The sequence below is a fragment of the Primulina eburnea genome, chromosome 7, assembly GCF_022965805.1.
Source record: "Primulina eburnea isolate SZY01 chromosome 7, ASM2296580v1, whole genome shotgun sequence".
Taxonomy (NCBI): domain Eukaryota; kingdom Viridiplantae; phylum Streptophyta; class Magnoliopsida; order Lamiales; family Gesneriaceae; genus Primulina; species Primulina eburnea.
In genome coordinates this window covers 17,990,819-18,062,907 of record NC_133107.1, presented here as the reverse complement: position 1 = coordinate 18,062,907, position 72,089 = coordinate 17,990,819, and the positions used below count along the sequence as shown (strand labels likewise).

At 36.0% G+C, this 72,089-nt stretch overlaps 1 protein-coding gene across 2 annotated transcripts; it reads left to right on the top strand.

Annotated features, from left to right (window-relative positions):
• The first annotated feature begins 42,784 nt into the window (after nucleotides 1–42,784).
• On the top strand, nucleotides 42,785–46,638 carry LOC140837287 (protein JASON-like). 2 transcript variants are annotated; one of them, XM_073203401.1, is made up of 7 exons: nucleotides 42,785–43,099; nucleotides 43,226–43,280; nucleotides 43,405–43,481; nucleotides 43,850–44,091; nucleotides 44,429–45,215; nucleotides 45,341–45,423; nucleotides 46,315–46,638. In XM_073203401.1, the coding sequence occupies exons 1-7, from the start codon at nucleotides 42,938–42,940 to the stop codon at nucleotides 46,424–46,426; spliced, it is 1,518 nt and encodes a 505-aa protein (XP_073059502.1). In that variant the 5' UTR covers nucleotides 42,785–42,937; the 3' UTR covers nucleotides 46,427–46,638. The 2 variants fall into 2 exon arrangements, with proteins under 2 accessions (XP_073059502.1, XP_073059501.1); XM_073203400.1 differs by having other exon boundaries at nucleotides 42,788–43,099; nucleotides 43,402–43,481.
• The last annotated feature ends 25,451 nt before the right edge of the window (nucleotides 46,639–72,089 follow it).

The window sequence follows — 72,089 nt, the reverse complement described above, 5'->3', positions numbered from 1 at the left end:
AAACTCCCACTTATAAGTAGGATATAAAAATGCTTAAAGAAATAAATATAACATAAACAATAAATAATGATTAAATAATATAAAACATAGATTCTTACCTTTTAATAACCTTATTATCATGCCAAGAGCTTCACCTTATCATCTCAACTTTAGGAAGTTAGCTATTCATTATTCAAAGTGTAAAACTTTGAATATGAAATTAATATGCTAATTATATTTAAATGAATAAATAAAAGAAAAATATAGAGAGAAATATTATGAACTCAAAGATTTGTTCATAGAATGAGGGATATCTCAATACATTACAATGCACCCCTATTTATAGCCAAATTTGGGGAGACAACCACAAATAAAATATTATTTTTTACACATAAGTCTTCATTGGTGTTCCAAGAAATTAATATTATATTGCACATCACTTTTGACAAGCATCTTCTCCGAATTTTCTTCTTCACATAAAATGAAACATGTGGATAATTGAGTTGTCTAGTTGTGGTATTTTTTTCAGAATATTTGACCAAGTAGTTTGAGAGATATGGTCAAAATACTAGAGCATGGTAAAACTGCCACTCCTTCGGTAACTTTAATTGTTGCTTAATTTGATCCCAATTGTGAGAGGATTTTTATCTCATGCTTGCCACCAATATTGTAGATATTAACATCAACTTTCTACAGGTCCAAGAATCATCTTAATCCCATTTGCAACGCCAAGGTTATTCTTGTTTTATCGAACCTGTAAAAATAGTAAAAACTTATAATTACACAACAACTTATATTTTATACAATTTATTATAAAACATATAATATTTAAAAATTTAATAAAACAAAAACTATATATTTATATTATAAAACATTTAATTAATGTACAATTTTTATGTTTATCACACCTCCCAACCAGCTTATTGCTAGTCCCTAGCAATTTAAGCGTTAATAGCAATACAAAACATATTGATTAATTTAAATAGAAATGTAATCAGAACTATCTAAGTGTTTAAATAAAATTTGAAAACTATCAAAGTTATATCAAGATCATCATAATTATAATTTATGAAATAATTTGAGATGATTAATTCAAAGCTTATTTTAGGTAGTTAAATGTACACGGCCTTCAGAAATTCCTAGTAAGAGTCTCAACTCCATATCCTCACAGGTTAATAAATGTTTCAATTTATGGCAACGATTTCTCTCATGGAGTTGGAATACAGATAAATGCTCAGAAAAATGGTTTACAGAATGCAGACAGACAAACGAGCCAAACTAATCAAAAGATAGAAAATCAATTGATTTAAAATCCAGTTGTTCTTATTATATTTTTTTTTTCTGATTTTTTTTTTTTTTACATCATGGAATCAGACTAAGTTTATGCTTTTTGACCACATATTTATTTAATTTGTACAATGTATTTCTCTCTTTCTTTTTTTATTTTTTTTTTTATTTTTTTATTCTTATGAGAGAAAAATGGGTCGCAGCATATAACTTAAAAATTACATAGATCTTCAACATCTTTCTTTTTGTATTTTTCTTTTTTTTTTCTTTTTTTTTTCAGGAAATATATATATTTTTTTTCAAAATAAGAACTCAAGATCTAAACAATAGATAGTCTCTCTCATGATCAATAAAGGCTCGAAAGCTGTTTTCTCAGTCCTCTCCACTCACTCACAAAATATGTGTGAGTTCAAAAATTTTAGGCACTCTTATAAGGTATATCTTGGGCCATATACTTTACTACCTAATTTTATCACAATGGTTAATCACTCAAAAAGATTTCATAAATCATATTTTTATATTGATCAGAATATTAAAAATGACCTTTTTTCAAATAAAATTTAAACATTCTTAAATAGATTAATGCATGTTCTAATTTAAATCTTTCAAATATGTAATGTATGACATTTTTGCAAAAAATTACTAAGGTACAAACAATAAACATGGTTTTATTTTAAAATAATATTTAATTTTTTTTTAAATTTGTTTTTTTTTTTTTTTTTATATGTGTTCTCCCCCCAATCAGAATATGACATTGTCCCTAATGTCAAAATAGCTATTAATAAAGAGTACATAATGAAAGAGATATCACCTGGAACTTTATTGAAGATAACAAACTGAAACAAACGCAAACCAATCCACGACTTTTGAATCAATGATCCAACTTCCTTTTCTTACTGCTTGATTGCGACCAATTGATCTTTGTTATCATCGGATCAGGCTTATGAACAAAAGCTTCCAAATCATCAATTAATTGATCGGCAGTCGAAGCACAGATGAGCATCCGTCGTGAATTTTCTGAAATGAAATTCTGTTCCACAGCTTTATCAAGAAATGTCAACAAACTGTCATAATAATTATTGATATTCAACAAGCCCACGGGTTTATTATGGATATTAAGTTGTGCCCAAGAAACAGTGTGAAAAATTTCTTCTAATGTACCAAAACCACCTGGTAGTGCGATAAAAGCATCAGAATTTTCAATCATTTGAGTGATTCTTTCATACATAGAAGAAACTTTTAATTCCTCCCCAATCGTAACACCTGTAATATTTCCTTCAGCTAAAGCTATAGGAATAATACCCAATACCTGACTACCTCCAAGATGAGCAGATGTTGAAACAGATCCCATTAACCCAATATTACCTCCCCCATATACCAAGTGAATTTTTCTCTCAGCCAATATCTTTCCAAGATTATTCGCTGCTTCTACAAACACTTCATTTTTTCCAGGACTCGACCCACAAAATACACAAATATTTTTCAATGTTTGTGCAGAGGATCCAGTCATGTTTTTACTTTCCTTTTTTTTTTTTCTGCGAAAGTAGAAAGAAAGATGAGAGATTTTATAGGGATAATATGTTATCATGACAAAACTATGGGTCACAGCTGTAAACAGAATAAATAGTAAAAAAATAATGACACACATGCTTATAAACAGTAGTGTGATTGTGGCTCACAATTTTCCTCTGGTTTTACGTCCAGAAACGGCTTCAACGCCTTCTATGAGTCGAGGATATGCTTCCCATCCAATTTTCTTATAAATTGGCAAACAGGGTCTTTTTTAGTCAGATTCCCAAGACTATGACGCTCATCTTGAAATTGTTTCCATAAACGGAGAAGTTCAATATGCACATGTCCACTAGAATGCGTCTCAAGAGTCAATAAGATGTTATCTAAAGACTCCTTACTCAGCCCATTCTTAATGAAATCAATTTTATCTTCTCTGTTATTGGAAACACATCCCAAAGATCTGCATCGTTTGTCACAAGTCCATCTTGCACACTTATGACAAACCCCTAAACTTTTGGCCCTTCGTTTTTTCGCATAAGTGCTTTTTCCTAATCCAGGCAAATACCGAATAAGCAATGATTGTGGAACTTCTCCTCCTAATCGGACCTTAGCTTCTATTACAAGACGAATATCTTCTGGAATTCCTTTTTGCATTAGTAATCTCAATCTTTCACACCTTCCTGCATAAATTTTTCTTAGAACATTTTCAGAAACAGAGGGAAAATATTTACAAATTTTTGAGAGAATTTCATCCATTTTGAAAAGAAAAGAAATGATTTTTTTTTTTAATTTTTGTATCAGCAATTGTGGGAAACTGATTTAACCGACTATGAGAGTCACGGAGTACCGTTATCCGCCATTTAACCGGGAAAATAAAAAGATTAAGAAAACCTGAAATAAAAACAAACAATAATCAAATGCAACACAAAAAAAAATCAAGGATCAGAAAGGGAAATAAACTCTTCTTGAAAGATTTCATTTTCCAAAAATGGTTTAAGCCTTTGTCCATTCACTTTAAAAACATCACCATTTTTAGGATTTTCAATATCCACGGCTCCATAAGGATACACATGCTTTACAACATATGGGCCTGTCCATCTTGATCGTAATTTTCCTGGGAATATGTGAAGTCGAGAATTATAAAGCAAAACTTTTTTACCAATTTCAAAAGATTTTCTAAGAATTGTTTTATCATGAAATGATTTGATTTTTGCTTTATAAATCCTTGAATTCTCATACGCATCATTTCTGAGTTCATCAAGTTCATTAAGTTGCAATTTACGCAATTTGTTGGCATCATCCATGCTTGAATTTAAAGTTTTTATCGCCCAATAAGCTTTATGTTCCAATTCCACAGGCAAATGACAATGTTTTCCATAAACCAACCTATAGGGAGACATATTCAATGATGTTTTAAAAGCTGTTCGATATGCCCACAGTGCATCATTAAGTCGCAGAGACCAGTCTTTTCTATTTGAGTTAACAGTTTTTTCCAAAATTTGCTTTATCTCCCTATTAGCTAATTCAACTTGTCCATTTGTTTGAGGATGATAAGGAGTTGTTACTTTGTGAGTAATACCATATTTTTTCATTAATGAAGCAAATGGTTTATTAACAAAGTGAGTTCCCCCATCACTTATCATAGCTCGAGGAATTCCGAATCTACTAAAAATATTTTCTTTCAAAAATTTGATGACGATTTTATGATCATTTGTTCGACATGGAATTGCCTCTATCCATTTGGAAACATAATCAACTGCAACTAAAATATACAAGTATCCAAACGACGGTGGAAAAGGTCCCATAAAATCTATTCCCCAACAATCAAAGATTTCAATTTCAATGATAGGATTCAAAGGCATCATGTTTCTTTTTGAAATCGCACCCAATTTTTGACAATTTTCACAGATCTTGCAGATTTCGTGGGTGTCTTTAAACAAAGTGGGCCAATAAAATCCACACTGCAAGATTTTTGCAGCTGTTTTCTTTGAAGAAAAATGTCCCCCGCATGCTTCTGAATGACAAAATTTAATGACACTACTTACCTCATTGTCGGGTATGCAACGTCGAAAAATTTGATCCGGACAATACTTGAACAGATACGGATCATCCCAATAAAAGTTTTTTACCTCATTCAAAAATTTTCTTTTATCTTGGGAACTCCATTGCGGTGGCATTTTTCCTGTCACAAGAAAATTTACTATGTTAGCAAACCAAGGTGTAGTAGTAACTGAAAATAGATGTTCATCAGGAAAATTATCGTTAATTGGTGTCATTTCAAAAGATGATCCTGTTACTAGTCTCGATAAATGATCGGCTACGACATTCTCGGTTCCTTTTTTATCTTTGATTACAATGTCAAATTCTTGGAGCAACAAAATCCATCGTATCAGTCGTGGCTTTGCATCCTGTTTGGTCAACAAATATCTAATAGCAGAATGATCAGTAAACACGATAGTTGTTGATCCAATCAAATAAGAACGAAATTTATCTAATGCAAATATTACAGCAAGTAGCTCTTTTTCAGTTGTGGAGTAATTCATTTGAGCATTGTTTAAAGTTCTACTTGCATAATATATCACATAAGGCTTACCGTTTCTTCTTTGACCCAATACTGCACCGACTGCATAATCACTCGCATCGCACATGATTTCAAATGGTAAAGACCAATCAGGAGGTTGCATGATAGGAGCTGATGTTAAATGTCGAATGATTTTATCAAAAGCATTTTGACATTCTTGAGTCCACTCAAATGCACTGTATTTTGTTAAGAGGTTACAAATGGGTTTAGAGATTAAACTAAAGTCCTTTATAAACCTCCTATAAAATCCAGCATGTCCCAAAAATGAGCAAATTTCTTTAATGGTTTTTGGAGGGGGTAAATTGGCAATGACATCAACTTTTGCTTTATCGACTTCAATTCCATGAGATGACACGACATGTCCCAAAACAATTCCAGAAGTAATCATGTAATGACATTTTTCCCAATTTAAAATAAGACCTTTTTCCTCGCATCTTTTTAAAACTTTTTCCAAATTTTCAAGACAATTATCAAATGTATTCCCAAAAACAGTTAAATCATCCATAAAAATTTCCAAACAATTTTCAACCATGTCGCAGAAAATGCTTAGCATACATCTTTGAAATGTTGCTGGGGCATTGCATAAACCAAATGGCATCCTTCTGAATGCAAATGTTCCAAAAGGACATGTGAATGTAGTTTTTTCTTGATCTTCGAGTGCAATGGGAATTTGATAATAGCCTGAATATCCGTCAAGAAAACAGTAGTAGGGATGACCTGCTACTCTTTCTAAAATTTGATCCAAAAATGGTAATGGAAAATGATCTTTTCTAGTGGCGTCATTTAATTTTCTATAATCAATACACATCCGCCAACTAGATGGGACTCGACTTGTTAACAATTCACCTTTTTCATTTTTTATCACTGTGATGCCAGATTTTTTTGGAACTACTTGTGTTGGGCTTACCCACTTACTATCAGAAATAGGGTAGATAATTCCAACATCAAGTAGTTTGAGAACTTCAGTTTTCACAACATCTTTCATGTGTGGATTTAATCTCCTTTGTGGTTGTTGAGATGTTTTTGCATTTTCTTCTAAGTGAATTTTGTGTGTGCAAATTAGTGGATTAATGCCCTTAAGATCTTTTAGTGTCCAACCAATTGCATTTTTATGTCTTTTAAGCATATCAACTAATTTACCTTCTTGATTACTTGAGAGTTTGGAAGAAATTACCACCGGATATGTTTCATCTTCTCCAAGAAATGCATACTTCAATTCTTCTGGCAAGGGTTTTAACTCCAATACTGGTGGTTCGTCTTTGTTCTCATATTTTTCATCAAATTCTTTCTCTGATCCTGGTAACGAGTGATACCTGAAAAAATCGTCAAGATCAATTTCAATATTTTCTTTAACAGTTTCAATTGAACAAATATCTAATTGATCACGAGTACTCCCTTCTTGAATGTTTTCTTCCACAAGAGTTTCAATAAGATTTTCATCTTCACTTTCATCTCCTTTGTCATGTGGTTGCTTACAAAGATTAAAAACATTGAGCTCCAAGGTCATGTTACCAAATGACAACTTCATTATTCCATTCCTGCAATTTATAAGAGCATTAGAAGTTGCTAAAAATGGACGACCTAAAATTACAGGAATTGCATTACAAGCTTCAATAGGTTGTGTATCTAAAACTATGAAATCGACAGGATATACAAAGTTATCAACTTGGACCAACACGTCTTCTACCATACCTCTTGGCACTTTAACAGATCTATCAGCAAGTAAAAGTGTTACCGAAGTAGGTTTTAACTCGCCTAGATTGAGTTCTTGATAAACTGAATATGGAAGTAAATTCACACTAGCTCCAAGGTCAAGCAAGGCTTTTTTAATCTTTCGTTCTCCAATAATACACGAAATAGTAGGACAACCAGGGTCTTTGTATTTCAAAGCATTATTATTTTGAATGATTGCACTTACTTGTTCGGCTAAAAATGCTTTCTTTTTCACATTCAATTTTCTTTTCACAGTGCACAAGTCTTTCAAAAATTTGGCATATGATGGTACCTGTTTTATTGCATCTAATAAAGGAATATTAACTTTTACTTGTTTAAAAATATCATATATATCAGAATTCAAATTTGATTTTTTTGTATTTTTCAATGCATGAGGGAATGGTGGTGACACTGTCTGTTGAACCTCCTCTTCGCAAGTTATGGGTTCCACTTCCTTACCCTTTGGAGTTGATTTATCATCATCTTCACAAGGTTCAAGAATGGATTTTTCCACAACCTTACCACTTCGAAGGGTAATAACAGATTTTACCTGATCCATCGGTTGAGTTCCAGAAGTTCCAATTTGTGTATGATGATCCTTGGGATTAGGCAGAGGTTGTGAAGGAAATTTACCTTTTTCATGAACATTAAGTGCAGATGCAAATTTAGCAAGAGTATCTTTCAAGTCTGTCATGGTTTGAGCAGTTTGAGTATTGATAGACTCTTGCTTTGCAATGAAAGAATTCAATGTATCTTCCAAATTTCTTTTCGGCGGAGGAACATAAGGTGCATAATTTTGAAAATTTTGTTGATTTTGAAAATGTGGTTGCGGAAATTGTGCAGCATTATCATTCCTCCAACTAAAATTTGGATGATTTCGCCAACCTGGATTGTAATTTTGAGAAAATGGTTCAAAATTTGGCCTTTTGAAATTGTTCAAAACATTGGCTTGCTCATGGAGACATTCTTTAAAAGAGGGCAAAGTGGGACAATCTTTTGTAAAATGATCACTTGTATCACAGATGTGACACACAATTTCTTGAACAGATTTTAATTGACCATTCTTTTTCAATTCAAGTGCCTCAACTTTTCTTGCCAAAGAGGTAAATCTAGCTTGAAGATCATGTTCATCTTTGAGAGTGTACATACCTCCACCAGATGTAGGAGATTGAATCTTGTTTGATGGTTCGATTGTACCTATAGTGTCCCAATTTTGAGCATTTTCAGCTAATGAATCGAGATACTCAATTGCCTCGTTCGGATCTTTATCTTCAAATGTTCCATTACACATAAATTCAACCATTTGCCTATCTTTAGGTGTTAAGCCTTCATAAAATTGAGAAACAACTCTCCAAATTTCAAAACCATGATGTGGACAAAGATTAAGCAATTCTTTGTATCTATCCCAACACTGATAAAAAGTTTCTCCTTGTTTTTGAGTGAAAGTGATGATTTGCCTTTTGAAAGAATTTGTTCTATGAGATGGAAAAAACTTTTTCAAAAATTTTTGTTGCAATTCATCCCAAGTTCGAATGGATCCCGATCTAAGATTTTGTAGCCAAGTTTTAGCTTTATCTTTTAAAGAAAAAGGAAAAAGCTTAAGGCGAATGGTGTTCATGCTACAATTTAGATCATTATATGTGTTGCACACTTCTTCAAACTCTCGTAAATGCATGTATGGATTTTCAGAATCTAAGCCATGAAAGTTGGGTAAAAGTTGGATAATACCAGGCTTAAAATTGAAATGAGATGCATCAGGGGGAAAAACTAGACATGAAGGTGCACTAGTACGTGTAGGATTCATGTGATCTCTAAGTGTTCTTCGTCTATCATGATCATGTTGAGATTGAATTTCATCTTCATTTTCTTGGATGGGTTCTTCCGCCATGTTTTGTAAAAATAAAGGGTTATTTCGAATGAGTCGACCACTAAGTGTACGTGACCAAATGCTCATACAAATGCAAATGCAAAAGAATAAAAACACACAAAAGCAATAAAAATTCAAATAAAGAAAAATAAACTATAAACAAAATTAAATAGACTTGAAATTAAATTATACTTCCCCGGCAACGGCGCCAAAAACTTGTTGCGACTTTGATTGTTGCACTCCCAAGAGCAGGTTGTCCACAAGTAGTATAATTCGGTGAGTCCGAATATCGTATCCACAGGGAAGCTAAGGTAATTACAATTCCACTACAATGTCTTTTTGTTTTTGTTTTTGTTTCTTTTTAATTTTAATTGAATCTTTAATGGGTAAATTTTAATTGTTCAAATTTAAATTTAAGTAGTTGAGATTAAAGGATCCACTCTTGGTATTTTAATAAAGTTAACATTAACGAACAATATTGAAATCCACTTAATAAAATGGTTCCAATATATTAAATAATCATATTTATATTATGTTATAAATTATAATCTTATAAGTACATAATATATACCAAAACTTATAAATGTGGTCAAGTATTTATTGTGCTATATATATTTGTAAACACTAAATCAAGGTTCCCACTTTAAATGGTTGGTAAAACCAAACAAACATTTAAATGGTACCAATAAATTAATACTATGATATATTCATATATAATAAATCAAGGAATCCAAGTTAAATAGTTGGTAAAACCAAACTAACATTTAAATGGTTCCAAGAATTTAATATTATAATATATTTATATGTAATAAATCAAGGCATCCACTTTAAATGGTTGGTAATACCAAACTAACATTTAAATGGTTCCAAGAATTTAGTGTAACATATAGCAACAATAAATCAAAACTCCCACTTATAAGTAGGATATAAAAATGCTTAAAGAAATAAATATAACATAAACAATAAATAATGATTAAATAATATAAAACATAGATTCTTACCTTTTAATAACCTTATTATCATGCCAAGAGCTTCACCTTATCATCTCAACTTTAGGAAGTTAGCTATTCATTATTCAAAGTGTAAAACTTTGAATATGAAATTAATATGCTAATTATATTTAAATGAATAAATAAAAGAAAAATATAGAGAGAAATATTATGAACTCAAAGATTTGTTCATAGAATGAGGGATATCTCAATACATTACAATGCACCCCTATTTATAGCCAAATTTGGGGAGACAACCACAAATAAAATATTATTTTTTACACATAAGTCTTCATTGGTGTTCCAAGAAATTAATATTATATTGCACATCACTTTTGACAAGCATCTTCTCCGAATTTTCTTCTTCACATAAAATGAAACATGTGGATAATTGAGTTGTCTAGTTGTGGTATTTTTTTCAGAATATTTGACCAAGTAGTTTGAGAGATATGGTCAAAATACTAGAGCATGGTAAAACTGCCACTCCTTCGGTAACTTTAATTGTTGCTTAATTTGATCCCAATTGTGAGAGGATTTTTATCTCATGCTTGCCACCAATATTGTAGATATTAACATCAACTTTCTACAGGTCCAAGAATCATCTTAATCCCATTTGCAACGCCAAGGTTATTCTTGTTTTATCGAACCTGTAAAAATAGTAAAAACTTATAATTACACAACAACTTATATTTTATACAATTTATTATAAAACATATAATATTTAAAAATTTAATAAAACAAAAACTATATATTTATATTATAAAACATTTAATTAATGTACAATTTTTATGTTTATCAAGAATGGGCCGAGATAGAGTCGGGACTTCTTCTTCTTCTTCTTCTGAGCGAGAAGATAAATGTATAAATTAATATTGAGTTGGGATTGCACGACTCGGGTGAGGTTTGCCTCGAGTTTTCCCTAAATGACATAATTTACTTTATTGCATTGATATTTGCATTGAGTTGATTGATATACTTGTTCTCTTGAATTATAGATGACAAGTGTTAGACGAGTAATCTTGTGACAGAAGTGCCTGATAGTGGTAGTATTGCCACGGGCACATTGCACGATGTCTCAAGATAGGATGTTAGCGATGGAGCTACAGTCCATGACGGTTAGATCAGGACACCGGATGTTTGGTTATATCGAGTAAATAGAATTGGAATCTCTTCTATTACAGAATTCGATATAGGAAGACCATATTTGGTTATATCGTAATTCGATTTAGGAACACCATATTTGGTTATATCGTGATTCGATATAGGAACACCATATTTGGTTATATCGTAATTCGATTTAGGAACACCATATTTGGTTATATCGTGATTCGATATAGGAACACCATATTTGGTTATATCGTAATTCGATATAGGAACACCATAAGTGGTTATATCGTAAATCGATATAAGAACACCATATTTGGTTATATCGAGTAATAGGATCAGAGTTCCTTCTATTACGGAATTCGGTATAGGATCACTACATCTGGAAACCGGGATCCCTAGGCTAGGATTGAGTCTAGTCTAAAACGTAGAGTCCCGAGTTTGAGTGACAGTTATATCGATTGGTATTGATAGATGTTGAATTATGTTCCTGATATTGGTACATGCTTAGAATAGAATTTATTCTTGATATTGATTTATGTTCCTGATTAGGGTACATGTATAGAATATGACTTATTCTTGTTATTGATTCATATAATGATTTTGATATAGGATATGATTTGATATCTTATGCTTTTATATTGTTTATATGATTGCATGTATACATGATTTATACTGGGATATTTATATCTCACCGGAGTTATCCGGCTGTTTTCTTGTTTGTATGTGTGCATGGCAACAGATGGGCTAGGATCAGGGTCAAGAAGAGAACGAGGCTGGACTAGATAGCGTGGAGATCCGGGCTTTGACGCAACTTAGGATTCAGTACTGATGTGTAATTGAACCTAGTTGAATTATTGTAGATAACAACAGATTTGTATGTTTATGTTTAATATGTAATTTGAGTTAAATTACATTACGTTTCCGCTTTGTATTTAAAAAAAAAATTAGACCCTGTTTATTATAATTGTTTGAATTATTCCTAAAGACGATTAAAGAATGAATTAGCGTCCGGGTCCCCACAACCGGCAGGAGGGGGTGAACGGGGTGGTTTTTTTTACTAGAAAAAATGTGGTGGTTTTTTTTTATTTATATCGTGTAAAAATCTTGCTGGGTTAAGGTTAAAATTTCACAAAAGTCTAGAAATCTATTATATCTTTCTCTTTCTATATTTTTGAAGAAATGTTTAATTATTTATTAATCATTAATACTTTAACCGAAGCAACTCTTCATATGCTCATAAAGATATTTTCATCCCCCATTAGTGTATCTTGTAATTGAAATTTTTTAAATCTAATGTCATTTATCATATTAATTATTCGATTGCTATTTAATATTTTTATTTTATTTTTAAGGATTTAATTTATTTTGGATATTTTGATGCAGTGTTACATTAGAAAATTATTTATTGAATTAGTTGTTTACATTTATATTTGTTTTTACCATGGCCAGAGAAATTTCCAAAACTATCCGTGATCATTTAAAAAAATTGTTGACTTCAAATTATCGGATGTACATTTATCTCCTGTCCGAAACCAGGGAGATTTCGGTGTGTGTTATTACGTTGCTACTATATCTTGCATTGAGACGATATATAGAAAGTTGAGTAAGCAACTATCCCAAGAATGGAATCATCTGTATTATTTTGATTTTAATGAGTGCGCCGACCTCTTGTACAAAGAACTACCTCATCCTGAAGATGCAGCGACACTTGCTTTATAATGGCACCCGCGTTGAAGATGTTTTTCTACACGCTGCAAAGCGAGGTCGATGAGCTACAACTTTGTGCGAGGATGGACGAGACATTAATCATGTCGCCCACTTTGACCGGCAGGAGGGGGTGAACGGGGTGGTTTTTTTTACTAGAAAAAATGTGGTGGTTTTTTTTTATATATATATCGTGTAAAAATCTTGCTGGGTTAAGGTTAAAATTTCACAAAAGTCTAAAATAATTTCATGGGAAAGGAGAGGAAAAAATTGTTGACTTCAAATTATCGGATGTACATTTATCTCCTGTCTGAAACCAGGGAGATTTCGGTTTGTGTTCTTACGTTGCTACTATATCTTGCATTGAGACGATATATAGAAAGTTGAGTAAGCAACTATCCCAAGAATGGAATCATCTGTATTATTTTGATTTTAGTGAGTGCGCCGACCTCTTGTACAAAGAACTACCTCATCCTGAAGATGCAGCGACACTTGCCGAGAAACATTTATAATGGCGCCCGCGTTGAAGATGTTTTTCTACACGCTACAATGCGAGGTCGATGAGCTACAACTTTGTGCAAGGATGGACGAGACATTAATCATGTCGCCCACTTTGACCGGTAGGAGGGGGTGAACGGGGTGGTTTTTTTTACTAGAAAAAATGTGGTGGTTTTTTTTTATATATATCGTGTAAAAATCTTGCTGGGTTAAGGTTAAAATTTCACAAAAGTCTAGAAATCTATTATATCTTTCTCTTTCTATATTTATGAAGAAATGTTTAATTATTTATTAATCATTAATACTTTAATCGAAGCAACTCTTCATATGCTCATAAAGATTTTTTCATCCCCCATTAGTGTATCTTGTAATTGAAATTTTTTAAATCTAATGTCATTTATCATATTAATTATTCGGTTGCTATTTAATATTTTTATTTTATTTTTAAGGATTTAATTTATTTTGGATATTTTGATGCAGTGTTACATTAGAAAATTATTTATTGAATTAGTTGTTTACATTTATATTTGTTTTTACCATGGCCAGGGAAATTTCCAAAACTCTCCGTGATCATTTAAAAAAAATTCATGGGAAAGGAGAGGAAAAAATTGTTGACTTCAAATTATCGGATGTACATTTATCTCCTATCCGAAACCAGGGAGATTTCGGTTTGTGTTCTTACGTTGCTACTATATCTTGTATTGAGACGATATATAGAAAGTTGAGTAAGCTCTATCCCAAGAATGGAATCATCTGTACTATTTTGATTTTAATGAGTGCGCCGACCTCTTGTACAAAGAACTACCTCATCCTGAAGATGCAGCGACACTTGCTTTATAATGGCGCCCGCGTTGAAGATGTTTTTCTACACGCTGCAAAGCGAGGTCGATGAGCTACAACTTTGTGCGAGGATGGACGAGACATTAATCATGTCGCCCACTTTGACCGGCAGGAGGGGGTGAACGGGGTGGTTTTTTTTACTAGAAAAAATGTGGTGGTTTTTTTTTATATATATATCGTGTAAAAATCTTGCTGGGTTAAGGTTAAAATTTCACAAAAGTCTAAAATAATTTCATGGGAAAGGAGAGGAAAAAATTGTTGACTTCAAATTATCGGATGTACATTTATCTCCTGTCTGAAACCAGGGAGATTTCGGTTTGTGTTTTTACGTTGCTACTATATCTTGCATTGAGACGATATATAGAAAGTTGAGTAAGCAACTATCCCAAGAATGGAATCATCTGTATTATTTTGATTTTAGTGAGTGCGCCGACCTCTTGTACAAAGAACTACCTCATCCTGAAGATGCAGCGACACTTGCCGAGAAACATTTATAATGGCGCCCGCGTTGAAGATGTTTTTCTACACGCTACAATGCGAGGTCGATGAGCTACAACTTTGTGCGAGGATGGACGAGACATTAATCATGTCGCCCACTTTGACCGGTAGGAGGGGGTGAACGGGGTGGTTTTTTTTACTAGAAAAAATGTGGTGGTTTTTTTTTATATATATCGTGTAAAAATCTTGCTGGGTTAAGGTTAAAATTTCACAAAAGTCTAGAAATCTATTATATCTTTCTCTTTCTATATTTATGAAGAAATGTTTAATTATTTATTAATCATTAATACTTTAATCGAAGCAACTCTTCATATGCTCATAAAGATTTTTTCATCCCCCATTAGTGTATCTTGTAATTGAAATTTTTTAAATCTAATGTCATTTATCATATTAATTATTCGGTTGCTATTTAATATTTTTATTTTATTTTTAAGGATTTAATTTATTTTGGATATTTTGATGCAGTGTTACATTAGAAAATTATTTATTGAATTAGTTGTTTACATTTATATTTGTTTTTACCATGGCCAGGGAAATTTCCAAAACTCTCCGTGATCATTTAAAAAAAATTCATGGGAAAGGAGAGGAAAAAATTGTTGACTTCAAATTATCGGATGTACATTTATCTCCTATCCGAAACCAGGGAGATTTCGGTTTGTGTTCTTACGTTGCTACTATATCTTGTATTGAGACGATATATAGAAAGTTGAGTAAGCAACTATCCCAAGAATGGAATCATCTGTACTATTTTGATTTTAATGAGTGCGCCGACCTCTTGTACAAAGATCTACCTCATCCTGAAGATGCAGCGACACTTGCTTTATAATGGCGCCCGCGTTGAAGATGTTTTTCTACACGCTACAAAGCGAGGTCGATGAGCTACAACTTTGTGCGAGGATGGACGAGACATTAATCATGTCGCCCACTTTGACCGGCAGGAGGGGGTGAACGGGGTGGTTTTTTTTTACTAGAAAAAATGTGGTTGTTTTTTTTTTATATATATCGTGTAAAAATCTAACTGGATTAAGATTAAATTTCACAAAAGTCTAAAAAAATTTCATGGGAAAGGAGAGGAAAAAATTGTTGACTTCAAATTATCGGATGTACATTTATCTCCTGTCCGAAACCAGGGAGATTTCGGTTTGTGTTATTACGTTGCTACTATATCTTGCATTGAGACGATATATAGAAAGCTGAGTAAGCAACTATCCCAAGAATGGAATCATCTGTATTATTTTGATTTTAGTGAGTGCGCCGACCTCTTGTACAAAGAACTACCTCATCCTGAAGATGCAGCGACACTTGCCGAGAAACATTTATAATGGCGCCCGCGTTGAAGATGTTTTTCTACACGCTACAATGCGAGGTCGATGAGCTACAACTTTGTGCGAGGATGGACGAGACATTAATCATGTCGCCCACTTTGACCGGCAGGAGGGGGTGAACGGGGTGGTTTTTTTTACTAGAAAAAATGTGGTGGTTTTTGTTTATATATATCGTGCAAAAATCTTGCTGGGTTAAGGTTAAAATTTCACAAAAGTCTAGAAATCTATTATATCTTTCTCTTTCTATATTTATGAAGAAATGTTTAATTATTTATTAATCATTAATACTTTAATCGAAGCAACTCTTCATATGCTCATAAAGATATTTTCATCCCCAATTAGTGTATCTTGTAATTGAAATTTTTTAAATCTAATGTCATTTATCATATTAATTATTCGGTTGCTATTTAATATTTTTATTTTATTTTTAAGGATTTAATTTATTTTGGATATTTTGATGCAGTGTTACATTAGAAAATTATTTATTGAATTAGTTGTTTACATTTATATTTGTTTTTACCATGGCCAGGGAAATTTCCAAAACTCTCCGTGATCATTTAAAAAAAATTCATGGGAAAGGAGAGGAAAAAATTGTTGACTTCAAATTATCGGATGTACATTTATCTCCTGTCCGAAACCAGGGAGATTTCGGTTTGTGTTCTTACGTTGCTACTATATCTTGCATTGAGACGATATATAGAAAGTTGAGTAAGCAACTATCCCAAGAATGGAATCATCTGTACTATTTTGATTTTAATGAGTGCGCCGACCTCTTGTACAAAGAACTACCTCATCCTGAAGATGCAGCGACACTTGCTTTATAATGGCGCCCGCGTTGAAGATGTTTTTCTACACGCTACAAAGCGAGGTCGATGAGCTACAACTTTGTGCGAGGATGGACGAGACATTAATCATGTCGCCCACTTTGACCGGCAGGAGGGGGTGAACGGGGTGGTTTTTTTTTACTAGAAAAAATGTGGTTGTTTTTTTTTTATATATATCGTGTAAAAATCTAACTGGATTAAGATTAAATTTCACAAAAGTCTAAAATAATTTCATGGGAAAGGAGAGGAAAAAATTGTTGACTTCAAATTATCGGATGTACATTTATCTCCTGTCCGAAACCAGGGAGATTTCGGTTTGTGTTATTACGTTGCTACTATATCTTGCATTGAGACGATATATAGAAAGCTGAGTAAGCAACTATCCCAAGAATGGAATCATCTGTATTATTTTGATTTTAGTGAGTGCGCCGACCTCTTGTACAAAGAACTACCTCATCCTGAAGATGCAGCGACACTTGCCGAGAAACATTTATAATGGCGCCCGCGTTGAAGATGTTTTTCTACACGCTACAATGCGAGGTCGATGAGCTACAACTTTGTGCGAGGATGGACGAGACATTAATCATGTCGCCCACTTTGACCGGCAGGAGGGGGTGAACGGGGTGGTTTTTTTTACTAGAAAAAATGTGGTGGTTTTTGTTTATATATATCGTGCAAAAATCTTGCTGGGTTAAGGTTAAAATTTCACAAAAGTCTAGAAATCTATTATATCTTTCTCTTTCTATATTTATGAAGAAATGTTTAATTATTTATTAATCATTAATACTTTAATCGAAGCAACTCTTCATATGCTCATAAAGATATTTTCATCCCCAATTAGTGTATCTTGTAATTGAAATTTTTTAAATCTAATGTCATTTATCATATTAATTATTCGGTTGCTATTTAATATTTTTATTTTATTTTTAAGGATTTAATTTATTTTGGATATTTTGATGCAGTGTTACATTAGAAAATTATTTATTGAATTAGTTGTTTACATTTATATTTGTTTTTACCATGGCCAGGGAAATTTCCAAAACTCTCCGTGATCATTTAAAAAAAATTCATGGGAAAGGAGAGGAAAAAATTGTTGACTTCAAATTATCGGATGTACATTTATCTCCTGTCCGAAACCAGGGAGATTTCGGTTTGTGTTCTTACGTTGCTACTATATCTTGCATTGAGACGATATATAGAAAGTTGAGTAAGCAACTATCCCAAGAATGGAATCATCTGTACTATTTGGATTTTAATGAGTGCGCCGACCTCTTGTACAAAGAACTACCTCATCCTGAAGATGCAGCGACACTTGCTTTATAATGGCGCCCGCGTTGAAGATGTTTTTCTACACGCTACAAAGCGAGGTCGATGAGCTACAACTTTGTGCGAGGATGGACGAGACATTAATCATGTCGCCCACTTTGACCGGCAGGAGGGGGTGAACGGGGTGGTTTTTTTTACTAGAAAAAATGTGGTTGTTTTTTTTATATATATCGTGTAAAAATCAATCTGGATTAAGATTAAATTTCACAAAAGTCTAAAATAATTTCATGGGAAAGGAGAGGAAAAAATTGTTGACTTCAAATTATCGGATGTACATTTATCTCCTGTCCGAAATCAGGGAGATTTCGGTTTGTGTTATTATGTTGCTACTATATCTTGCATGGAGACGATATATAGAAAGTTGAGTAAGCAACTATCCCAAGAATGGAATCATCTGTATTATTTTGATTTTAGTGAGTGCGCCGACCTCTTGTACAAAGAACTACCTCATCCTGAAGATGCAGCGACACTTGCCGAGAAACATTTATAATGGCGCCCGCGTTGAAGATGTTTTTCTACACGCTACAATGCGAGGTCGATGAGCTACAACTTTGTGCGAGGATGGACGAGACATTAATCATGTCGCCCACTTTGACCGGCAGGAGGGGGTGAACGGGGTGGTTTTTTTTTACTAGAAAAAATGTGGTGGTTTTTGTTTATATATATCGTGTAAAAATCTAGCTGGGTTAAGGTTAAAATTTCACAAAAGTCTAGAAATCTATTATATCTTTCTCTTTCTATATTTATGAAGAAATGTTTAATTATTTATTAATCATTAATACTTTAATCGAAGCAACTCTTCATATGCTCATAAAGATATTTTCATCCCCCATTAGTGTATCTTGTAATTGAAATCTTTTAAATCTAATGTCATTTATCATATTAATTATTCGGTTGCTATTTAATATTTTTATTTTATTTTTAAGGATTTAATTTATTTTGGATATTTTGATGCAGTGTTACATTAGAAAATTATTTATTGAATTAGTTGTTTACTTTTATATTTGTTTTTACCATGGCCAGGGAAATTTCCAAAACTCTCCGTGATCATTTAAAAAAAATTCATGGGAAAGGAGAGGAAAAAATTGTTGACTTCAAATTATCGGATGTACATTTATCTCCTGTCCGAAACCAGGGAGATTTCGGTTTGTGTTCTTACGTTGCTACTATATCTTGCATTGAGACGATATATAGAAAGTTGAGTAAGCAACTATCCCAAGAATGGAATCATCTGTACTATTTTGATTTTAATGAGTGTGCCGACCTCTTGTACAAAGAACTACCTCATCCTGAAGATGCAGCGACACTTGCTTTATAATGGCGCCCGCGTTGAAGATGTTTTTCTACACGCTACAAAGCGAAGTCGATGAGCTACAACTTTGTGCGAGGATGGACGAGACATTAATCATGTCGCCCACTTTGACCGGCAGGAGGGGGTGAACGGGGTGGTTTTTTTTACTAGAAAAAATGTGGTTGTTTTTTTTATATATATCGTGTAAAAATCAATCTGGATTAAGATTAAATTTCACAAAAGTCTAAAAAAATTTCATGGGAAAGGAGAGGAAAAAATTGTTGACTTCAAATTATCGGATGTACATTTATCTCCTGTCCGAAACCAGGGAGATTTCGGTTTGTGTTATTACGTTGCTACTATATCTTGCATTGAGACGATATATAGAAAGTTGAGTAAGCAACTATCCCAAGAATGGAATCATCTGTATTATTTTGATTTTAGTGAGCGCGCCGACCTCTTGTACAAAGAACTACCTCATCCTGAAGATGCAGCGACACTTGCCGAGAAACATTTATAATGGCGCCCGCGTTGAAGATGTTTTTCTACACGCTACAATGCGAGGTCGATGAGCTACAACTTTGTGCGAGGATGGACGAGACATTAATCATGTCGCCCACTTTGACCGGCAGGAGGGGGTGAACGGGGTGGTTTTTTTTACTAGAAAAAATGTGGTGGTTTTTTTTTATATATATATCGTGTAAAAATCTTGCTCGGTTAAGGTTAAAATTTCACAAAAGTCTAGAAATCTATTATATCTTTCTCTTTCTATATTTATGAAGAAATGTTTAATTATTTATTAATCATTAATACTTTAATCGAAGCAACTCTTCATATGCTCATAAAGATATTTTCATCCCCCATTAGTGTATCTTGTAATTGAAATCTTTTAAATCTAATGTCATTTATCATATTAATTATTCGGTTGCTATTTAATATTTTTATTTTATTTTTAAGGATTTAATTTATTTTGGATATTTTGATGCAGTGTTACATTAGAAAATTATTTATTGAATTAGTTGTTTACTTTTATATTTGTTTTTACCATGGCCAGGGAAATTTCCAAAACTCTCCGTGATCATTTAAAAAAAATTCATGGGAAAGGAGAGGAAAAAATTGTTGACTTCAAATTATCGGATGTACATTTATCTCCTGTCCGAAACCAGGGAGATTTCGGTTTGTGTTCTTACGTTGCTACTATATCCTGCATTGAGACGATATATAGAAAGTTGAGTAAGCAACTATCCCAAGAATGGAATCATCTGTACTATTTTGATTTTAATGAGTGCGCCGACCTCTTGTACAAAGAACTACCTCATCCTGAAGATGCAGCGACACTTGCTTTATAATGGCGCCCGCGTTGAAGATGTTTTTCTACACGCTACAAAGCGAGGTCGATGAGCTACAACTTTGTGCGAGGATGGACGAGACATTAATCATGTCGCCCACTTTGACCGGCAGGAGGGGGTGAACGGGGTGGTTTTTTTTACTAGAAAAAATGTGGTTGTTTTTTTTTATATATATCGTGTAAAAATCTAACTGGATTAAGATTAAATTTCGCAAAAGTCTAAAATAATTTCATGGGAAAGGAGAGGAAAAAATTGTTGACCTCAAATTATCGGATATACATTTATCTCCTGTCCGAAATCAGGGAGATTTCGGTTTGTGTTATTACGTTGCTACTATCTTGCATGGAGACGATATATAGAAAGTTGAGTAAGCAACTATCCCAAGAATGGAATCATCTGTATTATTTTGATTTTAGTGAGTGCGCCGACCTCTTGTACAAAGAACTACCTCATCCTGAAGATGCAGCGACACTTGCCGAGAAACATTTATAATGGCGCCCGCGTTGAAGATGTTTTTCTACACGCTACAATGCGAGGTCGATGAGCTACAACTTTGTGCGAGGATGGACGAGACATTAATCATGTCGCCCACTTTGACCGGCAGGAGGGGGTGAACGGGGTGGTTTTTTTTACTAGAAAAAATGTGGTGGTTTTTGTTTATATATATCGTGTAAAAATCTTGCTGGGTTAAGGTTAAAATTTCACAAAAGTCTAGAAATCTATTATATCTTTCTCTTTCTATATTTATGAAGAAATGTTTAATTATTTATTAATCATTAATACTTTAATCGAAGCAACTCTTCATATGCTCATAAAGATATTTTCATCCCCCATTAGTGTATCTTGTAATTGAAATTTTTTAAATCTAATGTCATTTATCATATTAATTATTCGGTTGCTATTTAATATTTTTATTTTATTTTTAAGGATTTAATTTATTTTGGATATTTTGATGCAGTGTTACATTAGAAAATTATTTATTGAATTAGTTGTTTACATTTATATTTGTTTTTACCATGGCCAGGGAAATTTCCAAAACTCTCCGTGATCATTTAAAAAAAATTCATGGGAAAGGAGAGGAAAAATTGTTGACTTCAAATTATCGGATGTACATTTATCTCCTGTCCGAAACCAGGGAGATTTCGGTTTGTGTTCTTACGTTGCTACTATATCTTGCATTGAGACGATATATAGAAAGTTGAGTAAGCAACTATCCCAAGAATGGAATCATCTGTACTATTTTGATTTTAATGAGTGTGCCGACCTCTTGTACAAAGAACTACCTCATCCTGAAGATGCAGCGACACTTGCTTTATAATGGCGCCCGCGTTGAAGATGTTTTTCTACACGCTACAAAGCGAGGTCGATGAGCTACAACTTTGTGCGAGGATGGACGAGACATTAATCATGTCGCCCACTTTGACCGGCAGGAGGGGGTGAACGGGGTGGTTTTTTTTACTAGAAAAAATGTGGTTGTTTTTTTTTTATATATATATCGTGTAAAAATCTAACTGGATTAAGATTAAATTTCGCAAAAGTCTAAAATAATTTCATGGGAAAGGAGAGGAAAAAATTGTTGACCTCAAATTATCGGATATACATTTATCTCCTGTCCGAAATCAGGGAGATTTCGGTTTGTGTTATTACGTTGCTACTATATCTTGCATGGAGACGATATATAGAAAGTTGAGTAAGCAACTATCCCAAGAATGGAATCATCTGTATTATTTTGATTTTAGTGAGTGCGCCGACCTCTTGTACAAAGAACTACCTCATCCTGAAGATGCAGCGACACTTGCCGAGAAACATTTATAATGGCGCCCGCGTTGAAGATGTTTTTCTACACGCTACAATGCGAGGTCGATGAGCTACAACTTTGTGCGAGGATGGACGAGACATTAATCATGTCGCCCACTTTGACCGGCAGGAGGGGGTGAACGGGGTGGTTTTTTTTACTAGAAAAAATGTGGTGGTTTTTGTTTATATATATCGTGTAAAAATCTTGCTGGGTTAAGGTTAAAATTTCACAAAAGTCTAGAAATCTATTATATCTTTCTCTTTCTATATTTATGAAGAAATGTTTAATTATTTATTAATCATTAATACTTTAATCGAAGCAACTCTTCATATGCTCATAAAGATATTTTCATCCCCCATTAGTGTATCTTGTAATTGAAATTTTTTAAATCTAATGTCATTTATCATATTAATTATTCGGTTGCTATTTAATATTTTTATTTTATTTTTAAGGATTTAATTTATTTTGGATATTTTGATGCAGTGTTACATTAGAAAATTATTTATTGAATTAGTTGTTTACATTTATATTTGTTTTTACCATGGCCAGGGAAATTTCCAAAACTCTCCGTGATCATTTAAAAAAAATTCATGGGAAAGGAGAGGAAAAAATTGTTGACTTCAAATTATCGGATGTACATTTATCTCCTGTCCGAAACCAGGGAGATTTCGGTTTGTGTTCTTACGTTGCTACTATATCTTGCATTGAGACGATATATAGAAAGTTGAGTAAGCAACTATCCCAAGAATGGAATCATCTGTACTATTTTGATTTTAATGAGTGCGCCGACCTCTTGTACAAAGAACTACCTCATCCTAAAGATGCAGCGACACTTGCTTTATAATGGCGCCCGCGTTGAAGATGTTTTTCTACACGCTACAAAGCGAGGTCGATGAGCTACAACTTTGTGCGAGGATGGACGAGACATTAATCATGTCGCCCACTTTGACCGGCAGGAGGGGGTGAACGGGGTGGTTTTTTTTACTAGAAAAAATGTGGTTGTTTTTTTTTTATATATATATCGTGTAAAAATCTAACTGGATTAAGATTAAATTTCACAAAAGTCTAAAATAATTTCATGGGAAAGGAGAGGAAAAAATTGTTGACTTCAAATTATCGGATGTACATTTATCTCCTGTCCGAAATCAGGGAGATTTCGGTTTGTGTTATTATGTTGCTACTATATCTTGCATTGAGACGATATATAGAAAGTTGAGTAAGAAACTATCCCAAGAATGGAATCATCTGTATTATTTTGATTTTAGTGAGTGCGCCGACCTCTTGTACAAAGAACTACCTCATCCTGAAGATGCAGCGACACTTGCCGAGAAACATTTATAATGGCGCCCGCGTTGAAGATGTTTTTCTACACGCTACAATGCGAGGTCGATGAGCTACAACTTTGTGCGAGGATGGACGAGACATTAATCTTGTGGGGACCCGGAAGCTAATCCAGTTCTTAATCGTCATTGGGACTAATTAATCACTTATAATAAACAGGGTCTAATTTTTTTTTAAATTACGCAGCGGAAACATAATGTAATTAAGTTCAAATTACATATTAAACATAAACATACAAATGTGATGTTATCTACAATAATTCAACTAGGTTCAATTACATATCAGTACTGAATCCTAAGTTGCTTCTGAAGCCCGGATCTCCACGCTATCTAGTCCAGCCTCGTTCTCTTCCTGACCCTTATCCTGTCCCACCTGTTGTCATGCACACATACAAACAAGACAACAGCCGGATAACTCCGGTGAAATATAAATATCCCAGTATAAATCATGTATACATGCAATCATATAAACAATATAAAAGCATATAACAGAAAATCATATCATATATCACAATCATGACATGAATCAATAACAAGAATAAATCCTATTCTAAACATGTACCCTAATCAGGAACATAAATCAATATCAAGAATAACTCATATTCTAAGCATGTACCAATATCAGGAATATACTCAATATCAAGAATAACTCCTATTCTAAACATGTACCAATATCAGGAACAACAAGGAACATGAACCATATTCAGGAACATAATCAACATCAATAAATATACATCAATATAATTGTCACTCAGACTCGTGACTCCACGTTTTAGACTAGACTCGGTCCTAGCCTAGGGATCCCGATGTCCAGATGTGGCATTCCTATATTGACAAACAGTAATAGAAAAGACTCCAGTTCTATCCAAGTCAATATAACCAAACATCCAGTGTCCAGACGCATCCGTCATAGACTATGGTCTATCACCATATCTTGTGACATCGTGCAATGTACCCGTGGTTACCTGCCACTATCAGGTACTTCTGTCACAAGATTACTCGTCTAATGCATTCTCCTATAACTCCATAGAACAAGCATTTAAATCAAATCATTAAACACAACGATAAACAGATAATAAGTATGTGATTTAGGGAAACTCGAGTCAAACCTCACTCGAGTTGTGCAATCCCAACTCAACATTAATTTATACCTTTATCTTCTCGATCAGAAGAAGAAGAAATCCCGACTCTAACTCGGTCCATTCCCAATATGGTAATAACAATATCGAACAGATATAGTATCAGTAAACAACTCAATTCAATACCTGTTCTGATCAATATTCGGATCACAATAAAATCTGATCAATGTCAATTGAGATACGATCTAATCCATATCGACGATATCACGATATAATCAAATCACTACCGAATCTATTCAATATCAATCAACTGATGTTTCGATGGTATACCAATACAGTCTCGATAACCCCGTCAATCCACACATCACAGATATAATACCAGAATTCGTAAACAGCATCCGTACAACTCATAATCTCAATAATAATACAAATCTGATAGGAATTCTCAGTCAAATCAATTCCAAAAATCATAACAATTACGTAAACAGTCCGTTCTTTAATCTGACTTCAATTATACGATGTCTACTATGTCAAGAACATCATATATGACTCATATTCAATTCTGACAATAGCATAATTTCAAAACATGTCAAAACGTAGCAAAACTTACGTCCATTTGTAGCCTACGTTGATAGGAACTCGGTACTGTACTCAGATTCAAAATCAGACGGACGGATTGAAATAAAAAGGCGTAAGGATTTTCGTGAATCTTCCTCGGCCCCTTTCTCGTTTCTCTTCTTTCTTACAATTGATAAATCACATTTGTATGTATATATGTATATATATATACATCTCACGCCTGTATACAAACGTGGCTTCTTTACGTTTTGCATGACTCGCGCTCGGGCGGTTAAAATATACCGCTCGAGCGCGGAGCCTTCTGTTCCGAGACCACGCTTGTTATTCATTGGCGCTCGGGCGGCAATTCTTTACCGCTCGGGCGCCATACATTCTGCCCAAATTCTATAATTATGGTGCATTGGCGCTCGGGCGGTTCTTTTCTACCGCTCGGGCGCCAGATATTCTGTCCAACATCTTAGCTTATAATATACCGACGCCCGGCTTCACCTCTCATGTCTTATTTGGTTCCTGTGATATTTGCTAATCACCATTCTGACAAGTAATCAACGTCTGATTACAGTAATTAAATCTCGGGCATTACATTTCTCCCCCCTAAGATAGGATTTCGTCCTCGAAATCACAAGCAATTCACTTGTGTCTAGATAATCATATCATATCTCAAATCAGATATAAGAAAGAGACTCACAAAAATTACCACGATCTCATATCAATGAAATCACTCGTGATAGAATCAACCTCAGAACCATGAATATACAACATCCGTATATACCAATCAACAACTCATAACAATCAATATCATGATCTGTTAATCCCAATCCAAGATATATTCAATCTTCGGCTTCAAATATTAACAATCATCATCCGACGTTAGCATATTTAGTCTATTTATTCTAAGTTGTTTTCCATTTTCTTCTGAATCAGTTTCATTTTTCTTATCAGATTTCTGTTCCTATTAATTCCAGTCTCAAGCATCACTTCAATATCATTCCTGTACGCAGGAAATCCGCGGTTTTCATGGTACAATACCTCGACTAAAGCTATTTCGATATTCATCTGATAGCTATTATTGTACAATAATTCATAAGTGACAATAAATCATGTCAACTAGTGCTATAATCCAGCACTACCTTTCCTGGATATCCTCCAGTATCAGGATAGTTCACTCCGTCTATCCGTCAATCTATAAATCATAGATGAAAAATCATGTCATACACTCAGCCAAAAGTATAAAATCAAATGAAAATTACATTCAGATAAGATCAACTCTGGCATTCAAGACAATCTGACTCATGTTTCTGACATACCTCTCAGTCGTCTAGTCATATTTGTACGTCATCCTGTACAATACAACAGAGGCAGAGCCTTCTTTACGTTTGCATGACTCGCGCTCGGGCGGTAAAAACCGCTCGACCGCAGAGCCTTCTGTTCCGAGACCATGCTTGTTATTCATTGGCGCTCGGGCGGTAATTCTTTACCGCTCGGGCGCCATACATTCTACCCAAATTCTATAATTATGGTGCATTGGCGCTCGGGCGGTTCTTTTCTACCGCTCGGGCGCCAGATATTCTGTCCAACATCTTAGCTTATATATACCGACGCCCGGCTTCACCTCTCATGTCTTATTTGGTTCCTGTGATATTTGCTAATCACCATTCTGACAATTAATCAACGTCTGATTACAGTAATTAAATCTCGGGCATTACAAATCATGTCGCCCACTTTGACCGGCAGGAGGGGGTGAACGGGGTGGTTTTTTTTACTAGAAAAAATGTGGTGGTTTTTTTTTATATATATCGTGTAAAAATCTTGCTGGGTTAAGGTTAAAATTTCACAAAAGTCTAGAAATCTATTATATCTTTCTCTTTCTATATTTATGAAGAAATGTTTAATTATTTATTAATCATTAATACTTTAATCGAAGAAACTCTTCATATGCTCATATAGATATTTTCCTCCCTCATTAGTGTATCTTGTAATTGAAATTTTTTAAATCTAATGTCATTTATCATATTTATTATTCGGTTGCTATTTAATATTTTTATTTTATTTTTAAGGATTTAATTTATTTTGGATATTTTGATGTAGTGTTACATTAGAAAATTATTTATTGAATTAGTTGTTTACATTTATATTTGTTTTTACCATGGCCAGGGAAATTTCCAAAACTCTCCGTGAACATTTAAAAAAATTTCATGGGAAAGGAGAGGAAAAAATTGTTGACTTCAAATTATCGGATGTACATTTATCTCCTGTCCGAAACCAGGGAGATTTCGGTGTGTGTTCTTACGTTGCTACTATATCTTGCATTGAGACGATATATAGAAAGTTGAGTAAGCAACTATCCCAAGAATGGAATATTCTGTACTATTTTGATTTTAATGAGTGCGCCGACCTCTTGTACAAAGAAATACCTCATCCTGAAGATGCAGCGACACTTGTCGAGAAACATTTATAATGGCGCCCGCGTTGAAGATGTTTTTCTACACGCTACAAAGCGAGGTAGATGAGCTACAACTTTGTGCGAGGATGGACGAGACATTAATCATGTCGCCCACTTTGACCGGCAGGAGAGGCTGAACGGGGTGGTTTTTTTTACTAGAAAAAATGTGGTGGTTTTTTTTATATATATATATCGTGTAAAAATCTTGCTGGGTTAAGGTTAAAATTTCACAAAAGTTTAGAAATCTATTATATCTTTCTCTTTCTATATTTATGAAGAAATGTTTAATTATTTATTAATCATTAATACTTTAATCGAAGCAACTCTTCATATGCTCATAAAGATATTTTCATCCCCCATTAGTGTATCTTGTAATTGAAAATTTTTAAATCTAATGTCATTTATCATATTAATTATTCGGTTGCTATTTAATATTTTTATTTTATTTTTAAGGATTTAATTTATTTTGGATATTTTGATGTAGTATTACATGAGTAGTTTGATCAATATAATTTTCATGCTTCAAAACGTAAAACACACATATTATGGATTGAATGGTGCAAAAAGTAGGTTTAAAAGCGTTCCTTTGCGTTTAGAACACTCGAATATTCAATCGTTGGTGCGAGTTACGTAGTGAAGCGAGCGGAAAGCGACTTTGCATTATGAATTTCGAAAATTTGAGTGTGTGTGGTGTATGTGTTCCAGCAGCTCTACGAGTCTTAGAACCCTAGTTTATGCTTTATGATTTTTGAAAATTGTGTGTTAGAAGTGCCAATTTGCTTATTACGAAAATTTACGGGTCTGAAAAGTATGAAATTCTGTCAAATATGTGAAATACGACTTCTACGATCAGACGATGTGAATCTCGATTCGATCGTTACTTATAATTCCCTCGGTAAACCACCAAAATTAGGAAACTGAATCAAATAACTGAAAGAAAACTCATGCACAATTTTATAACTAGAATTGAAAAAAATTGAAGGATTATTTGCTAAAACTGAAGGAACACTAGATGAAAATTGGAAATGAACAAATTAAGATGAAACTTGTTGATTGATAAGTTGTGCCCTTTCTCTAATAATCTTATGTTTTTTTGTTCAGACTCAAAGCAATCTTCCATGTTCATCCATCGTGGACACATGTCTCAACTTCCTCAATCGTGTGTCAACTTCCTCCTAAACTTCTTCATCGTACATGAGGTCCAGCTTGTCAAACTACCTCAATCTCTAATGGGCTTTGTCTTTCTATGGCGCTTCAGCAGCCGCTAGATTTTGGTAGTGTAGAACCCGGAAATTTAGACTACGTATAAGTCATGCATAATTCTAGTATTTAAATTTAAATTGACTTCACTGCATAATTATTTTAAATGCATTTATTTGAAGTTAATTATTCATTATTTCAGTTCAGTAGTTTGATTTTTAGCATTTCAATTATTTCAGTGAGGCCGGACTGGAGTTGGAGTTTAGAGATAAAATTTAAGATTCAGAAAATATTTCCAGAATTTAATTTAGCTAGCAAGTAAGTTAAGTTAAGTTAAAAAGGAGGTTGAGGATTTATTTTAGTTACTTGAGTTGAGTAGAAAATAAGTTCATTTAAGTTCCAATAATTAAGGGTCTAATTCACTAAATTAATTAAAGGATTAGTGAGGCTTTTAAAGATTATTAATTTACTAGATAAACAACATTTCCCCTTTATTTATTTGTGAACTTTCGGCCACCCTTAGTTGCTAGAAAAATCCTTGCCAACTCATCACCCTTTTGACCCATTCTTTGTTGAGTTAGCATAATAATATTTTTAATTCTTGATCCACCTTAATTAATTAATTAATGAGCATTATCCTAGTCTAGATTAGCAAGGAGAATTTCGGCCACCTCATTCCCCCAAAAAATTTGATAGCAAACCACAATTCAAATTTCAAAATGAGGGAGACTTGGTCTTGCATTTTAATCCCTTTATTAGTGGATCTTCCCCCTCACCTCTCCAACCATCAATCTCCCCTCCCTAATCTCGAAATTCAGAGTGAAATTCAGTAGAAAAACCGTGGGTTACATAGCTAAAAGAAGAGAGAAAAATAGAGAAAAGAAAAACAAGAGAAGCGCTCCACCTCCTCCGTGCCGCGTCGTCGTCATTTTGTTCGTTTTCTTTCGAAACGAAACCAAGGCATGTCTAGATTCTTTCAAACCTCAATCAAGTTATATTACCATTTATTTTTCAGTACATGATCATGTTTTAGTGAGTAAAAACCGAGATGCGTGTCCGAACATTTTAAATCAAACATGCAGATTTTTCGAATTCTTGAGCAGCTTTACGGTTTTCGCTTGTTGTGATGTTTCAGGTGGATGGCTCGACTCCAGGCTCCCAAGGTGACTTCTAGACACGTAATAGGATGCATTAGGATTGTGTTTGTCCATTCATGCAGTCCCCATAGCGCTGGAAAATCAGAAGTTGACAGCAAATTCCATGCGCCCACTTATGCTATTTTCGAAAATCTGTTTTGAGGTCAAGGGGATTGGATCGGATCTTGGCTGCCCTAAGGGCTCTTAGCCATGGTTGGATCACTCCCCTAGCATGTCTAAGACGTGAATAAGTCGCCCTTTTGGTGGCTTGGTCCATGGCTCCTCGGTTTTTAATCAAAACAACAAAACAGCCCCCTCCCTTTCTCGCCCCTTCGGTTTTGACAGCACTAGTGTAGTTCGTTTTTGGTGGCATGGTGTGGATCTGGTTTGGCCTATGGCCCTTAGCCACGGTCCATACCACACCCCTAGATGTCTAGGTCGTGCCATGGTCAATAAAATGGCCACTGGAACGACGAGAGACAGCAATCAAAGCAGCACACTTCCCACGCGCAGAATTGTGCTCGGCTGGGACGATTGGTTTGTTTCATGGTTGGTTCGAATTGTGGCTGGTCTTGTGCCCTTAGCCATGGTTCAAATCCTTCCTTGGGATGTTGGTAAGGGTCCCTGGTCGGTGGTGCAAGCCCCAATGGCCGGCGGACTCGAAAACGACGCAAGAAAAGCGCATGCACAGCTGCTGGAATTTGACAGCAAGTTGCTGCGTCGGTTCGGAGGTCCGTTTGAGTTCTTGGTTGGCTTTTAGCCTATGGCCTTGGACTGGACAGTGCCTCATCGAGTTAGGAAGGTCATGTTTTTGACCGTTCGTGATTCGGATCATTTTTGAGGTCGTACGAGAATTTACGGTGCGATGTGCCAAATTGACTCTCGAAAGAGCGTTGCGTGTTTTGGCCTCCATTTCACCTAGATTTCGACCCTATCTTTTTAGGAGCATTATTTTATGATTTTTGCAGCATATTTTAATCATGACTAAATGACGGTTCAGTGTTGGTTCGGGTTGGTTCGGAGTCATGATTAAATACGAAGTCATTAGGCGTCATAGTCGCATCTTTTGAACGTAAAATTCATAGTTGGTCAAGTTTGAGCATTTGCATGTTTTTCATTTCACAGTTAGGTTGCAGCGAGCCTGGGGACGATCCATTCCAGTTGGTAAAATTTCAGGATATTTTCATTAGCGTCAGTTAATTATTTTACGTGCATGAAAACAAAAAATGATATTTTTGAGATTTATGCGATATGGCTTGTGGTGCATTCACTATGTGGGAGCATTATTTATACGGTCGCCAGTGACCGCTCAGTTCAGGTTGGTAACCATCAGGTCACCAGTGACCGCTCAGTTTAGGTTGGTACCATCGGGTCTTCAGTGACCGCCAGCTCAGTTTCAGGCTCCCCGGTAGTCAGTTACCGATCAGTTCAGCTTAGTGCAGTGGCCACAGGCGTAAAACATAATCTCAACAGAAAATTTTATCAGTTATTTCAGTACAGGCTCCAAGGAGCAAATATTTTTACTGTGATTATCAGTTCAGTTATGCACGTATTATAATTGCTCAGATCAGTTTATTTTCAGCATGAGTACAGATTATTTTCAGTATGCCTCATGACATGATATTTTACCCCATGTATATTTTTACTCAGATTTTACTCGTTACCTGCGATATATGCATGCTGAGTCTTTAGGCTCACTAGACTTGATTGTTGTAGGTACTGATGAGGTCAGGGCCGAGGGCGGGGACCAGTGAGCTAGCTTGGGTCGGCAGTAGTGGCACCCGAGGACCTCAGTGCAGCAGTTGTCATTTTATTCCGCAAACAATTTTTTTATCAGTAGTTGGATGATTTTTAAATTGTTATTTTTGGCAAGACTTTATTTTCTTCCGCTGCTACTATTTTAAACATCGAACTTGATTTATCAGACGATTTTACGAATAAGGCCATTTAAGTTCTTTTAAAAAGAAAATTTTTAATTTTTCCGCAAATTTTCAAAGCAAGTATTTTTAGGGCCTTTACAATTGGTATCAGAGCGGTGGTTCTGTATAGGGTTTCACTACTACTGACTGCGAGAAGCTCACGAAGCCACGTCTTCGGTCTGTAAGTTTTACGTTTCAGCATTTTATTTAAAGCACGGATTATTTTGACAGCATGCTTCCATGAAATAGTTTACAATCAGATCTTTTCAGTATTCATTTAAAAATAAATTATGGAATTATGCATGTTGGGTACGTTTGGAATTGGACATGTCTAAGAATTCGAATATTGGGCTTTAGTAGAGGTTGAAAATGATTTGACTATATTAATTTTTAGTTCAGTATTGTTGATTTCCTCTTTATGGGTTATAAGTTAATCTTGAAATTATGAATGCTGTTGAGACTTGTAGAATTTCTAAGAAATTATTAATGGTTCTTGGTTGCTAGTCGAGTAAATTTTTGAGGATTTCATGTAAGCAATAGCGATTTGAAGACTACGACAATCTTTAGGATTATAAATGTACAATTTGTAGATTTTATGTATCTATGGAAATGTAAGATTAATTATGAGAATTAATTTTTGGTTTAATAAACTTAAGACTATTGAATCTTATGATGCGGGAAATCTATAAAATGAAATTGGGAACACTGAGGACTAATGAGTAATTGTGGAATTTCGAGATTAAAAAAAAAAAAAAAAATTGGACGATATTTGAGGAAAGTAAGAATTAATTTTACAATTTTAAGAAATTTGAGAACTTATTTGGTAGTAAGTGAGAATTGAACGGTTTGAATAGTATGAATTTTCGGTTATTTAGGCTCGAATGAGATATAGAATATTTAGATATTTGAGTTATAATATTATAATGAAGGGTAACTAAGGACATCATAGGATGAATCAATCTTAGGCGTGAAAATTTAAGCGTTAGTGAAATAATGTTGTGGTAAATTAAGAATTTAAAGTGATGACGATTTAAGGTAAATTTGATCGGTTAGTTAAGTTATAAGGATAAAAATTGAGTTAGTAAATTTTTGGGAACATAAGTTTGATGTGTCACAAATTTTAGTCATGATCTTAACAGTTTAGATTATACCTCGTGAGAATTTAAAATTTTTAAGAAAGTTGGGTACGATGATGGTTAGTTTAATTGGTTGACGCACGTAAGAGGTGAGGTAGTCACCTTTGTCTTGAGAAATTTTGGAAGTCATTAACAAACTTGGGGCTAAACGGATATGTGTATTGGGATTATTTTATTCAAAGCTATTTGGATTAGATAAGTTTGAATTTCAAATTTATGAGATATTTGTTCATACGGAAATTTTGAGTGAAATAAAAACAAAAGGGAATTAGTTGTGTTCAATATAAGTTATCAATTGATGAATATTAAGATTTTTTTTATCAAGTAAGGAATCTAAAAGCTTGATATGGAGATTCTAGAATTTCATGGGTTATAAGTGAAATTGATTTATTAAAGTTATTCTAATGCTACAATGGGCTAACTTATTAAGTTTATATGCTAGAATTAATTAAGCATTAAAGATACATAAGAATGTGACACTTGTTTCAATGAGGAGAGTTCAAGGATTTTAGGCTAACACAACTATGAGGTTGAAATAAGGTGTAACCTTTAAGCGTTCTAGTGAGAATAGTAGTCGATCAGTAAATTTTGGGTACAAAGGTTTCTTAAGTCGAACTGCATAAATGCTAATATAATAAGTCGATGAATATTACGAGTATAGTATAAGAAAAGTAAGGTACGATAAATTTGTACATCCATCTCTGGTATGAGAAACTACGGGATAAGTCAAATTTGTGGCTATAGTTGAATAGAACTAAGTCACCATAAGTTGTTTTAAGTTGCGATTCACAAACGAGGACTTTGGTAGACAAATGTATTTAGAATTGAGGAGACGTAAGGACGGCTTAATATTTATCTTATCAGAGTAGCGCATCGGAAGCGTGGATTATTAGGATTCTAGAATTAAGAATCTAAACTTTTTGTTTATCAATGATAAGCGAATTTCGAGGACGAAATTTCTTTTAAGTAGGGAAGGATTGTAGAACCCGGAAATTTAGACTACGTATAAGTCATGCATAATTCTAGTATTTAAATTTAAATTGACTTCACTGCATAATTATTTTAAATGCATTTATTTGAAGTTAATTATTCATTATTTCAGTTCAGTAGTTTGATTTTTAGCATTTCAATTATTTCAGTGAGGCCGGACTGGAGTTGGAGTTTAGAGATAAAATTTAAGATTCAGAAAATATTTCCAGAATTTAATTTAGCTAGCAAGTAAGTTAAGTTAAGTTAAAAAGGAGGTTGAGGATTTATTTTAGTTACTTGAGTTGAGTAGAAAATAAGTTCATTTAAGTTCCAATAATTAAGGGTCTAATTCACTAAATTAATTAAAGGATTAGTGAGGCTTTTAAAGATTATTAATTTACTAGATAAACAACATTTCCCCTTTATTTATTTGTGAACTTTCGGCCACCCTTAGTTGCTAGAAAAATCCTTGCCAACTCATCACCCTTTTGACCCATTCTTTGTTGAGTTAGCATAATAATATTTTTAATTCTTGATCCACCTTAATTAATTAATTAATGAGCATTATCCTAGTCTAGATTAGCAAGGAGAATTTCGGCCACCTCATTCCCCCAAAAAATTTGATAGCAAACCACAATTCAAATTTCAAAATGAGGGAGACTTGGTCTTGCATTTTAATCCCTTTATTAGTGGATCTTCCCCCTCACCTCTCCAACCATCAATCTCCCCTCCCTAATCTCGAAATTCAGAGTGAAATTCAGTAGAAAAACCGTGGGTTACATAGCTAAAAGAAGAGAGAAAAATAGAGAAAAGAAAAACAAGAGAAGCGCTCCACCTCCTCCGTGCCGCGTCGTCGTCGTTTTGTTCGTTTTCTTTCGAAACGAAACCAAGGCATGTCTAGATTCTTTCAAACCTCAATCAAGTTATATTACCATTTATTTTTCAGTACATGATCATGTTTTAGTGAGTAAAAACCGAGATGCGTGTCCGAACATTTTAAATCAAACATGCAGATTTTTCGAATTCTTGAGCAGCTTTACGGTTTTCGCTTGTTGTGATGTTTCAGGTGGATGGCTCGACTCCAGGCTCCCAAGGTGACTCCTAGACACGTAATAGGATGCATTAGGATTGTGTTTGTCCATTCATGCAGTCCCCATAGCGCTGGAAAATCAGAAGTTGACAGCAAATTCCATGCGCCCACTTATGCTATTTTTGAAAATCTGTTTTGAGGTCAAGGGGATTGGATCGGATCTTGGCTGCCCTAAGGGCTCTTAGCCATGGTTGGATCACTCCCCTAGCATGTCTAAGACGTGAATAAGTCGCCCTTTTGGTGGCTTGGTCCATGGCTCCTCGGTTTTTAATCAAAACAACAAAACAGCCCCCTCCCTTTCTCGCCCCTTCGGTTTTGACAGCACTAGTGTAGTTCGTTTTTGGTGGCATGGTGTGGATCTGGTTTGGCCTATGGCCCTTAGCCACGGTCCATACCACACCCCTAGATGTCTAGGTCGTGCCATGGTCAATAAAATGGCCACTGGAACGACGAGAGACAGCAATCAAAGCAGCACACTTCCCACGCGCAGAATTGTGCTCGGCTGGGACGATTGGTTTGTTTCATGGTTGGTTCGAATTGTGGCTGGTCTTGTGCCCTTAGCCATGGTTCAAATCCTTCCTTGGGATGTTGGTAAGGGTCCCTGGTCGGTGGTGCAAGCCCCAATGGCCGGCGGACTCGAAAACGACGCAAGAAAAGCGCATGCACAGCTGCTGGAATTTGACAGCAAGTTGCTGCGTCGGTTCGGAGGTCCGTTTGAGTTCTTGGTTGGCTTTTAGCCTATGGCCTTGGACTGGACAGTGCCTCATCGAGTTAGGAAGGTCATGTTTTTGACCGTTCGTGATTCGGATCATTTTTGAGGTCGTACGAGAATTTACGGTGCGATGTGCCAAATTGACTCTCGAAAGAGCGTTGCGTGTTTTGGCCTCCATTTCACCTAGATTTCGACCCTATCTTTTTAGGAGCATTATTTTATGATTTTTGCAGCATATTTTAATCATGACTAAATGACGGTTCAGTGTTGGTTCGGGTTGGTTCGGAGTCATGATTAAATACGAAGTCATTAGGCGTCATAGTCGCATCTTTTGAACGTAAAATTCATAGTTGGTCAAGTTTGAGCATTTGCATGTTTTTCATTTCACAGTTAGGTTGCAACGAGCCTGGGGACGATCCATTCCAGTTGGTAAAATTTCAGGATATTTTCATTAGCGTCAGTTAATTATTTTACGTGCATGAAAACAAAAAATGATATTTTTGAGATTTATGCGATATGGCTTGTGGTGCATTCACTATGTGGGAGCATTATTTATACGGTCGCCAGTGACCGCTCAGTTCAGGTTGGTAACCATCAGGTCACCAGTGACCGCTCAGTTTAGGTTGGTACCATCGGGTCTTCAGTGACCGCCAGCTCAGTTTCAGGCTCCCCGGTAGTCAGTTACCGATCAGTTCAGCTTAGTGCAGTGGCCACAGGCGTAAAACATAATCTCAACAGAAAATTTTATCAGTTATTTCAGTACAGGCTCCAAGGAGCAAATATTTTTACTGTGATTATCAGTTCAGTTATGCACGTATTATAATTGCTCAGATCAGTTTATTTTCAGCATGAGTACAGATTATTTTCAGTATGCCTCATGACATGATATTTTACCCCATGTATATTTTTACTCAGATTTTACTCGTTACCTGCGATATATGCATGCTGAGTCTTTAGGCTCACTAGACTTGATTGTTGTAGGTACTGATGAGGTCAGGGCCGAGGGCGGGGACCAGTGAGCTAGCTTGGGTCGGCAGTAGTGGCACCCGAGGACCTCAGTGCAGCAGTTGTCATTTTATTCCGCAAACAATTTTTTTATCAGTAGTTGGATGATTTTTAAATTGTTATTTTTGGCAAGACTTTATTTTCTTCCGCTGCTACTATTTTAAACATCGAACTTGATTTATCAGACGATTTTACGAATAAGGCCATTTAAGTTCTTTTAAAAAGAAAATTTTTAATTTTTCCGCAAATTTTCAAAGCAAGTATTTTTAGGGCCTTTACAATTGGTATCAGAGCGGTGGTTCTGTATAGGGTTTCACTACTACTGACTGCGAGAAGCTCACGAAGCCACGTCTTCGGTCTGTAAGTTTTACGTTTCAGCATTTTATTTAAAGCACGGATTATTTTGACAGCATGCTTCCATGAAATAGTTTACAATCAGATCTTTTCAGTATTCATTTAAAAATAAATTATGGAATTATGCATGTTGGGTACGTTTGGAATTGGACATGTCTAAGAATTCGAATATTGGGCTTTAGTAGAGGTTGAAAATGATTTGACTATATTAATTTTTAGTTCAGTATTGTTGATGTCCTCTTATGGGTTATAAGTTAATCTTGAAATTATGAATGCTGTTGAGACTTGTAGAATTTCTAAGAAATTATTAATGGTTCTTGGTTGCTAGTCGAGTAAATTTTTGAGGATTTCATGTAAGCAATAGCGATTTGAAGACTACGACAATCTTTAGGATTATAAATGTACAATTTGTAGATTTTATGTATCTATGGAAATGTAAGATTAATTATGAGAATTAATTTTTGGTTTAATAAACTTAAGACTATTGAATCTTATGATGCGGGAAATCTATAAAATGAAATTGGGAACACTGAGGACTAATGAGTAATTGTTGAATTTCGAGATTAAAAAAAAAAAAAAAATTGGACGATATTTGAGGAAAGTAAGAATTAATTTTACAATTTTAAGAAATTTGAGAACTTATTTGGTAGTAAGTGAGAATTGAACGGTTTGAATAGTATGAATTTTCGGTTATTTAGGCTCGAATGAGATATAGAATATTTAGATATTTGAGTTATAATATTATAATGAAGGGTAACTAAGGACATCATAGGATGAATCAATCTTAGGCGTGAAAATTTAAGCGTTAGTGAAATAATGTTGTGGTAAATTAAGAATTTAAAGTGATGACGATTTAAGGTAAATTTGATCGGTTAGTTAAGTTATAAGGATAAAAATTGAGTTAGTAAATTTTTGGGAACATAAGTTTGATGTGTCACAAATTTTAGTCATGATCTTAACAGTTTAGATTATACCTCGTGAGAATTTAAAATTTTTAAGAAAGTTGGGTACGATGATGGTTAGTTTAATTGGTTGACGCACGTAAGAGGTGAGGTAGTCACCTTTGTCTTGAGAAATTTTGGAAGTCATTAACAAACTTGGGGCTAAACGGATATGTGTATTGGGATTATTTTATTCAAAGCTATTTGGATTAGATAAGTTTGAATTTCAAATTTATGGGATATTTGTTCATACGGAAATTTTGAGTGAAATAAAAACAAAAGGGAATTAGTTGTGTTCAATATAAGTTATCAATTGATGAATATTAAGATTTTTTTTATCAAGTAAGGAATCTAAAAGCTTGATATGGAGATTCTAGAATTTCATGGGTTATAAGTGAAATTGATTTATTAAAGTTATTCTAATGCTACCATGGGCTAACTTATTAAGTTTATATGCTAGAATTAATTAAGCATTAAAGATACATAAGAATGTGACACTTGTTTCAATAAGGAGAGTTCAAGGATTTTAGGCTAACACAACTATGAGGTTGAAATAAGGTGTAACCTTTAAGCGTTCTAGTGAGAATAGTAGTCGATCAGTAAATTTTGGGTACAAAGGTTTCTTAAGTCGAACTGCATAAATGCTAATATAATAAGTCGATGAATATTACGAGTATAGTATAAGAAAAGTAAGGTACGATAAATTTGTACATCCATCTCTGGTATGAGAAACTACGGGATAAGTCAAATTTGTGGCTATAGTTGAATAGAACTAAGTCACCATAAGTTGTTTTAAGTTGCGATTCACAAACGAGGACTTTGGTAGACAAATGTATTTAGAATTGAGGAGACGTAAGGACGGCTTAATATTTATCTTATCAGAGTAGCGCATCGGAAGCGTGGATTATTAGGATTCTAGAATTAAGAATCTAAACTTTTTGTTTATCAATGATAAGCGAATTTCGAGGACGAAATTTCTTTTAAGTAGGGAAGGATTGTAGAACCCGGAAATTTAGACTACGTATAAGTCATGCATAATTCTAGTATTTAAATTTAAATTGACTTCACTGCATAATTATTTTAAATGCATTTATTTGAAGTTAATTATTCATTATTTCAGTTCAGTAGTTTGATTTTTAGCATTTCAATTATTTCAGTGAGGCCGGACTGGAGTTGGAGTTTAGAGATAAAATTTAAGATTCAGAAAATATTTTCAGAATTTAATTTAGCTAGCAAGTAAGTTAAGTTAAGTTAAAAAGGAGGTTGAGGATTTATTTTAGTTACTTGAGTTGAGTAGAAAATAAGTTCATTTAAGTTCCAATAATTAAGGGTCTAATTCACTAAATTAATTAAAGGATTAGTGAGGCTTTTAAAGATTATTAATTTACTAGATAAACAACATTTCCCCTTTATTTATTTGTGAACTTTCGGCCACCCTTAGTTGCTAGAAAAATCCTTGCCAACTCATCACCCTTTTGACCCATTCTTTGTTGAGTTAGCATAATAATATTTTTAATTCTTGATCCACCTTAATTAATTAATTAATGAGCATTATCCTAGTCTAGATTAGCAAGGAGAATTTCGGCCACCTCATTCCCCCAAAAAATTTGATAGCAAACCACAATTCAAATTTCAAAATGAGGGAGACTTGGTCTTGCATTTTAATCCCTTTATTAGTGGATCTTCCCCCTCACCTCTCCAACCATCAATCTCCCCTCCCTAATCTCGAAATTCAGAGTGAAATTCAGTAGAAAAACCGTGGGTTACATAGCTAAAAGAAGAGAGAAAAATAGAGAAAAGAAAAACAAGAGAAGCGCTCCACCTCCTCCGTGCCGCGTCGTCGTCGTTTTGTTCGTTTTCTTTCGAAACGAAACCAAGGCATGTCTAGATTCTTTCAAACCTCAATCAAGTTATATTACCATTTATTTTTCAGTACATGATCATGTTTTAGTGAGTAAAAACCGAGATGCGTGTCCGAACATTTTAAATCAAACATGCAGATTTTTCGAATTCTTGAGCAGCTTTATGGTTTTCGCTTGTTGTGATGTTTCAGGTGGATGGCTCGACTCCAGGCTCCCAAGGTGACTCCTAGACACGTAATAGGATGCATTAGGATTGTGTTTGTCCATTCATGCAGTCCCCATAGCGCTGGAAAATCAGAAGTTGACAGCAAATTCCATGCGCCCACTTATGCTATTTTCGAAAATCTGTTTTGAGGTCAAGGGGATTGGATCGGATCTTGGCTGCCCTAAGGGCTCTTAGCCATGGTTGGATCACTCCCCTAGCATGTCTAAGACGTGAATAAGTCGCCCTTTTGGTGGCTTGGTCCATGGCTCCTCGGTTTTTAATCAAAACAACAAAACAGCCCCCTCCCTTTCTCGCCCCTTCGGTTTTGACAGCACTAGTGTAGTTCGTTTTTGGTGGCATGGTGTGGATCTGGTTTGGCCTATGGCCCTTAGCCACGGTCCATACCACACCCCTAGATGTCTAGGTCGTGCCATGGTCAATAAAATGGCCACTGGAACGACGAGAGACAGCAATCAAAGCAGCACACTTCCCACGCGCAGAATTGTGCTCGGCTGGGACGATTGGTTTGTTTCATGGTTGGTTCGAATTGTGGCTGGTCTTGTGCCCTTAGCCATGGTTCAAATCCTTCCTTGGGATGTTGGTAAGGGTCCCTGGTCGGTGGTGCAAGCCCCAATGGCCGGCGGACTCGAAAACGACGCAAGAAAAGCGCATGCACAGCTGCTGGAATTTGACAGCAAGTTGCTGCGTCGGTTCGGAGGTCCGTTTGAGTTCTTGGTTGGCTTTTAGCCTATGGCCTTGGACTGGACAGTGCCTCATCGAGTTAGGAAGGTCATGTTTTTGACCGTTCGTGATTCGGATCATTTTTGAGGTCGTACGAGAATTTACGGTGCGATGTGCCAAATTGACTCTCGAAAGAGCGTTGCGTGTTTTGGCCTCCATTTCACCTAGATTTCGACCCTATCTTTTTAGGAGCATTATTTTATGATTTTTGCAGCATATTTTAATCATGACTAAATGACGGTTCAGTGTTGGTTCGGGTTGGTTCGGAGTCATGATTAAATACGAAGTCATTAGGCGTCATAGTCGCATCTTTTGAACGTAAAATTCATAGTTGGTCAAGTTTGAGCATTTGCATGTTTTTCATTTCACAGTTAGGTTGCAGCGAGCCTGGGGACGATCCATTCCAGTTGGTAAAATTTCAGGATATTTTCATTAGCGTCAGTTAATTATTTTACGTGCATGAAAACAAAAAAATGATATTTTTGAGATTTATGCGATATGGCTTGTGGTGCATTCACTATGTGGGAGCATTATTTATACGGTCGCCAGTGACCGCTCAGTTCAGGTTGGTACCATCAGGTCACCAGTGACCGCTCAGTTTAGGTTGGTACCATCGGGTCTTCAGTGACCGCCAGCTCAGTTTCAGGCTCCCCGGTAGTCAGTTACCGATCAGTTCAGCTTAGTGCAGTGGCCACAGGCGTAAAACATAATCTCAACAGAAAATTTTATCAGTTATTTCAGTACAGGCTCCAAGGAGCAAATATTTTTACTGTGATTATCAGTTCAGTTATGCACGTATTATAATTGCTCAGATCAGTTTATTTTCAGCATGAGTACAGATTATTTTCAGTATGCCTCATGACATGATATTTTACCCCATGTATATTTTTACTCAGATTTTACTCGTTACCTGCGATATATATGCATGCTGAGTCTTTAGGCTCACTAGACTTGATTGTTGTAGGTACTGATGAGGTCAGGGCCGAGGGCGGGGACCAGTGAGCTAGCTTGGGTCGGCAGTAGTGGCACCCGAGGACCTCAGTGCAGCAGTTGTCATTTTATTCCGCAAACAATTTTTTATCAGTAGTTGGATGATTTTTAAATTGTTATTTTTGGCAAGACTTTATTTTCTTCCGCTGCTACTATTTTAAACATCGAACTTGATTTATCAGACGATTTTACGAATAAGGCCATTTAAGTTCTTTTAAAAAGAAAATTTTTAATTTTTCCGCAAATTTTCAAGCTAGTAGTTTTAGGGCCTTCACAGGTAGCACATGGGCTTTGGCTATGACAGTAGATGGATTTTGGCACAATTTGAGTCCAGCAAATCCAATTCGATCGCATATCGAACTCGTCGATATTATCGTATACAAAATTTGTACATCTAATCCACTCGAAAAATTTCACAAGCCAAACCCGAGAACAAAGATGCCCCTGAAAAAATAAATGATACTTTTTCGAAGCCATTGGTTTTAGAATCTTGATCAGGCCTGGTTCTGGTTTCGAGTTTCGTTCGGAAATTGAATTTGCTTTCTTGACACGTGTCAAGCATACGTAAGCCCTTTGAATAAAATACTTTGAAATAATATTTTCCCTCTTTCTACTGTGCAAAACTCATCCGTTCGAATTTCAAAACCCAATGGAGCCATCAACGCAATGACGCCCCACCTCTCTCCAAATTCATTTAATATTCGAAATCAATTATTCACATTGAATTCGGACATTGATTCACTCGTAAATGGTATGGTCTTGGTTCCCTACTGAGAAGCAGTGGCGCGAAGGTGAAACAGGAGCTGTAGCAGCAGTTCGGTTTCTGCGAAGAGCAGTGGTCGCCACGATGGGCTGTTTTTTTGGATGTTTTGGTGTTAAAGATTCTCAACCTCAATTCGTTTCTCCACCTGTAAGATCTAAAAATCCCATGATTTGTTTTTTTTTTAAATTTAATTGAGTTCCTATGAATTTTAGGGTTTTTTCTGTTTGATTTTGACGAATAAGTGCAAAATGTTGTTGTTTTGTTTGGAAACAGGAGCCTGTGGTGTCTCGAAATAAGACTTCTCTTTCATCCCTTTTGGTTTCTGATGGTAATTCGTTTTCGAAATTTTTAGTGATTGTATGGGTTTTTGTTTGGGGGAAGCGGTTAGTGAAGATCAAGTGGGTTTGGTGAATGGATTTAGTGATATGATATTTCTAATTTGAATGTAGAAGACTATTCACTTGGAACGGAAGAGGGAGGTCAGAATTCACAAAATGAGGAAGTTTATTTCAGGGAGCTCAAGGAACAGGTCTGTCTGTTTGATTCTTGAAAATCTTGACGATTTCTTGTGAACTTTGAATTTTATTTAGCTTGTTAACAAATCTGATTCCATTAATCAGTAAGTATGTCTTCTCTGTGTACAACAAAGGGATCTTGTGTATGTGAATTCGTTCATTTGTTGGGTGATTAAAACTGATTTTCATCACTCTTTGGTGGTGCCTTATGTCCACTTGTTTGGGATTGTGATTATAATGAAAATTCACTGTGGTCTATGAATATGAATATGTGCAAAAAATGCTACCCTGATCTATTATCCTTGTTTATTCTTGAAATTGAGTCAAATCTTGTAATGTCATATATGTACAAATGCTAAGGTTCCATGATGTTATATTGCAGGCCAAGTTCCTCAAGGCTTGTGGAACTTTAGCTGAAACTCCCAATGAAATCCGAAAAGCCTCAGAGAGATGGGTGGATATAACTTCTCAAAATGGAGAACAAAAACCTTTGAATTTCAATTCATGGCTTCCCAATGCTTCCATTGAGAAATTTAATCTAGGGAAGCAATCTCTTGACTCTCCACAACCTGTCAAAATTTGTGAAGAAGGAATAGCAGGTTCTGTGGAGGATACTCCCACCAGGTACATCTTTCAACTTCTGCAGGTCGCTTTGAAAACCATTGAGAAGCTGATGTTTGAAATAAAATATTTTGCATTTGTGATGGGACACCACTACTAGCGACTTTCTTCTCGTTCCAAATTTTTACTGAGTGGAATTCCTGGTGAAATAGAGTTCAAGCTTTAGATCAAGGAAAAACAAGTCGTGCCAGCAACTAGCTTCATCCTCTTACTTATGTACTTCAGTTCTCATTCCGCTAACCATGATAGATATGGACCATATGGTTCTTTATTTCTGTCATTTTTAGATTTGACACTGCCAAAAGTCTACAAATTACACTACTTTATTTGTTTTCTGCAGCTGCTTGACTGATGGGCTTACCAGAAGGCAATCTACCAGCAGTGATCTTCAGAATGTTCTTACACCCAAAGATGAAAAGCATAACGATTCTGAAGCTTCATCGGTTTCACCAGGGGCCTTAGCTCCAAGTGAACAGTTCCAAAACAAATCTGTTCGTTTTGATTGTGACTATGATAGGTCTCCATATTCTTCAAAAGGATCTACATCTGAAAGTGCTAGTCAACACTCAAAAGGATCAGGGTCAGCTGGACATTTTAGTTTGTCCAAGCCATCAGTCAATCCAACACCACTGAAACTAACGGATGAAATGCTAACACCTGGAACTGTATTCCCTCGATATTTGGATAATTTGGCTCCTGGAAAAACTTTCACGGTCAGGTCTCAATTTGTGTACCCTGTACCAAAACCAGTTGATAGTCTCCACCAGTGGGAAGAATATAATTCAAATTCCAATGACCTGATTGGATCTCATAACCTAAATGATGAAGCAACCCCAATGACAGTTTCAATGTTGGACATCACAATGAAGGACGTTTCAGTTCAAAAAGAGATGAAGGATAACGCAGGCTTGGATTCTTGGTCCAAACCACTTTCATCCAAGCATGATGACAACAAGAAACTATCTGGTTCATCATCAGGTGAAAATGTTGTTTGTCGTAAAGTTTCCGGCGATAGACCTATTCTGGGTATGGTGGCAGCCCATTGGAATGATGATGAAAATTCTCGTATTTCACCTAAATGGTGGGATGGGAATGGGATTCCAAATTCAACTAACAAATACAAAGAGGCTAGTTCTACCATCATATTCACCTTTTGTTTTCTGCTTTTATTTCCTTTTTCCCCCTCTTTTTAATAAATAGGTTTATGTTTTTTGTTGCATATGCTGAAACCGTTGACTGTTAATCTGAGTAGGATCAAAAAGTTAGTTGGCATGCAACACCATTTGAAGAGAGACTGGAAAAGGCATTATCTGAAGAAACATTTATATCTAAAAGGTATACCATGTTTCTGGTCCATTGACTGTGTTTAGGCTTCTTATAACGGAAGTTGTGTTAAAAATTTGCTGATAGAGGTTTCTGGAGTAGTCTACATGTTTTAATTTGTGCTCCTGTCTGGTTTGTGAGTCAATGGATGTTTTGAATGAAATCGCTGCCTTCCGTGTTTGTGAATCAATGGATGATTTGAGTGAAATTGCTGCCTTCTGAGTAAGTGTAAGATCATTAGTTTTAGTTTACTCCACAGTAAAGCTAGGTTCTTTTGCATGATTAGATTCTTGAATCGAGTAATTATCTAAACCGGACTATAATGCCATGTTTTCTTTTATTCATTTCCATGTAATCATGTACCTAAAGAAACATAGTAAGAGGGCTTTGGCCTTTGGTTGAAGCATGGCCACTAAAAAAATTCACATGCCGCAACTTGGCTCAAAGCTGACCCAGGCGCACCTACACCTATTGTTTTCTAATCATATATGTTTTTATTGTTATTCAATTGTTTATTAAGAAAAATGCGAGGTATTTTCTTTATATATATATATATATATTAGTGTATCATATGCTTTAGTGTGCCTCAGTTCATAATAATTAGTGACTCACATGCCTAGACTCTGAAGTACTCATCAACCTAGCAGTTTTAACAAATATGTGTTGAAGCTTAAGGAGATGATTTATGTAATTTATATCTGTAAATTACTCTAAATTAGTCTAGTTGAAGATTCCATGTTCCATGACTTTGTTCGTGGTGACCACTAGATATATGTTTAGTAACTATCATAATTCCCTACTTTAATTAAAACTCACTCTATATACACACACACACACACACACACACATACATATATCGAATAGTAAACTATTCTACTAATCTTCTAATGCTTTATTTTGCAGGAAGCCCATCAGTGGGACATCAGCACCTGATTTTAATGATACTGAAGAATCTGATACTGCTCTGTCACATTTGCAATCTTCCACCCATTTGAGTTCGGTTGTTTCATTCTGATCATGGTTTAAACCTTGTTGTGCCTTTTCCTTTGTGTGATCTCAATATGTTTCTTGATCATGCTTCGTGAATTATTGCATGATATGTGTCGAAACAAATTCTTTAAACACATCTGAGTTCGGAGTGCCACTTAGCATTCAGGTATAAAATTTGTGATGAATGTATAGAAACAAAAGTGGCTTCCCAGCTTGATGCTCTTTTGATATTGTTTACTGTTTGATGGATTTTTTCCAGCTCAAAAATTTCCCATATATGCTCATGCATTATCTGTTAAATAAAATTTGATTGAATGTTGTATTCTAGAAAAAATGACACTGATATTCCTCCTTAATTTAATTTAGAGATGTTCTGGGGAGATCATCTCCAAATGGTTGTCCTGGAAACTAGAAAGAGGAAGCCATAGTTGAGTTATATCTTCATGTTTTTTTGTGAAATCTTGATACAATTTTTTAAGCCTATTTCTTATATGGCTTTCATGTTCTTACATCATCACATTGTTGTCTTCCCAATCTTACCATTCATGTTGTAACTAGCATCATCATCATCCACTATGTAGTCGAGGTAGTTACCAGAAATCAATTGCCGTCTTGATGGTTCTGCCTTTTGAACGAGATAAAAAATGCAAGGAAACAAATCATACATGGGATTTGTCATTTCTTTCTAATCTACACCGATAGATGGTAGCAATGTCGTGGAAATAGGTCAAGAATGTTAGTTGATTAAATATAAATTATGGCGAGTAAACATCAGAGAAGAAGTATGCAAATCAAGGGTAGATTTACGCTTTGAACCAATGTTTATGTTTGAGCTCGACTTGATTGGTTGATTGGCCAGGACCAAAATTGGTCACATGGATTCATGCACTAATTATGTCTAGTAATTTCCATATTGGCATTTTAATTACCATTAGTGGGCAATAAATATTGGTTAATGGGGAGTGGATAGTACAAATCTTTAGGATTTGTTTAGATGAAAAGATTTAAATTTATAAGCGGATTTCAACTCATATATTTCAAGTGAGAAGGACGAAGAATGAATTTAAAATTCAAGCATGAAAATGTATCTGCACAACACAAGTCATAATGTTTAGTTGCATAATCCATTTGTTGGAGTATTATTTTTGTTTAAGTGTGTGCCGATAAAGAGAAGTTCATTGCATTCTTAAAACTTGAGAGAACGAATTTGTTTAAAGAAAACAGTGTTTTCACAAACCATAGTTTGTCGTTGCAACTTGACATCACTTACAAAAATTAGGTTTTACGTATTATAAAATGGAGATCTGATTTTGATCATTATTGAAACGATTTCGACTTTGTCCATGGAATGTAATTTATCTTTATGGTAAATAAAATTTCTAACTCAACCATTATTTTTGTCAGATGTTGATGCTCATTTTTTCGAGTTTTTTCTATGTTCACTAGGAGAAATTTTTCCTATATGACGTGACAAAATAAAGATTATTGAATAATTAAAAAAATGGAGTGAATCTACAATTGCAATATGTGAAATCCACATAATCTAATAATTTTAAAAGTAGGAAAAGAAATTTTCACCGCTTGGACGAATCTGTCTATGCAGTTGAGCACCTCTATTATTGCATGTTGCAACTATGCTAGCGCTCATCAATTGTTGCATGTTGCAACCAGTTGGGGTTTTGACATTTCTGATCTTAATTGAAATTGAACTTTTAGCAATTTTGTTGGATCAATTAAGGTTTTGGTGTTGAACAAATCTTAAGACAAACTTGAACTACGCCAAAATGAATCAACTAACCGAATTGAAGTAATCAAGTCCACAAACTAAATTAAATTAACCAAATTGGACTAAATTAAGATTAATCTGACGCAGCTGAAATCAAAGTGAACCACCAAATATATGATTGTCAGAGAATATTGAATTGGACAAAAGACAAGCTAGCAAACACTTTTATCTGGAATATATCATTTTTGAAACTCGAGATCGTTAAATTAATTATAAATATAAAAGAAGTTCATTTTATTAAAGCATTACAGCTTCTACACAATTATGCTAAACTCAGTCAGTCGAGCACATTTTGTAAAGAATTGTACCTGATCATTGAGGATCATTAAGTGCTAGGATATTGCGTTTGACAACTGTTTGTATAATGTGATTCATTCAGTTGAGGTAAACTAGGAGTTTCAGTTTTGACAGTGTTTTAAATCCGAACTGAATTGGATTTTTGCAAATTGCTTATAAGAATTAAAACCTTCTAGTGTGAGCCTTCTCAAAAAGAAGAAAATGTAACGTAAGAGCTTGAATTTTTCGAACATCTATAAATAAAACTTACGTACATTTTACTTTTAGATTACCATTCAATTTACATAGCCAAGCTATTATTTGAATTGTTCTAATCTGTCGATTTGGTTTCTTTCTGCACATATTTTTGTTAGCCAACTGACATTGATAATGAGAATACCAAGTACAATTTCTAACCATACTGAATTAAAGTTAAAGAAGCAATTTGATACGAGTATTCATTCAACCTTCCTTCTAGACACTCAACCGATCCTATCAAGCGGTATCAGAGCGAAACTTATTCTCGACTCTGAACATTTCCTTTCAAATGACTTCATTCAAGAAAATCCCAATGTTCTCCAAGGAAAAATTTGATTACTGAAAGATAAGAATGTAAGCTCTTTAGTTGCGCGGGATGATGATACGTGGTTTGTTATCACAGATGGACCAATGAAGATAGAAACGTCTGCTATTCGTTTTCTTAAAATGTGCTAGAATTTTTTTCCCTCCTTAATCTCCATAATTCAAAATATACATATATAAACTTTAAGAATACCTTGACACCATTTTTTTTAAAATAAAATACACAACTACCATTTAAAGTCAAACGAAAATTGTTTGAATCATAAAATCGCCCAACATTTTACCAAACCTAAAAACATTATTTGAAAAACATAGCCCATACTATAACATCTCAAAAACCACTCATAACATAAATAAAATTTATAAAATATCTTTAACATCACTTAAAATCATAAATCATAACTTGTGCGGAAAACTAGCGTCGGTCCTCGGGTTATGTGGACCTTCAGTCCAGCAAAGTCAACCATCAAGACCTCCATAACATTTTTATCATAATCACCTATATCAATCATACATAGTGAGTCTAAAGACGCAACACACCATAATCTTGATAACAATTACTACATATACATACAACAGTGAAAATATTTGTACTTAAAATATCGTTTTCATGAAGATGCATAAACTTTAATCATAAACGTTTTCAAAAACCTTTTCATGATGCATAAACTTTAAAAACATTTTCACGATCCTTTTTTTCATGAACATATTCATATCATCCTCAACATATTCATATTCATATTATCATCAACATATACGTATTCATTTTTCCTTTCGTTGAATTCAGATCGTTAACTGTGACTTTCTTGTTCGTCTACATCTACGTCTACGTGTTAGGCAATAGATCCATCTACATGTAACCACAATACTGGGCGGCGGGGACACCAGCAACACTATCACCAGTCAACTGAGCCTTGGCCTATCCTCATAATATGGAAATATGGTCGTCGGGACTCCCTCGGGGGCCTTCTCCCATAGACGGGCTGCCTCTGGGGCCTTTTCCCACGAATGGACTCTCTCTGAGGTCTTCTCCCATAAACGGGCTACCTCTGGGGCTTTCACCCCTCACGACATCCCCATTCATACATCATATCATCATATTCATATCAATGGACATACGATCGTCGGGCTCCGACTGGGACCACAACCCTCACGGTATTTCCAACATATCATCGTATTGTCACAATTAATTCACTTCCTTCAATGTTTCATATTCTCATCACTTTATAAAATTTAAACATGTATATACGTTTTTCTTTTAAACCAAGCATGCAATATATCTTTTAAATGTCCATATTAAATCATAAACATTTTAAAAAAATACATTTTTAACATATTAAAAATCCGTAAACATTTAAAATAAATATTTTGACATAAAAATCCTTAAACATATAAATTATATAAACATTTAAAATAGTTTTTTTAACATATAAATTCCATAAACATCCATAACCATTGAAAATAATCATATTAGGGCCCGTTTGGTATCATGGATTAGCCCATGATAAGTTAACAATCATGGGCTAATCCAATGTTTGGTTGGTTTTTTATCAAATATATGGGCCCGTGACAATAGGAAAAAGCCCGCACTGTAGCTACAATTTGTTGGACAAATAATACTGATAATTTAGGTGTGATAACTTATCCCACTCTTAATACCTCCTACTTTTCCAATTTTACCCTTCTCCTAAATTAAAACTCACCACCACTTACCGCCACGACCGCCGCCGGCCGACCACCGAAGGACCGCCGACCGCGGCCGAGCACCGGCCAACCGTTTACCGACGGTTTGTAAAAATCCGTCGCAAATCGCGACGGTTGTCTCTTAGCGACGGTTTTTCAGAAACTGTCGTCGATCTAAACAAGATCGACGACGGTTTCTCAAAAACCGTCGCTATTAGCGACGGTTGTTGATCAACCGTCGCCGATTTTCCGGCAATCGTTTCAGGCCCTCTCACCCGCCGACCTTTTCCGGCAGACCATTTCCCACTGTCGCCGTCGCGAATGGGAAGGGCAAATTCGTCTTTTTATCAAAAAATTCAAAATTATCCTACACTTAAAAATCTTATCAAACATAATATTATTTTACACCATATATTACAATCCTATCACAATCATTTTCTTTATCATTTACGTACTAATCATTAGTTTACTCTATCCTTCCAACCAAACGTAGCCTTAGCGTATAAGACAGCATTGTGGACACTGCCACGACGTTTACTAATTTCTAGGTGTAAAATGACAGTTTTACCCCTAGACGCAAAATTTCACGTTTTTGACATTTTCTTAATTGCATTAACTCTAACATGTCCCAAATAATTATTTAAGCTTACATGAATTTTCTCATATTTTTATTTAGTTTAAATCGAGGACTTGTAAATTAATCTTTAAATGTGACGTATTACTATGTTTTAAACCCCGAATTAAACCAAACCTTAATATAAAATTTCCAAATTAAAAACTTAGACTTTCAATAACTATTTAAGCTTAAACCTAATTTTTCATAATTTTATCAAGCTTAAATCTATGCGTTTCCATTAATACTTTAACTAGCGTTTCGTGCGGCGATAAAATCTCGGATAAATTCCAAACTCAATATTTTGATCCCAAACTTTAAACATAGTTTTTTCATTATTTATTCTACCCTTCCAAGTCATGAGCCACACCCGTGGACCCATGGATTCAATTTTTGTTTTTGACACATCGACGAACACACCGAGCCATCTCCCGATTTACTCGAGCCACGACCAAGCCACCTCGAGCCAAACATGAGCCAACCCACCTAGGGACCCTACCAACCAAGCCCAACCCATTAACCAGCCCTTAGAACCAAGTTACAGCCCCTGCACCCTGGACCCGTATGCTTGCTTGTGTGTGTGTGTTAGTGTCCTAGGTGTATTAGGTTTCCTAGTCAACTAGGACACCTCCAGCCCTTAAACACTTGACCCCTCACGACCCTAACCTTTCTTGGACCACGCTCAGACCAAGCCCAGACCAACCAACCCCTGGACCCTACGCACGAGCCACCTGAATTAGAAGACACAAGTTGCGCACTTGTGCTTCTACACGCCAACTCGAACCAGCGGCCATCCTTACCACTCCAGCCCTTGGCTCGACCCCTGCCCAACAACCTAGGACCCTGATGGACCATATAGCCCAGCCCCAAACCGAGCTATAGCCCCTAGAACTCTCGGCCCCCTCCTGAAACCTGCGCGTGAAGAGTCCCTTCACGCATGGACTCTTCCAGCCTATTTAGCGCGAGCACTAGCCCCGTAGGACTCTACCAGGCCCTTGCCCCTGACCCTCCTTGAGCCCCAGCCACCTGGCCAAGCCCCAAGGCCCCATGCAAAACAATCGAGCCCCATGAATCCCACATGCACACCAAGGCAACTCCAAACTCACGTTCTTACCTTGCTGCCCTTTGTTTTCCAGTTGGTTTCTTTCGTTTGCAGCGTTTTCATGTGTTCTAAGGCCCCTAAACTTGTGTAAAACTTGATCCTAACACTTCCTAATCATGGCAGCACCTTAGATACATGAATTTCATGAATTTTGGATCAACATACATGTTTTTAAAACCATATAATATGCATATACGAAAATATTAAAGTGTGTGCCTTGTTTTTTTTTTCTTTTTCAAAACATGTTCAAATAAATATTATGGTGTGATAGATGTTTGAAAGAAAGAAATATGGCGTGCTTTTGAACGCACAATAACGAATCGACGATGCGAAAAATGACGACGTACACCTTGGCTGAATTTTCCCTTGAATTAACAAATATTTTCCCTTGATTTTTCTTTTGTGTGTGCCGTGTATTTTGAAGAGTTTTGTTGTGCCAAAAATCTGAAAGTGGCCGTGTAACAATTGGGGATTGAGGTGGGTTTTAATGTATATTATAGTTAATTAATCAGTAATTAGGATTAGGCCCATTAAGTAGGTAATTTAGGCCCATTAGTGCTTAATTAAAATATTAAAAATTATTGGTTTAATAAAGTTTGTGAATATATTAGCCGAGTTGCCAACACGTTCGCATTTTTGTTGAAAAATCAACACCGATAAAATTTAAGTCTCGGCGTGTAAAATCACCTCAAAACCCCTTATTTTCAAAAATATGAAAAAGTATCAACCATATTTTAAATAATTAAAAATAATTATCCAATAAAAACATTTTCTATTTTTCAGCCATCGGTATCCATTCCTCGATCGCAACTCGAATAACCCTTAAAAATATATTTTAATGCAACCATGTAGAAAAATATATTTTAAACATGCAAATATGCGCAACATCATTAATTCATGCAATTTAAACATTTAACTGAAATACACAAGGAATTTAATAACTCGCATGCATGTGGTTTGCGTGGACTTTAATTTTTCGGGGCATTACAATCTTCCTCCCTTAAATTGAATTTCGTCCCCGAATTCGCTTATTCTTAATAACCCAAAGTTTAGACTTAGTTCTAGTATCCCAAAAATCCACGCTTTAGCTATGCTACTCTGATAAGACCTAAATTCTAGAAGGTCCTTACGTCTCCTTGTTCCAAATTAATTTTACCTTCTAAATCCTCGTTTGCAATTCGCAACTTAAAAAGACCCATAATGACTTAATGTTGTGCTATTATAACCTCTAATTCCAAATTTTCTTAAAATTCTCAATATTAAAAGATGGATTACCATACTTATCGTATAATATTTCCTTATTTTATACCCAAAATGTTCATTAACGTATCAAATTTCAATCTTAAAATCTCACACACATCCGCTAGCGCTTAGATTTTCAAGCTTAATATCGATTTATCCCATAGTACTCTTGATTAACATCCCTTACAACGTTATAACCTATGATATCTCCAGGTTCCAAATATTCTGTAAAGTCTAAATCATCAAAAATTCTTACCATTTAACTCATTCAATTCTTACTTATTACTAAACTAGTCCCCAAATTCCTTAATAATTGCAAAATAAATTCTTAATTTCCTCAAAAAGTATCCCATTGGTCCTTAATTTCAAAATTTCTGCAGTTAACCCATAAGTTCTTAGCATTCTTAATTTCCTTCTACAGGTTTCCCATAACATAATTTCGATAAATTTAAACTTATTTACCCAAAAATCAATTCGTATAACCAATCTTACCTTTCATCAGACTTAAAATCTCAATTTATACAATTTCTTGAGCAGTGTTCGAATCATTATTCTTTATGAGTAATTCCTAAAAATTAATTCAACTACTAACCACGAATCATAAATATTTTCTTAGAAAATCTACGTGTCCCAAAGACAATCATAATTTTCACAATTAAATTATGGCCCAAAAAGTTGAACGTCAATATTAAAACCCAAAATCAACATAGTCCAATTCCACCACAAAACCAACATGTGTTGAAATCAAATAATTTCTTATTTCATTTCATATCACGTTTAAAAATTCTAAAGCATATAAATAATACATTATCATAAAGCTATGAAACATGTGACGTGAACATATAATTCATGTGCTTATGGAGGTAAAATCATAAAATCATATAAAACATGTAAACTTACAGATTGAGGCTTGACTGACTGAGCTTCCCGGCAATAATGGTGGCATAACTCTTTACAGAACCATTGCTCTGATACCAACTGAAACGTCGGCTATTCGTTTTTCTTAAAATGTTCTAGAATTTTTTTTCCTCAATCTCCATAATTCAAAATAGACACACACACACACACACACACACACACACATATATATATATATATATACATTTGAAGAATACCTTGAAACCATTTTTTAAAAATATAATACCCAAATACCATTTAAAATCAAAGGAAAATAGTTTGAATCATAAAATCATCTAACATTTTACCAAACCTAAAAACATTATTTGAAAAGTATAGTCCATAATATAACCTCTCAAAAACCACTCATAACATAAATAAAATTTACAAAATATCTTTAACATCGCTTAAAATCATAAATCATAACTAGTGCGGAAAACTAGCGTTGGTCCTCGGGTTATGTGCACCTTCAATTCAGCAAAGTCAACCATCAAGACCTCGGTAACATTTTTATCATAATCACCTGCATCAATCACACCTAGTGAGTCTAAAGACTCAACACACCATAATTTTGATAACAAGTACTACATATACATACAATAGCGAAAATTTTTCTACTTAAAATATCGTTTTCATGATGATGCATAAACTTTAACCATAAACGTTTTCAAAAACTTTTTCATGATGCATAAACTTTAAAAACATTTTCATGATCCTTTTTTCATAAACATATTCATATCATCCTCAACATATTCATATTCATATTATCATCAGCATATACGTATTCATTTTTCCTTTCGTTGAATTCAGATCGTTAAATGTGACTTTCGTGTTCGTCTATGTCTACGTGTTGGGCGATGGATCAATCTACATGTAACCACAGTACTGGACGACGGAGACACCAGCAACACTCACCGGTCAACTGGTCCTTGGTCTATCCTCATAATATGGAAATAAGATCGTCGGGGCTCTCTCGGGGGCCTTCTCCCATAGACGGGCTCCCTCTGGGGCCTTCTCCCGTAAACAGGCTCCCTCTAGGGCCTTCTCCCTTCACGACATCCCCATTCATATCATCATATCATCATATTCATATCAATGGACATACGATCGTCGGTCTCCCACTGGGACCATAACTTGCATGATATTTCCAACATATCATCGTATTAGTCACAATTACTTCACTTCCTTCAACGTTTCATATTCTCATCACTTTATAAAATTTAAATATGCATATACGTTTTTCTCTTAAACCAAGTATGCAACATATCTTTTAAATGTCCATATTAAATCATAAATGCAATAAACATTTTAAAAATACATTTTTAACATATTAAAAATCCATAAACATTTAAAAATAAACATATTAACATCCTAAAAATTCATAAACATTTAAAATTGACATATTGACATATAAAAATTCAACGTTGTAACATATTAAATCATAAATATTTAAAATAAATATTTTGACATAAAAATCCTTAAACATATAAAATTATATAAACATTTAAAATAATTATTTTAACATATAAAATTCCATAAACATCCATAACCTCTGAAAATAATCATATTAGCATATAAAACAGCATTCATGATACTGCCACGACGTTTACTAATTTCTAGGTGTAAAATGACAAATTTACTCCTAGACGTAAATTTCACGTTTTTAACATTTTTTTAATTTCATTGACTTTAACATGTCCTTAATAATTATTTAAGCTTACATGAATTTTCTCAAATTTTTATTTAGCTTAAATCGAGGACTTTTAAATGAATCTTTAAATGTGACGTATTACTGTGTTTTAAATCTCGAATTAAACCAAACCTTAATATAAAATCCCAAATTAAAAACTTAGACTTTTAATAACTATTTAAGCTTAAACCTAATTTTTCATAATTGTATCAAGCATAAATCTAGGCGTTTAAATTAATCCTTTAACTAATGTTTTGTGCGGCGATAAAATCTCGGATAAATCTAAAACTCAATATTTTGATCCCAAACTTTAAATATAGCATTTTTATTATTTATTCTACCCTGCCAAGTCATGAGCCACACCCGTGGACCCATGGATTCAGTTTTTTCCTTTTATTTTTTGTTTTTGACACATCGACGAACACGCCGAGCCATCTCCCGATTTACTCAAGCCACGCCCGAGCCACCTTGAGCCAAACCTGAGTCAACCCACCTAGGGGCCCTACTGACCAATCCCAATCCATTAACGAGCCCTTGGAACTAAGTTACAACTCCTGCACCCTGGACCCGTATGCTTGCTTGTGTGCGTGTGTTAGTGTCCTAGGTGTATTAGGTTTCCTAGTCCACTAGGACACCTCCAGCCATTAACCACTTGACCCTTCATGACCCTAAACTTCCCTGGATCACACCCAGACCAAGCCCAGACCGACCCAGCCCCTGGAACCTGCGCACGAGCCACCTGAATTAGAAGACATAAGCTGTGCGCTTGTGCTTCTTCATGCCAACTCGAACCAGCGGCCAGCCTAACCACTCCAGCCCCTGGCCCGACCGTACACATCAACCTAGGACCCTGATGGACCACCTAGCCCATCCCCAAACCGAGCCATAGCCCCTGGAACTCTCGGCCCCCTCCTGAAACCTGCACGTGAAGAGTCCCTTCACGCAGGGACTCTTCCAGCGTACTTAGCGGGAGCCCTAGCCCCGTAGGACTCTACCAGGCCCTTTCCCATGACCCTCTTTGAGCCCCAGCCCCCTAGCCAAGCCCCAAGGCCCCATGCAAAACAATCGAGCCCTATGAATCCCACATGCACCCAAAGGCAACTCCAAACTCACGTTCTTACCTTGCTGCCCTCGGTTGTCCAGTTGGTTTATTTCATTTGCAACGTTTTCATGTGTTCTAAGACCCTTAACTTGTGCAAAACTTGACCCTAACAATTCCTAATCATGGCAGCACCTTAGATACATGAATTTCATGAATTTTGGATCAACATATATGTAAAACCATACAATATGCATATACAAAAATATTAAACTTTGTGCCTTGTTTTTCTTTCAAAACATGTTCAAAAAAATATTATGGTGTGATAGATATTTGAAGAAAAGAAATATGACGTGTCTTTACGTTTTAAATGCACGATAACGAATCGACGATGCGAAGAACGACGACGTACACCTTGTCAGAATTTTCCCTTGAATTAACAAAGCTTTTCCCTTGATTTTTCTTTTGTGTGTGCCATGTATTTTGAAGAGTTTTGGTGTGCCAAAAATCTGAAAGTGACCGTGCAACAATGAGGGTTTGGTTAATATATATTATAGTTAATTAATCACTAATTAGGCTTAGGCCCATTAAGTAGGTAATTTAGGCCCATTAGTGCTTAATTATAATATTAAAAATTATTTTGTTTAATAAAGTTTGTGAATTTATTAGCCGGGTTGTCAACACGTTAGCATTTTTTTGAAAAACCAACACTAGATAAAATTTAAGTCCTGGCGTGCAAAATCACGTCAGAATCCCCTATTTTCAAAAATATGAAAAAGAATCACCCATATTTTAAATAATTAAAAACAATTATCCAATAAAACATTTTCTATTTTTTAGCCCTCGGTCTCCATTTCTCGATCGCAACTCGAATAACCCTTAAAAATACATTTTAATGCAACTATATAGAAAAATATAGTTTAAACATACAAATATGCACAACATAATTAATTCATGCAATTAAAATATTTAATGGAAATACACAAAGAATTTAATAACTCGCGTGCTTGTGGTTCGCGTGGGCTTTAATTTTTCGGAGCGTTACAATGATATTGAAAGTAAATACATCAATAGCCACCATTGAAGGTGCTTCTAAAATGTTAGAAAAACCAAGTAGTGAATAGACGAATGATGACAAGAAAACAAATCTTGATAATGTGCCTAAGGACATTTTTTTACAAAAATCTTGACCAGAACACTTAACAAAATCAAAATGTGTAAGACCGCCAAAGAAATTTGTGAAAAATTGATTCAGTTGTGCAAATATAATGAACATACCAAAGAAAATAAACTCTTAGTGGCCATGCATAAGTTTGACAATATCAAGATGAAACTCGGATAATCAATATCTGAATTTGATGAGAGAGTCAGTGGAATCGTTATTGAACTCAATGTACTTGGAAAAATGTACAACAACTGAAAAATGATTTTGAAGGTGATGAGAAGACTCCCAAAAGAATTAGATGTCAAGACTATAACAATGTATAAATCTAAAGATTTGAGCAAGATGAAAATTCATGTCTTGTTTGCAGACTTAAAAGCTTATGAATTTGAATTGTAAACTAGAGAAGACGACCAGTCTACCTCTCAATTGACCAATTTCGAATGAAAAATCAGTTGAACAATTAAGCAATGATGCCATGTCATTTGTTTTTAAAAAGTTTGGAAAATTTATAAGGAAGAATTAAGAATCACCGAAGATCTTATCAAAAAAGGGAGTCAACTGACGAATTCAATGCTTATTTTGATTGTGGCAAGATTGACCACTTCATAGCAGACTACCCTAAACCAAGGAATGATGACATGAGGTCATCTGAGAATAGCAACAGATCTTTTGACAAGAAGAGGAGATCCAAGGATGAGAATAAATCTTTCAAGAAGAAGCATGACTAGATGGTTTTGGTGGCCGAGAAAAGCAAGTCAAATTGGTCTGACTCGAACTCCGAGTCATCTGAATCAGAAGATACAATCAGTTCCAATGATGATGAGGAAGTGAAGTGCTTGATGGCCAGCAGATATTTAATTTTAGTTCCACTGATTTTATATGAGAGTACCTTGTTAATGCACTTTATGACATGGTCAATGAGTATCAAAAACTTTCTCAATCATTTGAGGAAGTTAAAGCAAAGAAAACTAACATGCTATACAACAAAATCGAACTTGATCGAGAATATTGTAGTGAAAATGTTGAGTCTAAAAACAGAGATTTCCAAGATGAAAACTTAGAAAGATAGAGTATATGATGAAGAAGTTAAAATATGAGAATATGAAGCTAACTGAACTAGTTTCATTCTGGAACAAGTCTTCAGTTACCCAAAGTGAAATGGAAGAGTTGCAGTAACCTATTGGAGACAAAACCGGTCTCGGTTGTAACAATGAAAGTATTCATGATACGAAAGTATTCATGATACACTAATCCAGTATGAACCTAAGTAGGAGTGAGGACCAAAATTATTTTTAATTTGTGATTGCAGGTCAGAAGAAATGAACTAATCAAGAATCCAATTTGATACTTGGACAGTGGATGTTCAAAGCACATGATTGGAGAAGCCCAAATGATATAACAACTTATCCAATCTTCTGGACCCAAGATAACATTTGGAGATGCTTCTCAAGGTAAGGATAAGTTTATCCTTGTAACATTATGATTGAAGATATACTGTCTGCTGAAATCTGAAATATAATTTGATTATCATAAGATAGTTTTGTGATAATGGTTATTCAGTTAAGTTTATTAAGCATATCTGTACTCTCAAAGATACTTTTGGATGCATGGCAACACATACTAAGTCAGTTGGAATATTCAACCGAGTGAACTAGTGTTTTTTATTGCTTTGAACTCATCAAAGAACTAGTTGTAATACAATAGGTTAAATCATTTAAATTTTAAGGCCATTGCCAATCTGAGCAAGCATGACTTGGTCAGTGGTTTGCTCATATCAGAATTTTTCGGAGACAAAGTTTGTTCAGCTTGTTAGTTTGGGAAGCAAGTTAGGTCATATTTTAAGAACAATGGTATAACTCATCGACTCGAAGCTTAGAACTGCTGCATATAAACTTATTTGGTCATATCCCAGTCATGAGCTTAGGGGGAATGAAGTGTGCTCTAGTAATTGTTGATGATTTCTAAAGGTTTACTTGGGTAATTTTTTTTTAAAAAAATCAAAAGACCAAACCGTTGTCCAACTGATTAAAATTTTCAAAAGACTTTTAAATAAAAAAAATCAAAAGGATTGATAAAATCAGATCTGATAAAAGAACTGAATTTGTCAACCAAAATTTTTCTAATTTTTTAGAAATTCATGGAATCAGGCATGACTTCTCAGTAGGTAGAACACCTCAGCAAAATGGAGTTGCTGAGAGAAGCAATAAGACCCTTAAAGAGGATTCTAGAACAATGCTTGCTGATTCGGTAATTTCTCAGAGATTTTGAGCTGAGTTAGTGAACACTGCATGCTATACTTAGAATAGATCATTGATTAACAAGAAACATGACAAAATACCATATGAGATCTGGCATGGCAAGCAGCCTCTGTATCCTACTTCAAAATTTTTTGGTGACAAATTTTTTATCCACAATAATTGTAAAAATCACCTGACTGCATTTGATGTTAAGTAAGATGAAGGTATATTTCTTGGATATTATTCAGTTAGAAAAACTTATCAAGTATTTAAAAAAATAATTATAAATGTTGCAGAATCTGTGCATATTGTTTTTGATGAAACAATGTCGACTAACCAACCTACTGATCCAGCTAGACTGAACAATTGATTTGAATAAATTGGTCTGGAGAATGAAAGTGATGATGAATTTCACATAAACAAAAGAACATTTAATCCCCAAAACTCGAGATGTTTGATCAACCAGTTGGACATGATGATGCTCCAACTGACCAGTTTGTTGATGCACAAAGATTTGATGAGATCTCAACTGATGCCAACCAAACCGATGTTAACCCAACTGATCCAGTTCCACAGAACAACAATGATGAACCCTATTACAGATGGAACAAAAATCATCTACCTGGCTTGTTAATAGGTAACCCAACTGCCCATATAAGAACCCGAGGGCAGATGATCAATCCGTTTTTACATGCTGCATTTATTTCTAATATTGAACAAAAAAAGATTGATGAAGCTTTAACTAATAGTAGCTGGATTGAGGCTGTAGTGCCCAAATTCAGTACACGTAAAACTCATGCGTTTATTTAATTATTAAATCATTCATTTAATTTTTAAAAGGAGTTTTAGTCTTGCATGATTTATTTAAATGCATTATTTTAAATTATGCACGTTAAAATGTTTTTCGAGTTTCATGTTTTAGGCGATTATTCGAAGCGGGATAGAGGAAAAGACCGGTGACGATGTTGGCAATTTTAATGTGGTATTTTATTTTAAATTAAGATGGGCATTTTAAATAATTTATTTAGTTTAGCATTTTAAAGCTTTATTTATGTATTTAGCAATTTAAGAGTTTAGAACTTTTAAAATTAGTGTGTAATTATTTTAAACAAGGAGTTTGATTAAAGTAGTGTGTGTTAAATTTTAATTAGTATTTTAATTAATTAATTCAGCTATGATTTCTCCTAATTAAAAACACACACACATGCGCGTTTTATACACTCACACACACTTACACATTTTTACACACACTAAAACACACAACACACCCTACACATCTTATTTTCAGATTTTAAAAGAAAGAAAACTAGGGTTCTTAGCCTAGAAGCAGCCGCCCCCTTCCCCGTTATTTTCCAGCAAGTTTCGGTGGATTTTATTGCAAGAAAACGGTACCACGTTCGTCCCGGATCAAGCCTCGCTCCATCTCCGCTTCGGTAACACCGTTCCGGTAACAGTTTGATATCAAAGGACACGTATATTCTGTTCTTGATGCATCGATCATGTCATATTATGCGTGCGTCGTTATTTATGCGTAAAACCATGTGTATGTGGTGTATAGGTTTGAGCAATCATATTTAAATCGTTTTGAAACCCTTTTTAGATCTGAAATTTACGTTTTAACTGTTATGGTTAAAACTGCGACTTTTCTGTCGGGATTTTGAGAAAATTTAAACTAGAAAATTGTAGAACTTTTTGATGCCTTCGATTTGATATAAAATTCGAGATTTTTGGATGACAATTGAGTGAGTTATGACGTTTTTTGTGGGACTGCTCAAACTGCGACTTTTACGAAAATTGTGTTCTTGAAGTTTTTTTTGTTGCAGGATTCGTTGGGGATCGACGGGTGATCGTTGCTGCATCTAGGTATGATTAGTATGATGTTGGGATGTTAATTGATACGTCGTTTAGTGTCGATAGGTACTCGAGCACTTTAGTAGTCGTAGGAATCGAGTTGGTGTCAATTACCACGTTTTTGACTCGTATGTACCATAGGGTGAACATCGTTGCTTGGGATGTTGCACGGAAGCGATTTGATGTTATAGTATGCTAGGATGGGTCTCGGGGTGTCGATTCATAGTCCGTGCAACCGAGTCTAGAAAGTTCAGCGAAGCATGTACATAATTTCCGTAAGTTCGCGATCACAGTAGGTACACGGACCCGTACACGGACCCTGACACGGGGTCCGTGCCTTTGTTTCTCCTTGGTGTCTTTTTCCAGAGTCTACACGGACCCCCACACGGACCCTGACACGGGGTCCGTGTCCACCCTTCTTTCCGAACCTTTTCACCCGAGCCTACACGGACCCCTACACGGATGTAGACACGGGGTCCGTGTCCTTCATATTTTGGAAATAAAATTATAACATGTTTGAGGTTCGATGTCTTGGTCTAGTGCAATGATTTACAAGGTCGAGACATGGGAATTTTAGAACGTCCTAGGTAATTGAACGAACTCGTAAGTAAGCATGATTACCTACGTCTAAGTTATGCAAGTTACGTATGTGAATTCATGTTAGTATGTGCAGCAATGGCCCCGATCGAAGTCAACGAATCCCTCAACACCAAGTAAGTATGTATGGCGTGCAAGAAAGTATTTTAAGTTTTTGGGGTATGCTAAATGTCTTGTGACCAAATTATGAATGGGTTTGGAAGTCGGTGAACGTGGCCGAGGACCTCTCCACCCTGTTAAATTATGAACGGGTTAGATCATGGTTGGAAAGCAGTTAAATTATGAACGTGGACCAACCAGCCCGTTAAATTATGAACGGGGATCTCATGTATGTGGCAGTGGATACGTCCCTGTCTGCCCAGTACTGTGGTTTGTTTGATCAGGCGTTTATTATGTATGGGTCACTTGCTTTGAAACATCCCCTACAAAAATGATGAAGTTACGTATGTTCAAGTATGCAGTATGTTTATGAAAGTTTATGTTGATGTCACGTCTAGTTATGTACGTACGTATGTCCAATATGCAAGTTCAAGCCTCAAGTTATGTATGTCCTATTTTTAAAGTTGCATGCCATTTTATTACGTAGTACTCGTTATCCCAGTTTATACGTGTTGAGTCTTTAGACTCACTAGACTTGATCGATGCAGGTGACTATTTTGTTGAGGAGACATGAGGTGACGACCAAGGGGCAGGCTTGGACTGAGCGGGAGGCTAGACCCGAGGACCGCCCACGTTATTTTAAGATTTTGAGCATGAAAACATTTATACTCTGATTTTTAAATATCTGGATGCGAAATATTTTGAGACAGTTTCTTCTAGCAAAATTTTATTGGTGACGGTTGATTTTGAGATCTATTTTTATGAATGTTGAGTGACGACCGTATGGATGTTTACATTCAAGAAAATTTTTAATATTTCCGCAAATTTTTAAGTATGAAAATACGGTACGTTACAGTTGGTATCAGAGCGGTGTTCTTGTAAAGGGTTATGCCTACTGCCAGTCGCAAGAAGCTCGCGAAGTCACACCTCAAGTCTGTAAGTTTTAAAGTTTCAAATTTATGTTATGTAGTAAGCATTAAGTTCTGATTTCAGCATGTGCATATTTTAAAGTTGTAGTACGTGCATCCCATGTCATTGATATCATGTTCATGCATGTTGGGTTTATGTGTTGGGAATTTATTGGAACAGTATGCCTCCTAGACGTGTGATTAACCGGGAAGCCAGAGAGGAGGACATAGAGCTTCGAGTTGAGGAGAGGGCCAATCCTCCGCCACCACCACCTCCAGACATGCAGGCACAAATGCTTGCAGGCATGACGCAGTTCTTCGCACAGTTTGCGGGGAACCAAGCTACAGCAGCAGGTGCAGGGGCGAGACCCCAACCGGAAGCAGTGTATGGAAGGTTTAGGAGGATGAGCCCTAAGGAGTTTTCGGGTACCACTGACCCGATGGTAGCCAAGGGATGGATTGAGTCCATAGAGGTAATCTTTGACTTTATGGAACTGACCGATGCAGATAGGGTCAAATGCGCCACGTTCCTTCTGACAGGGGACGCCAGGTTATGGTGGGAGAGCGCATCAGTGACAGTCAATCTGCAAGTATTTCCATGGAATGGTTTCAAGGAGGTCTTTTACTCCAAGTACTTCACTGAGGAAGTACGATCTAGACTCACCAACGAGTTTATGACGTCTGCGACAGGGAGACAGTAGCGTGGCAGAATTCGTGAGGAAGTTTGAGAGAGGGTGTCACTTCATGACCCTCATTGCGAATGATGTACAGACAAGTTGAGGCATTTTTTGAATGGGTTGCGGCCGATCCTGAGCCGCGATGTGAGAGTAGCTGGCCCTACTAGCTACGCAATCGCAGTATCTAGAGCATTGGCTGCAGAGCAAGATCTGAGAGATATCGAGATGGACATGCAGGGCAAGAGGCCCTATCAGGCACCACCACAACACCCGCAGCAGCAGCATCAGAAGTCCCAGTTTAAGAGGCCGTTTCAGGGGCCGCCTGGGAAAAAGCCATATCGAGGACCGCCAAAGGGCAAGGGTCCAATTCAGCAGCAAGGGGCGCCTCAGAAGCCCGGTAACTTCCCAGTGTGCCAGAAGTGCAATCGCCAGCATCCAGGACAGTGCCTATGGGGATCCGGGAAATTTTTTAAATGTGTGGCTACAGATCACGTTCTGAAAGAGTGCCCACAGTGGAAGCAGCCAACCCAGGGCAGGGTATTCGCCATGCATGCACAGGAGGCAGACCAAAACACCACCTTACTGACTGGTATACTTTTCTACCTAAGCTCAGTATTATTTTGCCTTGCATGTGGAATTTTTACTTGGGATCAATAGGGTGCTAGTAATGTTTTGTGTGCCTAGGGATATTGAGTTCTATTGTGCTTAAGGTTTATGTTAGTAATTTTGGGGATATAAGTTAGTTTGTGTGCTAACGTCTCCCAGGAAACATTTTTATTAAGAGATTATCCACAACTGCACTGATAGACTCAGGAGCCACTCACTCCTTCATGTCGGAGACGTTTGCTAATCATTTGGACCTCAAGTCCATTGGCCTAGACGTGAACTTTTCAGTGACAGTCCCATCAGGGGAAGAGCTGTTAGCTACCAGCGTGGTCAGAGATACCGATCTAGAATTGCACGGCCACCTAGTATATGCCGACTTGATCGTCTTGCCGATGCCAGAGTTCGATATTATATTGGGAATGGACTGGCTGACTAAGAATAGAGTTCTTATCGACTTCCAGAAGAGATTAGTGTTAGTCAGACCATTGGGCATGGAGCAGTTTCTTTTTGAGCCAGCCAGATGGAGGAGTTTCCCGCGCATGATCTCTTGCATGCAAGCGAGGAGACTAATTTCTAAGGGGTGTCAGGCTTTCTGGGCTAGTGTCATCTCAGCACCTGACGTGCCCACTCCTTCTATATCAGAGGTACCTGTATTCAAAGAATTTCCAGACGTCTTCCCAGATGACGTCACAAGCCTTCCACCAGATAGAGAGGTGGAGTTTGCAATCGATCTCATGCCAGGTACAGTGCCAATCTCTAAGGCACCGTACTGATTAGCTCCAGCAAAGATGTTAGAACTTAAGCAGCAGATTCAGGAGCTCTTAGACAAGGAGTTTATCCGCCCGAGTTGCTCACCGTGGGGCGCACCAGTGCTCTTTGTGAAAAAGAAAGACGGAAGCATGAGACTGTGCATCGATTACCGTGAGCTGAACAAGGTAACAATAAAGAAAAAGTACCCGCTTCCTAGGATCGAAGACTTGTTTGATCAATTGCAGGGAGCTACAGTGTTCTCTAAGATAGATCTTCGATCAGGATATCACCAGCTGAAGGTGAAAGATGCAGATGTCCACAAGACAGCCTTCAGGACCAGATATGGGAATTACGAGTTCTTAGTGATGCCGTTTGGATTGACGAATGCTCCAGCAATTTTCATGGACCTCATGAACCGAGTATTTCAGCCGTTTCTCGATCAATTCGTCATAGTATTCATTGACGACATCCTTATATACTCGAAGAGCCATGAGGAGCACAACCAGCATTTGAGGACAGTTTTGCAGACCTCGTAGCGTCGCAAGCTATTTGCGAAGTTCAGTAAGTGTAAATTTTGGTTGCAGAAAGTTGCCTTTTTGGGGCATATAATATCTAGCAGTAGTATTGAGGTGGATCAAGCTAAGGTAGCAGCCGTTAAAGAATGAGTTGAACCAAAGAATGCATCAGAAATCCCTAGCTTTTTGGGTTTAGCCGGTTACTATCGTAAGTTCATTAAGAGATTTTCGTCCATAGCAGTGCCACTCACTTCACTGACCAAGAAGAATGCTAAGTTCGTGTGGAGTGGCGAGTGTCAGAAGAGCTTCGACACCTTGAAGCAAGCTCTTATTTCTGCGCCGGTGCTAGCCATGCCATCAGGGCAAGGAGATTTTGTATTATATACTGATGCATCTAAGCTCGGGCTAGGCGCAGTATTGATGCAGCAGGGTCGGGTTATAGCTTATGCTTCCAGGCAGTTGAAAGTGCACAAGAAGAACTACCCGACACACGATCTTGAGTTAGCCGCCGTTGTCTTCGCACTGAAAATTTGGAGACACTACCTATACGGCGAGAAATGCCAGATTTTCACAGATCATAAGAGTCTCAAATATTTCTTCACGCAGAAAGAGTTGAATATGAGACAGAGACGGTGGTTGGAACTTGTGAAAGATTACGACTGCAAAATTAGCTACCATCCAGGAAAGGCTAATGTTGTCGCAGACAGTTTGAGCAGAAAAGTTGCCGTCATAGCTCAGTTATCAGCACAGAGACCTCTTCAGTCTGAGATTCAGAAGTTTGGTCTAGAGATTTATCGTGAGGGCAGAGCTCCTAGGCTGTCTAATCTGAAAGTCAAATCTGATTTGCTAGACCGTATCCGAGCAGGACAGTCTTCAGATGAGCAACTTCAGAAATGGAGACTGAGAGACGAAGCCAAGGGCAGTGTTCTCTACACAGTGGCAGATGGAATTGTGAGATACAGAGGCAGAATGTGGGTGCCAAGTGTTGGTTCGATCAGACAGGATATTTTGATAGAGGCACACGTATCTCCGTATTCTATCCATCCAGGAGGTACCAAGATGTATAAGTACTTACAGATTCTATATTGGTGGCCTGGGATGAAGAGAGACATCCGCAGGTTTGTGTCTGAATGTCTCACTTGTCAGCAGGTGAAGGCAGAACATCAGAGGCCAGCGGGATTGGTTAAGCCCCTCCCCATCCCAGAGTGGAAATGGGAGAACATCACGATGGACTTCGTCATTGGGTTGCCTAGATCAGTCAGAGATTTTAATGCTATTTGGGTTATAGTGGACCGACTCACCAAGTCAGCGCATTTCTTGCCAGTGAAGACGACTTTCTCCATGACGCAGTATGCGGAGCTTTATATCAAGAAGATAGTCCGTCTGCATGGATTCCCAGTTTCAATCGTGTCCGACAGGGACCCGAGATTCACATCGTCCTTCTGGAAGAGCTTACATGCAGCCATGGGGACAAAGTTGCTTTTCAGTACAGCTTTTCACCCGCAGACAGATGGTCAATCTGAGCGAGTGATCCAGATATTAGAGGATTTGCTGAGAGCCTGCATGATTGATTTTCAAGGAACTTGGGAGTCTAGACTACCTCTAGTGGAGTTCACATACAACAACAGCTTCCAAGCATCTATTGGTATGGCTCCCTATGAGGCGTTGTACGGGAGGAAGTGCAGATCACCAGTTCATTGGGATGAAGTCGGTGAGAGAGCAGAACTTGGTCCAGAGATAGTTCAGCAGACTGCAGATGTGGTGGTCAAGATCAGAGACAGAATGAAGACCGCCCAAAGCCGTCAGAAGAGCTATGCTGATAGGAGAAGGAGAGATCTCGAGTTTGCCGTTGGTGATCACGTATTCGTCAAGATAGCACCTATGAAGGGTGTTATGAGATTTGGGAAGAGGGGCAAGCTGAGTCCGAGGTTTATTGGACCTTTCGAGATTTTGGAAAGAGTTGGAACATTAGCTTATCGTGTTGCCCTTCCGCCGAATCTGGCCGGGGTACACAATGTGTTCCATGTCTCGATGCTGAGGAAATATTTGGCTAACCCTTCGCACATTCTGAGTTATGAGCCGTTGCAGCTGACTCCAGACTTGTCTTACGAGGAAAAACCAGTCCAAATCCTAGACAGGCAAGAGTGTAGGCTCCGGAATAAAGTGACTAAGCTAGTCAAAGTCCAGTGGCTAAATCAATCGGTGGAAGAGGCCACATGGGAATCCGAAGCAGATATGAGACTTCGCTACCCGGAGTTGTTCGGTAAGACTTAATTTCGAGGACAAAATTTTTATAAGTGGGAGAGGAACTGTAGTGCCCAAATTCAGTACACGTAAAACTCATGCGTTTATTTAATTATTAAATCATTCATTTAATTTTTAAAAGGAGTTTTATTCTTGCATGATTTATTTAAATGCATTAGTTTAAATTATGCACGTTAAAATGTTTTTCGAGTTTAATGTTTTAGGCGATTATTCGAAGCGGGATCGAGGAAAAGACCGGTGACGATGTTGGCAATTTTAATGTGGTATTTTATTTTAAGTTAAGATGGGCATTTTAAATAATTTATTTAGTTTAGCATTTTAAAGCTTTATTTATGTATTTAGCAATTTAAGAGTTTATAACTTTTAAAATTAGTGTGTAATTATTTTAAACAAGGCGTTTGATTAAAGTAGTGTGTGTTAACTTTTAATTAGTATTTTAATTAATTAATTCAGCTATGATTTCTCCTAATTAAATACACACACACACACGTTTTATACACTCACACACTTACACGTTTTTACACACACTTAAACACAAAACACACCCTACACATCTCATTTTCAGATTTTAAAAGAAAGAAAACTAGGGTTCTTAGCCTAGAAGCAGCCGCCCCCTTCCCCGTTATTTTCCAGCAAGTTTCGGTGGATTTTATTGCAATAAAACGGTGCCACGTTCGTCCCGGATCAAGCCTCGCTCCATCTCCGCTTCGGTAACACCGTTTCGGTAACGTTTGATATCAAAAGGCACGTATATTCTGTTCTTGATGCATCGATCATGTCATATTATGCGTGCGTTGTTATTTATGCGTAAAACCATGTGTATGTGGTGTAGAAGTTTGAGCAATCATGCTTAAATCACTTTGAAACCCTTTTTAGATCTGAAATTTACGTTTTAACTGTTCTGGTTAAAACTGCGACTTTTCTGTCGGGATTTTGAGAAAACAGTTCAACTAGAAAATTGTAGAACTTTTTGATGCCTTCGATTTGATATAAAATTCGAGATTTTTGCATGAAAATTGAGTGAGTTATGACGTTTTTCGTGGGACTTGCTCAAACTGCGACTTTTACGAAAATTGTGTTCTTGAAGTTTTTTTTGTTGCAGGCTTTGTTGGGGATCGACGGGTGATCGTTGCTGCATCTAGGTATGATTAGTATGATGTTGGGATGTTAATTGATATGTCGTTTAGTGTCGATAGGTACTCGAGCACTTTAGTAGTCGTAGGAATCGAGTTGGTGTCAATTACCACGTTTTTGACTCGTATGTACCATAGGGTGAACATCGTTGCTTGGGATGTTGCACGGAAGCGATTTGATGTTATAGTATGCTAGGATGGGTCTCGGGGTGTCGATTCATAGTCCGTGCAACCGAGTCTATAAAGTTCAGCGAAGCATGTACATAATTTCCGTAAGTTCGCGATCACAGTAGGTACACGGACCCTGACACGGGGTCCGTGCCTTTGTTTCTCCTTGGTGTCTTTTTCCAGAGTCTACACGGACCCCCACACGGACCCTGACACGGGGTCCGTGTCCACCTTTCTTTTTGAACCTTTTCACCCGAGCCTACACGGACCCCTACACGGATGTAGGCACGGGGTCCGTGTCCTTCATATTTTGGGAATAAAATTATAACATATTTGAGGTTCGATGTCTTGGTCTAGTGCAATGATTTACAAGGTCGAGACATGGGAATTTTAGAACATCCTAGGTAATTGAACGAACTCGTAAGTAAGCATGATTACCTACGTCTAAGTTATGCAAGTTACGTATGTTAATTCATGTTAGTATGTGCAGCAACGGCCCCGATCGAAGTCCAATGAATCCCTCAACACCAAGTAAGTATGTATGGCGTGCAAGAAAGTATTTTAAGTTTTTGAGGTATGCTAAATGTCTTGTGACCAAATGATGAATGGGTTTGGAAGTCGGTGAACGTGGCCGAGGACCTCTCCACCCCGTTAAATTATGAACGGGTTAGATCATGGTTGGAAAGCGTTAAATTATGAACGGGGACCAACCAGCCCGTAAAATTATGAACGGGGATCTCATGTGTGTGGCAGTGGATACGTCCCTGTCAGCCCAGTACTGTGGTTTGTCTGATCAGGCGTTTATTATGTATGGGTAACTTGCTTTGAAACATCCCCTACTGAAAATGATGAAGTTACGTATGTTCAAGTATGCAGTATGTTTATGAAAGTTATGTTGATGGCACGTCTAGTTATGTACGTACGTATGTCCAAGTTTATTATGCAAGTTCAAGCCTCAAGTTATGTATGTCCTATTTTTAAAGTTGCATGCGATTTTATTACGTATTACTCGTTATCCCAGTTTATACGTGTTGAGTCTTTAGACTCACTAGACTTGATCGATGCTAGGTGACTATGTTGTTGAGGAGACAGGAGGTGGCGGCCAAGGGGCAGGCTTGGTACTGAGCGGGAGGCTAGACCCGAGGACCGCCCACGTTATTTTAAGATTTTAAGTATGAAAACATTTATACTCTGATTTTTAAATATCTGGATGCGAATATTTTGAGACAGTTTCTTCTAGCAAAATTTTATTTGTGACGGTTGATTTTGAGATCTATTTTTATGAATGTTGAGTGACGACCGTATGGGTGTTTACATTCAAGAAATTAATTTCATTTAAGTATGAAAATACGGTACGCTACAGATGCTATGCAAGAAAAGCTTAATCAATTTACTAGAAATAATTTCTAAGACATAGTTCTAAGACCCTCTCATCAATCAGTTATAAGTACAAGATGAGTATATATGAACAAACTAAATGAAGATGGAACTCTAGTGAGAAACAAAGCAAGACTAGTTTCCCATGGATTCTTGCAAGGAAAAGGATTGATTATGATGAGACATATACACTAGTAGCTAGACTGAAATCCATCCAAATGCTTCTTGCTTATGCCTCTTACAAGAATTTCAAAGTATATTAAATGGATTTTTAGAGTGCATTCTTTAATGGTCAACTGCAAGAAGAAGTCTATGTTAAAGAACCACCATGTTTTATCAAATGTTTACTTCCTGATTATGTCTATCATTTAAACAAATCTTTATACGGTTTAAAACATGATCCAAGAGCTTGGTATGAAACATTGTCTAA

What these genes read in the sequence shown, in the direction of transcription:
- LOC140837287 (XM_073203400.1), top strand. Translation starts at nt 42,938, where the DNA reads ATGGTATGGTCTTGGTTCCCTACTGAGAAGCAGTGGCGCGAAGGTGAA. An exon ending in ATCCCTTTTGGTTTCTGATG is followed by an intron (nt 43,281 to 43,401) that starts GTAATTCGTTTT and finishes ATTTGAATGTAG; the next exon opens with AAGACTATTCACTTGGAACG. An exon ending in GAAACATTTATATCTAAAAG is followed by an intron (nt 45,424 to 46,314) that starts GTATACCATGTT and finishes TTTATTTTGCAG; the next exon opens with GAAGCCCATCAGTGGGACAT.